Source organism: Miscanthus floridulus, chromosome 8, assembly GCF_019320115.1.
Source record: "Miscanthus floridulus cultivar M001 chromosome 8, ASM1932011v1, whole genome shotgun sequence".
NCBI classification, from domain to species: domain Eukaryota; kingdom Viridiplantae; phylum Streptophyta; class Magnoliopsida; order Poales; family Poaceae; genus Miscanthus; species Miscanthus floridulus.
Genome location: NC_089587.1, coordinates 217,862,607 through 217,934,695, shown reverse-complemented (window position 1 = coordinate 217,934,695; position 72,089 = coordinate 217,862,607). Strand labels below are relative to the sequence as shown.

The 72,089-nt window shown below is 45.2% G+C and overlaps 1 protein-coding gene, 1 long non-coding RNA gene and 2 pseudogenes across 2 annotated transcripts; 1 reads left to right on the top strand and 3 right to left on the bottom strand.

The window, feature by feature from the left end:
* Positions 1 to 21,864: 21,864 nt before the first annotated feature.
* Positions 21,865 to 23,884, bottom strand: LOC136474985 (putative laccase-9; annotated as a pseudogene).
* Positions 23,885 to 40,878: 16,994 nt separating this feature from the next.
* LOC136474984 (uncharacterized) lies at positions 40,879 to 43,611 on the bottom strand. The gene is made up of 6 exons (XR_010763062.1): positions 43,401 to 43,611; positions 42,620 to 42,808; positions 42,189 to 42,529; positions 41,974 to 42,074; positions 41,210 to 41,290; positions 40,879 to 41,115 (listed from the first exon to the last, which is right to left on the bottom strand). It is a non-coding gene; the product is annotated as an uncharacterized lncRNA (long non-coding RNA).
* A 9,208-nt stretch (positions 43,612 to 52,819) lies between these two features.
* LOC136474983 (uncharacterized) lies at positions 52,820 to 55,397 on the top strand. The gene is made up of 5 exons (XM_066472545.1): positions 52,820 to 53,044; positions 53,176 to 53,342; positions 53,682 to 53,799; positions 54,136 to 54,462; positions 54,990 to 55,397. The coding sequence occupies exons 1-5, from the start codon at positions 52,861 to 52,863 to the stop codon at positions 55,271 to 55,273; spliced, it is 1,080 nt and encodes a 359-aa protein (XP_066328642.1). The 5' UTR covers positions 52,820 to 52,860; the 3' UTR covers positions 55,274 to 55,397.
* Positions 55,398 to 59,418: 4,021 nt separating this feature from the next.
* Positions 59,419 to 68,931, bottom strand: LOC136478176 (uncharacterized; annotated as a pseudogene).
* Positions 68,932 to 72,089: the final 3,158 nt, after the last annotated feature.

The following is a 72,089-nucleotide window of genomic DNA, read 5'->3' as shown; positions in this document are numbered from 1 at the left end:
GGTGTAGTGTTATAGGTCTAAATGTGCATGTGTTTCATGGATCTATGAGTTCATCCGCCTAGATCTACTCTAATCGATCCAAAGAAAGTCAACAATGGTACCAGAGCCTACTAGCACGTAGATCTAGAACGGGTACCGATTAGAAAAGAAAAAAGACGAAGAGATCCAGTGCGGATCTAAGCAGAAAAGGGTCGGCCGACGTTCGGTTGAACCCCAAACTCGATCCGTCGGATCTGAGAAAAGTTTTGGTTCGGATGAACCCTAAACCTAATGAGGTTAAAGAAAAACCCGAAGGTGATTCGGGGAAAAGAAAACAGTTTCGTTCCCCAATCCTAATCCCTAACCCTAATCGGGAAATCGTGCAAAATCGGGATAAAAGAAACAGGAAAAGAATGAAAAGGATCCCGATCTCGGATCGAATGAGAAAGAACCCTAACCCTAGAAATGAAACCCTAACCCTAGATCGGGTTTTGGGGAAGGAATAAGATGGAGAGGGGAACCTACCCGGTCTTCCCGACACCGCCGTCGCGCGGAAAGTCACCACCGTGCGGGCGGTGATCACCGCCGCCATGGCTGGCGAGCGGACAGAGGCCTGGCTCGGCCGTGGCTCAGGACAGCGGTCCAAAGCCGCTCGACGGCGGCGCGCTCTGCCATGGGCGAGCGCGCGCACCGGCGAGGGGCTTGGCACCGGTGTCGTCCTCCTTTCTTCTCCGGTGACGAGGTGGCCGCGCTGCTCCCTTCGTTTTCGCTGCCGACGCCGTGGGAGAGGAGAGGAGAAAGAGGAAATGAACCTAGGGTTCAGGGAGAGGGGCCGGCCGGGGGGGTTTTGTTCGGGCGAAACGGCCGGACAGCCGTCCGATCCGATCCAGCGATCAGGATTTGCCGGACCGGCTTTAGGCCCAGGCGGGCAAACGAAATCCCGGCCCAGGCCCAGGTTGCGGCCTGGGCGCGGGGGAGAGAGCGCCGCGTGGCTGGGCGCCGGGTGCGCTGAGCGCGCGGATGGGCCGCGGCTGCTGGGCCGGTTCGCTGGCGCGCGCGCGCGCGTGAGCAGGCCGTGGGCCGCGCGTGTGCTGGCTGGGCCGAAATGGTCAAATGAACAGAAAGGACACAGTTTTGTTTTTCTTATTTTCCAGAAAACAGTTTGATCAATTTGAATTGATTTTTTATGATAATTTTCTGTACAAAATTTATCCAATGATATTTTTTGTTCAGTAAATAGTAAATTTGCTTCTGGAAAATAGGAAAAAGATTATTAAATGTTAAAGTTTCCGCTGCGTATTTAAAGATGTAATTTTCATTATTAAATTCGAACCAACGGGAGAATTTAATTTTGAAAATGGATATGTTTTAAATTGATTATAATGTTGTTGTTATTCTGACCAACGTTGATTAATGACAATATTATAATGTTTTTTGTTATACATTAATTCTATTTCTGCCCAACGGTGATGTAGAATTAGTGTAGAAAATAATTGTATGTTTTAATTTTGACCAACGTTAAACTAAGGTATGCAATTATTGTTGTTATTTCTGTTCTCACCCTATTTGAATTATGTTTTCAGGAGGATACAACTTGATGAGTTGTATCAAAGAAATCCCCACTCTAAAAGGTGATAACTATATTGAGTGGAAGAAAAAGATAGACCTGGCCTTTATCCTTGCTGAGGTTGACTGGGTTGTCACCACACCGTGCCCTAAAGAACCTGAGGCACCGGTGAGGGAAACAGATGAGACTGATACTGCATGGCAGAACAGAGAGCGGGATTTTGCTCCCGTAAAGATGTCCTATGACCTTGAGCATAGGAAATGGGTCACTGCCAACAAGAAGTGTCTGGCAGTGATAAAGAACACGATTGAGCCTGCTATAGTGGGCTCAATTCCAGACTGTGACACGGTCACAGAGTACCTAGACAGAATAAAGAGTCAGTTCACTGGCTCTTCAAAGACATATGCAACCCAGCTGATCAAGCAGCTGGTCACAGAAAGGTACTCTGGTGGCGGCAGTGGCATTAGAGAGCACATACTGAGAATGAGCAATCTGGCATCTAAGCTCAAACCAATGGATTTGGCACTCAAGGATGAGTTTCTTATTCATTTGATTTTTGCTTCTTTGCCCAAAGAATTTGACACATTTGTTGTTAATTACAATATACAGCCTGAAAAATGGGATTTGGAAAAGCTCATAGCCATGTGTGTGCAGGAGGAGGAAAGAATAAAAGTTTCACAAGGTGGTTTTGTCAACTACCTAAAAGATAAGAAAAAGAACTATAATAACAGTTCTTCCTCCAAATCATCTGGAAAAGGTCCCATGCAACAGTCTCAGAACCAGCAATTTCCAGTGGCTAAAGACCAGTGTCTCCACTGCAAGAAGACAGGACATTATAAAAAGAATTGTCCTGATTTCTTAAAGATGATTATGAAGAATAAAGGGATTCCGTTCGATGAGAACTTTGCAAAGAAGCGAAAGTTTCATTAAAGTCGCAAATGGAGAACAAGCAGATGTTGAGGCCGTTGGTGATCTTCCGTTAGAGCTTGCTGATGGCTTCATAATTATTCTTAGAGATGTTCTTTATGTACCTTCTTTGCAAAGAAATTTGATTAGTGTTTCAAAGTTGGACCATGATGGTTATGATTGCCATTTTGGAAATGGCAAATGTCAGATATTGTTTAATAATAAATGTATTGGTCTTGCCTTCCGACAAGACGAGCTTTATTTGTTATCACTTCGTGAAAATGTTAATTCCGTATGTGATGTGAATGAAAATGTATCCTCATCGAACAATGGAAACAGAAAAAGAAAGAGAGCTCAAGATGCGTTGTCGAAATTATGGCACTGTCGTTTAGGCCATATTTCGAGGGGGAGAATAGAAAGACTAGTTAAGAATGATATTCTTCCTCCATTAGAGCTCTCAGAGTTAGAACAATGTAGAGATTGCATAAAAGGAAAGTATGTAAAGAAAATTAAGAAAGATGCCAAACGAAGCGCAGGAATTCTACAGATTATTCACACAGACATATGTGGTCCTTTTCCTGTGAAAAGTGTGGATGGTTATGATTCATTCATAACATTCACAGACGATTACTCTCGTTTTGGCTACATTTATCCAATTAAAGAAAGAACAGAAGCGTTGGATAAATTTAAAATATTTAAAGCTGAAGTTGAAAATCAGCATGATTTAAAGATTAAGATAGTCAGGTCTGACCGTGGAGGAGAGTACTACGGTCGGCATACCCCATATGGACAAGTTCCTGGACCTTTTGCAAGGTTCTTACAGGAGAATGGTATAGTCGCCCAGTATTCAACACCGGGCGAACCTCAGCAGAATGGAGTAGCTAAAAGGCGTAACCGTACCCTGATGGATATGGTGCGTAGTATGCTAAGTAACTCCACTTTACCCACGAGTCTATGGATGGAGGCGTTAAAAACCGCCATTCATATTCTCAATAGAGTACCAAGTAAGTCGGTGCCCAAAACACCGTATGAGTTGTGGACAGGAAGAGTACCCTCACTTAACCACTTGCGTGTGTGGGGGAGCCCTGCTGAGGCTAAAGTTTTTAATCCAAACATTGGGAAGCTAGATCCCAAAACAGTGAGTTGCCATTTCATTGGCTACCCAGAAAAGTCAAAAGGTTTTCGTTTCTACTGTCCTAACAGACATACAAAGTTTGTGGAAACGAGACATGCTGTCTTCCTAGAGGATGAAATGATTAGGGGGAGCATGGTAGCTCAAGAAATTGACCTTGAAAAGAAGCGGGTGTATGCACTCACTCCGATCATTCATGAGCCATTTTTCTCACTACCTGCTGTTGCTACACCAACAGTACAAGACACTGTGGTGCCAGCACCTGTTGTTATCCCACCTGTGGCAACAATGAATGATGATGAGGAACCTGTGGCTCAGGATCCTATAGAACCTATTGCCACACATGAGGGGGAGCAACAACAGCCTCAAACAGAAAATGTGCCAATTGAGGAGGCCCCTAGAAGGTCTCAAAGAGTTAGAAAATCAGCTATTCCTGCTGATTATGAAGTGTACAACACTGAAGAATTTCAAATGGAGGATGATCCCACCTCATTTGAAGAAGCCATGAAAAGTGACCATTCATCAAAGTGGCTTGAGGCCATGGAAGATGAGATGAGATCAATGAATGCAAATAAAGTTTGGGATTTGGAGATAATTCCTAAAGGAGCCAAAACAGTAGGCTGTAAATGGGTCTACAAAACAAAACTTGACTCTCAAGGGAATATAGAGAGATATAAAGCCTGACTTGTGGTAAAAGGCTTTACACAAAGAGAAGGGATTGATTACAATGAGACCTTTTCTCCAGTCTCATGTAAGGATTCCTTCAGAATCATAATGGCATTAGTGGCACATTACGACTTGGAATTACATCAGATGGATGTAAAGACGGCATTTCTCAACGGAGACTTAGAGGAAAATGTTTACATGGCACAACCGAAAGGTTTTGTCATGGAAGGAAAAGAACGTTTGGGATGCCACCTAAAGAAATCTATTTATGGATTAAAACAAGCTTCAAGACAGTGGTACTTGAAGTTTGATCAGACAATAAAGAATTTTGGGTTTAAAGATAATGTTGAGGACAATTGTGTCTACGCAAAGTTTAAGAATGGGAAGTTTATCTTCCTTGTCCTGTATGTGGATGATATCTTACTTGCTAGTAGTGATGTCAGTCTACTACTGGAAACAAAGAAGTTTTTGTCCTCAAAATTTGATATGAAAGATCTTGGTGAAGCTTCGTTCGTTCTAGGGATCGAGATTCACCGAGATAGAAGTAAAGGGGTATTAGGACTGTCACAAAAGGCATACATAGAAAAAGTCTTAAAGAAATTCAGTATGCACAAATGTAGTCCCTCACCTGCTCCTATAGTCAAGGGCGACAGATATGGGGATTTTCAATGCCCCAGGAACCAATATGAGATCGATCAAATGAAAGTGGTTCCATATGCTTCAGCTGTCGGAAGCTTGCAATATGCTCAAGTATGTACGCGCCCTGACTTGGCATTTGTTACCGGGTTACTTGGCAGATTCCAGAGCAATCCTGGAATAGAACACTGGAAATATGTAAAGAAAGTCTTGCGTTATTTGCAAGGAACGAAAGGCCTCATGATGACGTATAGAAGATCTAATTCACTCAATATAGTGGGATATTCAGATTCTGATTATGCGGGAGATAATAGAAAATCCACGTCTGGATATGTGTTTACTCTCGCAGGGGGAGCTATTTCATGGAAAAGCTCAAAACAAACCGTCACTACATCGTCCACAATGTATGCCGAGTTTGTAGCGTGTTATGAGGCAACGGGGCAGGTGAACTGGCTAAAGAAGTTCATACCCGGTTTGAAGGTGGTTGACGACATCAATAGACCACTGAGATTATACTGCGATAATAATCCAGCAGTACAGTATGCTCACAACAATAGGTCAAGTGGTGCTGCCAAACACATTGACATAAAGTATTATGTTGTGAAGGATAAAGTCCGGGATCAAATGATAAGTCTTGAGCATATAAGTACCGAAAAGATGCTTGCGGATCCGCTTACAAAAGGCTTACCACCCAACGTGTTCAGAGAACATGTAGCCGGCATGGGTTTAAGGGAAAGCCTATGACTCCTGGACTATAAAGGGCCCAAAAGTTAAAGTAACTATTTCATATCAGAGACGTGCATCGTAGCTGTTAAATCTATCGGCGATTGACCGTGACGATGAGACATGCTCTATGCATCATCTGTGAAGAAATGAGTAAGGATAAAAGGATTGAAGTTTAAAGTTTAAAGATAAAAGTAATAGTGAGATCAAGGGGGAGAATGTTAGATTGATCTCCTGACTAATAAGCCCAACGGCCTATTGGGCCTTGGTCTCGCGCCCTGATCGAGGGCGCCCAACCCTACATGGTTGGTGGGCCCCCGTCGCACTGCGCTATATAAAGAGGTGGGGGCCGGCGGCTCAAAGTACGAGGTTCGCCGTGAGCCGCAAACCCCACCGACAAACCCTAGACCGATCTCGAGAGGGCGCGCAGCCAGCGACGGGAAGCTCCGCTGATCCTCGCCGTCGCCACTGCTACGCCCGACCGCACTGCATCGACGTCCGTGCAACCTCTACTCCACCCGTCGCTACCCGTGTGCTGCCTCCATCACCGAACCCGCGATGGCTAGCACAACCGCGACATCATCTGGAGGCTCAGGTTCATCACCAGCCCTCTCTCCCCTATCTCCCTCTCGGTGTAGTGTTATAGGTCTAAATGTGCATGTGTTTCATGGATCTATGAGTTCATCCGCCTAGATCTACTCTAGTCGATCCAAAGAAAGTCAACATATACATCTATATATATGTATACACTTTTAACTTCTGCGACGAAGAGGAGAAAGTAGAGAGCACCGTCGCGTCGATCGTCGATTACAATTGACAAACAATGCACACGGCTCGCCAACCTTTTGTTGTTGTTCACATGCATTTGCAGGGTTTTGCTAGCTGTAGCCGCCGTTCATATGCGGCGACAAGACGCCCCCAGCAGCAATTGATGGGAAATAAAGTACTACAGCATATATTACCGGTCAAAAAGATTACCCGCGATCCATGACTTCGTTACTACTAGCTCAGTGGAATCTGTTCGGCGCGGCTTGTTCGATTTTTTTTTTTTTCCAGTCGAAACAATATTTTTCTCTCGCAACAATTCAGCCGGAACAGTGTTTTCAGTCAGTTTCAGCTAAGTTTCGGACCAGTGAACGGGCCATGCGTCGTGCATGCACGCAAGCCGAGCAAGCGTAGGGAGTAAGCAAGCAACTCAAGTGGGTGTGAAAAGCGAGTAGCTGCATGTTGCTGCTTGCGAGTTGCGACACACTGGTAGTATTACAAAACACAAATGCAACATTCTGGGATTCAACTACTTAATTAGCTAGTACTCCTAGTGGAGTAGCACTCCAAGTCGGCGACGAGCAGACGACGACTAAGCTCGTTTTGTCATGGACGCGACGGCGGCAGCAGCAGCAGCAGCTCAACAGCGACGACGACCCCGCCGCGTGGGATACGAGACTATGCGGCACAGGCAGAGGCAGAGGCAGCGGCAGGGCGCCCCGACGCCCAAACGCGGCGGAGTTAAGAAGAGCATCTTCAGATTCCTCTTCTCCTGCTTTTGATATACTATTTTGCATGAGATTTCTTGGGATCCACTGCATTTTACGTACTATAGTCTCTATAGCTAGCGCGTCCTTGCATCTTGTCGTGTGTCGTATGTATGAGTACGTGCGTCTGTTATATATGTGGTGGTTGTGCATTAACATATGTGTGTTGAAAGCCAAGTCCTCTATATATGTGTGTATACTAGCTAGCTAGGTGTTTTGATCTGCACTAATAATATATGTGTGTATACTAGATGTTTCGATCTGTGCATTAACGACTGTTGTAATTTAACGTTGTGTAAGGAATTTACTTGCTTCCTCCTACCTTGGGCTCTTCCATATAAACTAGCATTTCATTTTTGACTGAAGAGTTGTCACCCCCGATTCAAGATCAAATTCATTTGGCAGACACCGCTACCATGCGTCTCTTCTTCATAAATGAGCTTTTTCTTCTTCTTTTTTTCGTACAAATTTGTTTCTGAAGCACACATGCACTGCTTCGTTTTGATTTCGAAAGCAGAGACCTGAGAGTGTTTGCAGCCGTCAACCGGCCCGTCCACTACTACAGAATGGACCTGTTGTCCCGGGCGGTAACAGCCTTTAGTCCCGGTTACCGCGCCGGGACAACGATCCCGGGACTAAAGGTGGAACCTTCAGTCCCGGGTCATCGAGCCGGGATTAAAGAGGGACCTTTAGTCCCGATTGGTAACACCAACCGGGACTAAAGGCCCTCCAGCCGAGTAAACCTGGCGCACCCTTTAGTCCCGGTTGGGGTTACCAACCGGGACTAATGGTTCACCCTTTAGTCCCGGTTGGTAACCCCAACCGGGACTAAAGGTTCCTTTTCTTTTTCTTTTTTTTTGTTTAATTTGTTTTCAGTTCAGTTACACGTATTTGTTTAATATATAATATGTTTTTATGTACGTATTCTACGTTGCTAATATAAATACACGCATGCATATAATTACATCTAATTCTCATCTTGAGCATTATTATATTCGAATAAAGTATGAAACTATATATATTATAGATATATATATATATATATGTATATATACAACACTTTCATAATCTTGTTCTCGAAAATAACGATATCAATAAACATTTAATTTACATCATTTATTCCTTAAGATCAAAGTAGAACTCGCCGTTGGGATTTAGCACTTTTTCTAGAAGATATCCTGCTATTGACTCTTGAACTGCTTTCAGATGGTCTTTTTGCATGACCCTTCGTTTCAACCATTCAGTCTTGCATTTGAAATAAAAGGAAAAGTATTAATACACATATATGTATATATATTCATTTAAAAATAAATAAAAATTGATATATACGTACTCTGAGGACATCTTCAGGAGTTCTTCTTATGTGCGCAGTGATAAATTCACAAACGTAGTATCCACACAAGTTATTACCTGGTTCCTGCCGCAAACACCACTGTACGAGAAGAAGATTATTCTCATCATCTCACACGTAAATTGAAGTACGATATAGTAATTAAACACGTGGGGAAGTGTATATAGTACAACTTACTGGTATTTCAACTACATTAAGTGGTGCCTTGCAATCCTTGCGATGTTGCCGAATAAACTCTTTCCAAACCCTGTGCGACCAATAATGTACGATCGTTAATAAATTATGGCAAAGTCTATTCAATAATAGTTGTGCACGAGAGATCGAAATTACCCCTGGATAATGTCTATCATATCTTGGTATAGTGCCCGTTCTTTTCTCAACGAGTCAAAGATTAGTAACCGACTTGAGTTTAACTCAATGACAATGAGTATCCAGTGAAAACTGCATTGGTTTATACACACACGTACATGCATATAAGTTGTATTGATATTACATAAAATGTGTAGACTACATTATTATTAACACTTACTCAAAGTTGTACGGAAAAAGTATTGTTGTCTTGTCGTGCTGCTTCACGAAGAACTTCATGATATTCGTCTGTGCTTCAGATACCCAGTGGTCCTTGACAATAATATCGGTTTTGAATACGATATAAGGATCAATGAAGCCAACACTGGTGTCTTGTATTCTTTGGAGCTCTGACATCTGGAATCTATATATAAATATAAGTTACATGTGAGGATAATTATATACACGTACGCATGGAAGTGAGTTTATTAAATAAAAGTAAGAATCACTTACAAACAAAAGGAGCTCATGATTGATTTGTCCAGAGCGTCCAAGTGGAATAGTTGATGCAATTCTTCGAAACTAATATGTAAGATGTCATCGCCACGGAAGTAATGATGGTCTCTAAATCTGACAAAGATCCACTGCTCACCCCTGCCACACGCCTGCATGTACCACTTGTTGAGCAAGTACATTTGCGTACCCAATTCATTCAGAGCCGCAGGGTTGTACAGACTTTTGCCATATTTATAAGTCTTCCAGGTATCAACTTCCAGGTTCTGGATTGGAGCTTTGCCCGTCAATTGATCCAAGGTTAAACCAGTATCTTTAAAAAAAGCATTAAGGGCTTGAACCGACACTTCTCCAGAGTTGTCTGGTCGATAGACTTCTATGTTGGAACCATATTCATTAGCAACAATAAGATTTTGCATTGGTTGCTTCTGTTGTCCGAGCTGTGGGACATCCTTCCCTGATGCTCTTTTCCTTTTGTTATCTGCATCATGTGACTTCACGAGGGAGCGGTCATAGTCTGATAGTGGCGAAGGCTTACGAAGTTCAATCATCTTTTTCTTGTGAGCATCGACCTTCTGCCTCAGCACATCTCGTGGTATGTAAAAGTACGGCTTCTCCTTAAGCTTTGCTTGACTCTTGTTTTTGATATCTATAAAAAAATCTTTTACTTTTTTATCTTCTTCAGCTGCTATTTGCTCATCAGTCTTTTCAGGAAGTATTTCTTGAGAAATAACTCTTTTTCTTGGGGTCTTCTTTGCCGCCGGGACCTTAGACGTCTTTGTAGTGCGTCGCTGTGGAGGGGGTGGGGACGGTGTTGGAGATCGGCGTGGAGGCGATGAGGCCGGTGTTGGTGGAGACCGGCGTGGAGACGTTGGAGATCGTTGTGGAGGCGGTGGGGCCGGTGTAGAAGTTGGAGATCGTTGTGGAGGCGATGGGGCCGGTATAGGAGTTGGCGATCGCCGTGGGGATGAAGTCGTCTCGCCCCCCGCGACGCTGTGATGAGATGGGGAATGAATGATTAGGCTAGGCTGGGGAGAGACCCTGCTATAAAAATAATTTGTGTGTCAATTATTTTTGAAGCCAATAGAAAATTAATGGAAAATAATATTTCATTCACTTTCATTCGTACCTAGGGTGAGGTAGGGGAAGCGGTGGTGCCCCAGGAATGATGATGAAGCGTTTGCGCCATTGAATAAATGTCTTCTCTGTTTCTCCTAGTGTCTTCTCCCCATCACCGCCTTCAATGTCAAGAGGAACATTGCTGTAACCTTTGAGCACTCTATCGACCGAGACGCTAGCATATCCAGGTTGAATAACTGACCCATGGATTCTTGGTGTCTTCGTTCGGTCTATTGGAGATACAACCCCGACAGCCACCATGATTGATGCATTACCATCTGGAATGTGCAGCTCACATTTTGTTAGAGGCTCGGTAATGTCATCAACAGGGAAGCGCAACCCAGCGTCGTCTTGAATAACTGGCAGCTCCGTAGAAGCACAACTGCTTTTCATCTGACCAACGGGGCTAATGGTGACTCCCGGCGTTGATTGCGATTGCATTTGACTCATTGCTAGCTGCACTTGCCTCTTGATCTCCTCCTGCATTCTTGCCTCAAGAGATTTTTCTCGTTCACGTGATTCAAGCAATGCTTGTCGTGACTCATCAACAAATTGCTCCAATGCACGAATTCATTCTGCCTCCTCATCCTTCTTTCTCTGGCGGCTTCTGTAGGTATCCTTGTCTGCTGGGAATGCGTGTAGCCACGGAACCGCCCCATAGCCTCTTGTTCGACCACCGTGTTTGGGATTCTCTAGGGCAAATGTCAATTCATCCTTCTCTCTGTTGGGCTTGAAAACACCACTATCAGCTTCTTCCCTAGCACGAGCTAGTCTCTGTGTTGCTCTCTCAATTTTTTGGCCGAAAATTAGCTTGCCAGTGTCTGGGTCTAGGCTTCCCCCATGAGCGTAGAACCAATTCTTCGCGCGTTGAGGCCAGTTCTTTTCTATTGTTTCAGGTATGATTCCCTTGGCAGTAATCTCTGCTTCTAGGTTCTGCCACTTGGGAATAGCACTCCTATAACCACCTGATCCCATGCGATGATGGTATTGCTTCTGTCGGGCATTCTGCCGATTCCTCATCACACGTTCCTCACTGTCTTGAGATGTCTTGTATTCTACGAAGGCATCCCAATGGGACTCCAACTTGACAAACGCCTTAGCATTGAAATTCGGCGTAGCATTCTTCAAGATAAACTTTTTATACAATGTCTTCTTCCAACTCTGGAACAATGTTGCCATCTTCTTCATTGTCCAATCCCTCACTAGCTCCTTCAAAGCATCATCTGCTTGTAATGTGAAATGCTGAGTGATATCTCTCCAAGCTAGGTTCTTATCATGATCAGATACAAAACTAACATTAGGAGCGGATATCTTCTGCTTCCATTCACGAGCACTAACTGGGATCCTATCCCTTACAATGAACCCACATTGATTGACATATGTCTGAGCATGTGGTCCCAATGGTTTGCCGATGTCGGTGTCGAATTCTGATATTATGAAACAGCCCTCTAATGGCTTTTTTGGCCCTCGGACTTTCCTACTTTTGTCGGTGGTTGATGTAGATCCAGAGACCGGCTACATGAGTAGAAACACAACGATTAACAACAAATATACGTACGCATGCATCTATAAGAGATGATAGATAATCGAATATACCTCGCCAGTATTTTCTTGCGCGACAATTTGTTGATCTTCAACCACCGGCATATTCAGGATATCCTCATAATCAGCAAAGTACTGACTCGTGTCATCTACATCCACATTGGTGCCGGCGTTGATAATATCCGCCATTATGTCATCACTCAAGTTATCATCCGGAGCAGCCATTTGTATCTTCAAGATAACACATAGATAGAATTATTATGGTACATAACATAAGTACATGTGATAACACATATAGAATTACTAAATCCAATTAAATATAATAACACATAATATTTCATAAGGATAAATAATAATAAGGTATAGGCTTTGGAATCGAATCAAAAACACTTTCGATCCAAAAACATGAAAATAAGTACATGTATATATATACACATAGAATGATACAATATATTTTCTCTCTCTCTCAACACATAGAAATAAGTGCATATGTCTATATCTCTAGATATGCATGTGATAACACATAGAATGTCTCTCTAGATACAATTTTCTCTCTCTCTCAACACATGAAAATAAGTACATGTATATATACATATAGAAATAATTAATTAAGTACCATATGTATACATATAGAATCTCTCTCTAGATATATATATAGAGAGAGATAGAATATATAATTACTAAATCCAATTAAATAAATCTAACATGAAATTAGATAAACTAGTAATAGATAATACATTTTAATCTAACATATATCAAAAACTATAATAAAAAACTATCTAAAAAAACTATCTAAATAAGTACTAATTAAAATTTAATACATTTTAATCTAACATATATCAAATACTATAATAAAAAACTATCTAAAAAAACTATCTAAATAAAGTACTAATTAAATTTTAATACATTTAAATCTAACATATATCAAAAACTACTAATTAAATCTAACATTTTAATCTAATATTGGCCGGCCGAGAGCAAGCTAGCTCTAGCAGGCTGGGGATCGAGGCGGATGGCGCGGGCCGGCAGGGCGTGCTGGCCGGCCACGCGCGGGGCCGAGCTGAGCACCTCGCGCGCGGCGGCGCGGCAGAGACGAGCTCGACGTACGGCCGGGCGGGGCTGGGGCGACGGAGGCGAGATCGAAGATGGCGGTGGCGGCGGCGATGATCGACGTGTAGATCGAAAGGTAGAAGATGAAACCGTTCGATATATATAGGCCGGGACCCTTTAGTCCCGGCTAGTAACACCAACCGGGACTAAAAACCCTTTAGTCCCGGCTGGTATTACCAGCCGGGACTAAAGGCCCAACCCTTTAGTCCCGGCTCGCCTTACAAGCCGGGACTAAAGGGTTTTTAGTCCCGGTTGGTGTTACTAGCCGTGACTAAAAGTATTTTGGGCGGGCACCGAAATTGCCGCTCACCCTTTAGTCCCGGTTCTTGGTCTGGGCCAGGACTGAAGGCCTGAAAATTTTGGCAACCCGCCAGCGTAATTGGAAAGACCTGGGATTTTGATTTTGTTTAATACTAGGTTAATCAATTAATTCCATAGCAACTTCAATACTTTGCAATATTTATTTTAAAAAATTCTATTGATTAACTAATTATTTATTGTAAATAGGAAAATTTTGTAACCTATAGTTTTTAATTTCTTTTATGAATATAGAATATAAATGTTACTAATACTAAGTATTTTGTTAATGCAAAAATATATTTGTAACTTAAAATTAATAAAACTAATATTATTCGATAGGAAATTTATTATCACATTATTGTAACGTCAATGTTTCAATTTTTTCTCGGTTTTTGATCAAAATTGACAGGAAATTTTTGTTAAACCTATAAAAATAAAGAAAATATAGTATTTTTTGTTGTACAACTTTTTCAAATGAAAAAATGGCCTATATAAGGATTGTTGTTTTTTCAATTCGACCAAAATTAACAAACTTGGTATTCAAAACTTTTCAATTCGAAGTCATTTAGAGTCCATAATACTAGGGTCAAAGTGTTGTTTTTTCATTTGACCAAATTTGACTTGGTCAAACTTGCTCAAATGAGACACTAAATGACCTCAGATGAAAAAACTCTGAATACCAAGTTTGATCATCTCAGCAAGATCTACAATTGTTACATAGCTCATTTTCCCATTTGAGAAATTTTTATCAAACACTAGTCATAATTTTCCTTATCTCTTATAGACTTTCTAAAACTATGTCACACACTTGTGAAAATTGAACTATATTTTATTCAAGCTTTCTCAAATGAAAAAATGGTCTATATAAGGATTGTAGATATTGATGATATGAACAAACTTGGTATTCAAAACTTTTCAATTTTAGACAATCTAGGGTTCCGAAAACTAGTTTGTAGGCGTCGAAATTTAAAAATCACAAATTTGAACCATCCAAACTTTCTCAAATGGAAAGTTGACCAAAACAACAATTGTAGATCTTTTTGAGTTTAACATACTTGGTATTCAAAACTTTTCAATTCGAAGTCATTTAGAGTCCATAATACTAGGGTCAAAGTGTTGTTTTTTCATTTGACCAAATTTGACTTGGTCAAACTTGCTCAAATGAGACACTAAATGACCTCAGATGAAAAAACTCTGAATACCAAGTTTGATCATCTCAGCAAGATCTACAATTGTTACATAGCTCATTTTCCCATTTGAGAAATTTTTATCAAACACTAGTCACAATTTTCCTTATCTCTTATAGACTTTCTAAAACTATGTCACACACTTGTGAAAATTGAACTACATTTTGTTCAAGCTTTCTCAAATGAAAAAATGGTCTATATAAGGATTGTAGATATTGATGATATGAACAAACTTGGTATTCAAAACTTTTCAATTTTAGACAATCTAGGGTTCCGAAAACATATTACATAATATCCGTCTCTAAAACATAATATATTAAACATGCATCGTTGTATCATGCGGGCACAACAGTGAATTTCTTCTTGACGTATGACCCTTGGTTATGATCTTGTCGTAACCATGGAGTGTCTTCATCATTTAACATGATGCTTGGATCTTTCTTCACTATGAAGGGTGGAATTCGGACATTTCTTTCGTAATCTTCTGACATGTCTGACTTGTCTTCAATTCCTACTATATTTATTTTCTCAAAAAGAATTATGTGGCGCTTTGGCTCATTGATCATTGAGTTGATGTCTTCGTTTTTTCCTCTCTTTGATTTTGTAGACATGTCTTTCACATAGAACACCTGACTCACATCGGCAGCAAGGACGAATGGTTCCTCTTTGTATCCAATATTGTTGAGGTCCACTGTTGTCATTCCATACTCTTTATCGACTGTTACCCCTCCTCCGGTCAGCTTTACCCATTGGCACCGGAACAAAGGGACTTTAAAATTAGCTGCGTAGTCTAGTTCCCATATCTCTTCAATGCGGCCATAATATGTTTGTATATTCCCATTTGGATCTGTGCCATCTATGCGAACACCACTATTTTGATTGGTGCTCCTTTTATCTTGGGCAACTGTGTAAAATGTATTCCCATTTATCTCGTACCCTTGGTACGTGAGGATATGCCACGATGGCTGCCTAGCCAACAAATACAGTTGCTCATCAATATTGTCATCGCCTTGATATTCTTTTCACAACCAACCACTGAAACTTTTCATGTGCTGACGCCTAATCCAAGCTTCAGTCTTCCCTGGAAACTTGGATCGTAAGAACTCCTTATGTATCTCGATGTACGGATGCACCAATGACGAGTTCTGAAGAACTGTGTAGTGTGCTTTATTGAAATAATCGTCTTCCATGCCAATATATGTTTTCTTCCCTAAAGTTCCTTTACCACTGAGTCTCCCCTCATGTCGTGATTCGGGAACGCCAATCGGAGCAATGTCAGGAATAAAGTCAACACAGAACTCAATGACCTCCTCTGTTCCATAGCCCTAGGCGATGCTTCCTTCAGGCTTAGAACGGACTTTCACATATTTCTTCAAGACTCCCATAAACCTCTCGAAGGGGAACATGTTATGTAAGAACACAGGTCCAAGAATACTAATCTCCTTCACCAAATAAACTAGGATGTGTGTCATGATATTAAAGAAGGATGGAGGGAACACCAACTCAAAGCTGACAAGACATTGAACCACATCGTTCTGTAGAGTAGCTAGTTCCACTGGATTGATTGCCTTCTGAGAAATTGCATTGAGAAATGCACATAGCTTCACGGTGGCTAGACGTACATGTGGAGGTAGAATTCCTCTTAAAGCAACTGAAAGCAATTGCGTCATAAGCACGTGGCAGTCGTGGGACTTTAAGTTTAGGAATTTTTTATCTGGCACATTTATTATACCCTTTATATTGGAGGAGAATCCCGATGGGACCTTGATGCTGCTTAGACATTCGAACATGCTGTCCCTCTCTTCTTTGCTAAGCGTGTAGCTAGCAGGACTTAAGTAATGATGTCCATCACCTGTCTTCTCTGGATGAAGGTTGTCTCGTTCTTTCATGCACTGTAAGTCCTGGCGTGCTTCAAGTGAATCCTTTGGCTTCCCGTACACACCCATGAATCCTAACAGGTTCACACAAAGATTCTTTGTCAGGTGCATCACGTCGATTGCGTTGCGGACCTCTAGGACTTGCCAATAGGGTAGCTCCCAAAAGATGTACTTCTTCTTCCACATGGGTGCATGTCCATTAGCATCTTTGGGAATAGATTCACTGCCTTGTCCCTTTCCAAATACTACTTTCACATCCTTGACCATTGCGAGTACATCTTCCCCGGTTCGGTTATGAGGCTTCTTCCGGTGGTCTGGCTTACCTTTAAAATGCTTCCCTTTCTTTCTTACTTGGTGGTTCAAAGGAAGGAATCGACGATGGCCAAGGTACACGACCTTTCGACATCTTTTCAAATATATACTGTCAAGGTCATCAAAACAATGTGTGCATGCATTATATCCTTTGTTTGTCTGACCTGAAAGATTACTTAAAGCAGGCCAATCATTGATGGTTACGAACAACATTGCTCGTAGGTCAAAGTGTTCTTGTTTGTACTCATCCCAGACACATACACCTGGTTTGTTCCATAAAACTAGAAGTTCTTCAACTAATAGCTTCAGATATACATCAATATCGTTGCCAGGTTGCCTCGGACCTTGGATGAGGATCGGCATCATAATGAACTTCCGCTTCATGCATAACCATGGAGGAAGGTTGTAGATACATAGAGTAACTGGCCAAGTGCTATGACTAGTGCTCTGCTGTCCAAAAGGATTCATACCATCTGTACTTAAGGCGAACCTTAAGTTTCTAACCTCATTTGCAAACTCTGAAAATTCTCTATCTATCGCTCTCCACTGGGACCCATCAGCTGGGTGTCTCAGCATATTGTCTACCTTACGGTCTTCTTTATACCACCGCAACAACTTTGCGTGGTCTTTATTTCTGAACAAACGTTTTAAGCGTGGTATTATAGGAGCATACCACATAACCTTGGCAGGGATTTTCTTTCTAGGACGTTGTTCACCCTCGACGTCACCAGGATCATCGCGCCTGATCTTATACCACGATGCTTTACATACCGAGCATTCATCCAAATTCTCGTATTCATTGCCATGGTAGAGGATACAGTCATTAGGACATGCATGTATCTTCTGGATTTTTAATCCCAAAGGGCAGACAACCTTTTTTGCTTCATACGTAGTGGTGGGCAATTCATTTGGCTTCGGAAGCATCTTCTTTATGAGGTTTAATAAATTCCCAAATGCCTTATCGGATACACCATTCTTTGCCTTCCACTGTAGCAATTCCAGTGTTGTACCCAGCTTTTTTTGCCCCTCTTCGGCCGTCGGGTATAGCAACTTCCTATGATCCTCAAGCATGCGCTCCAACTTAACTTTCTCTTTTTCACTTTCCCATTCTTGTTGTGCATCACGAATGGCATCGCCAAGAGCATCACCGAGATCATCTTCTACCGCTACCTCTTCTTCATCTCCCCCCATTGTAGTATCATCAAAGGCACCATACTGAGCAATAATGTCATCAATGTCTAAATCTTCTCCTTCACCTTCTTCCATCATGACCCCGCTTTCTCCATGCTTAGTCCAACATATATAGTTTGACATGAAACCTGACTTAAGCAAATGTGAATGAAGACTCATTGAGCTTGAATATTCCTTTAAATTCTTACATAGGGCACATGGACAGCATATGAAACCATCCCGCTTATTTGCCTCGGCCACACCTAAGAAATAGTGCAAGCCCTCTATAAAGTCTTGGGAGCGGCGATCGGCATTGTACATCCAATGGCGTGACATAATCTGTATTACACGACAAATTATGAAAACCTTGAACATAATTAAGTATTTTATTACACAACATAAATGACACACACACGGTTGATTAATTAACTAAGCCTGGCTACAACGTAAGCAATCCCAACTATCACTAAACAAACTAAAACTACAATGCACTTCAGTAACATAATTATTTTGTGATCGTACGCAACTAAAACAGACAAATCATTCTTCTGTTGAATATCAATAAGCTTCTCCTGCTGGCTCACTGCCTCATCAGCAGCATCCGCTACCTCAAGCGCACCCAAATTCTGCACGTATATAGCATAATCTTCCTCCCAGTACCAACCATCGCATCCATTGCCCTCCCACTGAAATTAAAGCCAAAAAATATTTAGTCAAAAATATTCAAGAAAAGCAGGTCAATTAGCCATAATTATAAAATGCGTAAGAAACTCACATCGCGATCCGGGCACTTGTAGAAAACACGACCCTTGTTGGGTCCCTGTCTCTTGACTCGGTACTCCATCACAATCTTCTGCTTACACTTGCCGCAGATAATGAGAGGGAGTTCTGGCCTCAGTCGTTTCGCAACCGAACGAGAGGCCGAGGATCCAGTAACAGTTGTCATCTACTTTCTATACTTATTTTTGCAAACTAGTGTAAATTTCATATTTTCAAATATCCATCAAATTATAGCTCAAAAACATGTTTCAATAAATAACCATCCGTACTAGTTGACCTTGCTTACGTGATCATCTCGGCGAGCATTTCTCCACCGGACGGCACCGTACTTGGCCAAGGAAGAGCTCCGATTCTACGAGAAAGGGAACACGGTCTTCCACGACCGTTGCCGCTCTCCCTCGTAGAATCAAAGCTCCTCCTTGACGTCCGTTACCGCTCGGCAGAGAACATGCTCGCCGAGATGAACACGGTCCGCAAGTTCAACTAGTACGGATTTTCTACAATTTTCTAACAATTTTCTAAGTTTTTCATTTTATGGAAAAATTAATTCTAAGATCACGTAAGCCACCGGGGACGAGAATGGCGCGTGCTCCAGCGAGGACGAGCGAGGCGTGATTTTGATGAACTAATTTAACTTTTGTTTATCCAAACATATATGCAAATCATCATGTGATTTTGAGCTAAAAATGACATATAAAATCATAATAAAGTCCAACATATAAAGTTACACATGCATCTACATCGCAAAATAAGATAAGCTACTGATAAAACATAAGAGGATTAAGTTTGTTACCTCCAAAATCGAAGAGCAACACCAATGGAGGGGGAGAGTGCAAGAACAACAGCAAGCTGAAGAACAGAGGCAGTGAGTTTGAATAATGGAATGGCTCGGGCTCGGGGAGGAAGAATTGAGCAGAATTATAGGCCGGGATAATTAGTCCCGGTTAGGGGTCCAAACCGGGACTAAAGATTAATCTTTATTCCCGGGGCATAACCCAAACCGGGACTAAAAGCTTTAGTCCCGGCTGGTATTACCAACCGGGACTAAAGGTAAACCTTTAGTCCCGGTTGGTAATACCAGCCGGGACTAAAGATCCCTGCCCCGCGGACGACCGTTGGGCAGGGACCTTTAGTCACGGGGGCAAAAAATGCCGAGGCTAATGCTAAATTAGGACATCGTTCTAAAGTCTGTTCTCTAGTAGTGATCGTCTGTCGCAAAAGAAAGAACTTACAGGCATGTTTGGTACCTCTATCTCCTCTTAACGAAAAACATGCCTCATGGCACGGTCGTGAAAATACAGGCATGTTTGGTACTGCCATGCTTCACCAATTTCAATTTTGCACTTAAATCTACAAGCTAAGCAAAGTAGCTCCCTAAAAAGGAAAATCGAATCTGAGGGTTGGTTCCATATTTTTTATAGAGCTCTCCTCAAGTGGTGTTTCTAAAACTCAAGCTTCAAACCTCCAAGTGGAGTTTGGGGATACTCACTGGTACAGAAAGGACAATAACTATCACTTCCAAAAGCCTATCGCTACAAGATTATGGAACCGATAGTGCTAAATCGGTAGTGATGACGAGGGGCTACCACGGCCTCCTATCCATCGCCGCCACCCCTTTGCGATCACTGTGTGGTCCCCATCATCCTTCCCGTGAGGCAGCCTCGCCAGCGATAAGGAGGAGCGGGGACCTCTGTCGTTCAAGTCTAATAGTTTTTAGGGCTTTAGATTAGACTGAATAAAACCTGTTGTTAGGCTGTTGGTTGATTGTCTTTGTTGATTGCTTGTCGAATCTTATTTATCATAGAGAGCTCTAGTGCGTGTGCCGCGCTCTAGGCATCCAACCCGGTGGTCTTCATGTTGCTTCTGTTTTTGTAGGTTCGATGCGATTGGGGGGGTAATCAAGTTGCTCGTTTGCATCTACTTGTGTTACCGACTCACTGGATTCCAATCTTGCAACTCCAGATTCATCAGTACAGATTAATTGGCCCTTGATCATCTTCGACGATGAGATGGTTGATGTTCTTTCACCGTGTCAGATGCATCCTGAGATGTTCTTTCACCGATGCTTAGGGCCATGGCTGGGCCGCTCCTTAGGCACATCGGGTGGCCTGGCCCGGCCCGCTAAATTCACTTAGGCCCGGTTTACGCTCACATCCCCTATTAACTAATTAATATACATACCAGCTACAGCTTACACAACAGAGCAGACCGGTAGCCGCTCGCGCTCCTCCAAAAAATAGGAACACTCTTTCTTCATTGGTGGGGACCACCAGAACCTTATCACCTCACATCTTCACCTCTTATTTTTTTTCTGTTGGGTCCACGAACCTTATCACTTCGGATTTCATCGCCTCAACGCTCCAGTTCTTTCCGTCCTTCCACCGCACTAGCATGTCTCATTCTCTCTCCTTTGATTTCTCTCAGATCCGAGCAAACCATGGATGAGCACTCGAGCAGCCAGGAGCAACCTCAACAGCGGCGTGCGGCCCTGCGGAGAAGTCGCGGAGGAGGAGGTTGGAGCCACGCACGGCCACGTGGGCACGGCCTTGCGCTGCTGCGGCGCGTCCATGGTGTTGCCGTCTGCGGCGAGGAGGCGGTGGCGTGCGGCCCTGACACGGTCGGCATGTGACAAGGAGGCACCGGTCGGAGGCTTCTCAGGGGTGAGCGCGCCGCCGCCCGCGGCTCGCGTAGTTGTCCCTTCCTCCCCTTTCCCGATCTCTCTCTCTGTTAGGATTCTGTGGGCCTCGGGCTGGCCCGGCCCATTGGCTGTGGCGTGCTTTTCGGGCCAGCCCAGCACGAAAAGTGGCCCAACAGGCCGTGCATGGGCTGTCGACCAGGCACGAAGCCCAGGTCGGCACAGCCCAAGAGACACGACGTGCCCTGCCGACCCGACCCCTACGGGCTGTGCTTGGCACGGGCCCATGCCAGGCAAGGCCGGGCCGGCCCGTTGACATCTATATCAACATGTACAAATAATGAATACAACGAATATATTTTCTCTTCGACCAAATGAAAAAAGAAAAAACATAAACAATATATACTTAATAAAAAAAATTAATTGAAGAACCACACTACTTAAAATCTGTGCCGCAAATAATTAAACAAAAGATTAGTTATTTTGCTGGATTGTCTTGCATGCAAAGCGCAGTCATGGCTCATGCCCTTGTTTCCTTATCAGCACTTGGGCATGTTTGGAGGACGTGTCATCATTTGAGTGTTTGGGGTCTTGCCATTTTTCACAATGAACACAGTGTCCATACCCCACACCGTGTGACGATCGAAGTGACAATGCATAAACCACACACCTAATAGTAAACAAGAAAAAAAACAGCACAACATCAGAAAAAAAATCACACATATATAGCATAGTTCATTATATTGTTGCCTAAATTTATATAGCAAATACTCACCCGGATTTGCTGCGCGGAAGCGCATTGCAGCTCAGCCGCCTGTTGGCACGGAGACGGTGTTCTGGTATGGCGGGTCCACCAAGTTGTATGTGGCCGGGTCCTTGTCTTTGTCGAAGTTACCGAACCCTCGTCCCACCACGTAGAAGCTGAAGCCGTGCAGGTGCATGGGGTGGCTCTCGGCGCCGAGGATGGCCGTGTCCTGGAGCACCACTTCCACGACGGTGCCGTACTCCACCACCTTCACCTTGGTGCCCCGCTTTGTGAGCTCGAGCTCCTTCGGCGGGTTGGGGGCGGTGAAGTTGAAAAAGAAGGGTGGCTTGTCAAGGAAGTCCGGCTCGTACACGCCGCTGATGGAGTCATAGTAAGCGTCGAGGATGTCAACGGTCGGCGGCACAAAGCTGACGTTGTTCAGGCTGGCCGCAAGGCGGTCGCCTTTGGGGCCGGCGCACGTCTTGTTTGGCTCGCAGGGGAGCGTGTTGACGGAGATCGTCACGAGCATGTGCTCGTCAACCTCCATTGGCACGTCGATCGGGTGCTCCTTGGTGACCAGGGACCGGAGCTGCACCGTGTATGCCGTTGCCGCGGCGGTGTTGTTGATGGCCGGCAGGTTAGGGGAGTCCGGTGGCCCAGTGGAGGGTGGCGCTGGCGCGTCTGTGTACTCCAGAATGGCCGTGGTATTTTTATCGTTGACCGGGGGTCCCTTGTTGGTGAAGTACGGCCTCGCGGCCATGTAGTAGCGGTTGTTGTCGTCTGAGCCGTTGGTGGCGCGGTTGGCCTCGAGGAGCACGTTCATGGTCTGACCGGAGGAGATCATGATGTGGTCGACGGTGAACGGCTTGAGGTAGCGGCCGTCGGTGCCGACCACAGTGAGGCGGTGCCCGGCGACGGCGAAGAACATCTCGTTGGTGAGCCCCGCGTTGATGACCCGGAGCAGGTACGTCTTGCCGTGCTCCACGAGCATCCTGAAGGTGTCGTTCTTGGAGCACGGGGCGAAGTCACCGGGTTGGCCGTTGATGGTGTTGGCGTCGGAGATGTTGACGTCGCCGCCGGTCCGCTTGGCCTCCAGGAGAACTTGCTCCACGTCGGCGTTCCACCACTCGCCGAGGATGATGGGCACCTCCCTGTGCGGCCTAGGGTAGGGGTAGACGGAACCGCGCTTGGGGTGGATGACGATGGCGCCGTGCACGGTGGCGCGGTCGAAGTCGCTGTGCGCGTGCCACCACAGCGTGCCCTCCTCCTCGGTGAAGTTGATGCGGTAGGTGAAGTTGGCGCCGGGCTGGATGGGGCACTGCGTGATGTACTCTGGCCGGTCGGACCACGGGTTCCGCGGCTGGTCTACGCCGTGCCAGTGGAGGGTGATGTTCTTGTTGCCCTGGTTGTACACGTTGACGACGACGACATCGCCCTTGCGCGCGTAGATGGTCGGCCCCGGGAACTGCCCGTTGACGGTCAGGATGGTCTTCTCGTGGCACAGCCGGGTGACCTTCGTCTCTTTTATCTGCAAAAGAGTTTACCATAGGTACGCCGGCGTGTCACATTATTAGTCGTTTGCATTGCACGTCTTCTTAATAATAATCCAGCATGCATCTCTGAATGAAATGGGATGTATCGATCAACTTGCAACGAAGTCGTAGTGAGTATTCCTGGAGGCCTGGGCCGGGCTAGCTGCAACTCCAAACGCCAACACCACGCCGGCCTAGGAGTAACCAGCAGAGCCCTGCCGCCGGCATCTTAGCTACACCGCCCATCGTCGATCGGACGTTGGTTGCCGAATGAAGGGGCATGCAATGCAATGCAGCAGAGCTAGTTCACCAAGCTCTCTGATCTTCGTGTATGGTGATGACGTGTGTGTGCTCTGTTAGCTAGTTTCAGCAAATTGGAACGTGTGTTTAGCAGCGAGCGATCGAGAATGCAATGCAAAGGCTAGCTAGCTAGCTTGTGCAATGTGCGCTCGGCTCCGATCCGTGCGTTGCTGCGATGCTCATCTGCAGCGGATACCGCAAGTATTTATAGAGCGAGCCGAGAGAGCTGTCAATGCAAATGCAACGACGAGGGATGCATGCCACCATCCGGTCGATAACTTCGAATCGGTCGTGGCCGCCTAGCTTAGCAACTCGTCCACGTACGTTGTAGCGTTTTTATTTTCGCCGTCGACCAATGCACGTTGATTGGCGTAGGTGCATGGAGGACTAGCTACCAACTGCCTCGCCGCGGTGGCGCGAGAGCGTGTGACGAGTGACGAGTGACGACGACGACGTCCGAGCTCGAATCTTCACCGGGAACGACTGCCACGACAGCGACATTTGCATTAGGGTTGCTAGAGCTTAATAATTAGATTAAGAGCATGTTTGGATCTCTAGTGCTAAAAAATAGCACTATGTTTAGATGTTAATTAGAAGGATCAAACGCGAACTAATTTCAAAACTAATATAATTGCATAAGCGGTGACTAATTAGCAAGATGAATCTGTTAATTCTAATTAGGCCAAGATTAGCTTATATGGTGCTACAGTAAACATAGGCTGATCAATAGCTAGTTAGGATTATTATTTCGTCTCATCAATTAGTCACCACTTATACAATTAGTTTTAAAATTAATCCACGTTTAGTCTTTTTAGTTAGCATCCAAACATAGGTGCTATTATTTTTAGCAGCTGGGGTCAAACAGACCCTAAGCCAGGCCAGCATGCATGCACAATCGCAGTCACTTGGAAGCTAATAAGGATAGAACGAGTCAAGGTCAAGAACTCAACGCGCGCGCGTCATGCAAGTTCGGAGGCAGATTTTAGAGGACCCGGTCCTTTTTCAACGAATGGCAGCATGCATGCATGGAGCGAGGGTTCCAGGTTTCCAGCAGGCAGCAGCTAGCTTCCAAGAGATGCTGGCGGCTTGCAGCGAATGAATGCAGAAATCGTGCTCGTTTACCCTTTTTGGGCGCTTTAGCAGTAGTTAGGGCTAGTTTAGATGCTGGCGGCTTGCAGCGAATGAAGGCCGAGGAGATCAATTTGACTGGCTACCAATATATGGTCAATTTGGCACACCTTGTTGTTCAATCGGGCCGTCAACGTCAAATCAGCCGTGGTACCTAGTATATACGCACGCACGTCCACGCGCGCATCAACGCGTGTGGTAGAATGCATGGGGGATTAACTTTTAATTTGCATGTGGGCGCTAGAAAGAAAACACAAAGGCGAATCATCACTTTTGTGTATTTGAGCTGATCACTACTGGACTCGCATGCAAAGGACCAGAAACCCTTGGCAAAGGCTTTGCCGAGGACTGCCCTCGGCAAAGACCCCTCGGGAAATTTTTAGACGACGAAGGGGTCTTTGTGGAGCGGGCACTCGGCAAAGCCTTTGCCGAGGGCTAGGACGGCCCTCGGCAAAGAAAAGAAGCCGTCACGCGCCGGCGCCGTTGGCGGTTTCTTTGCCGAGGGCCGACCCTCGGCAAAGAAATGATTTTTTTTGAATTTTTTTTGCCGATGGCCGGCCCTCGGCAAATAATTTTTTTTATTTTTTTTTAAAAATCCTTTGCCGAGGGCCTTCTCCCTGGCCCTCGGCAAAGAAATTTTCAGGATTTTTCCCAAAAAAATCTTTGCCGAGGGCTATTGCCAGGGCCCTCGGCAAAGTTTTTTTTTAAAAAAAAAAATTTGTTTGCTGAGGGCCGGCCCTCGGCAAAGAAATAGTTTTTTTTGAATTTTTTTAAAAAAAACCTTTGCCGAGGGCCTGCTCCCTGGCCCTCGGCAAAGAAATTTTCAGGATTTTTCAAAAAAAAATCTTTGCCGAGGGCTATTGCTAGGGCCTTCGGCAAAGGACCCTTCTTTGCCGAGGGCCTTGGTCATTGCTTTCGGCATAGAGGCAGAAATTTAAATTTTTTTTTGTTTTTTGCATTCCATCGACACAAGCATTTCATATATATACATATATATATCGCACAGAACCCATTTTCTCACAATATATCACAACCATAATTGTGAACCACAAATCACAATATATTACAACGACAAGTCACATGTTCATCATCATTCACATGTTTATTACGACAAGTTAATGAAATCCAAGCACAAGTCACAATCATAAATCACAAATCACGCTAAAGTCCAACCACATCACCTAGCATGAGTCCTCATCAAGCTAGCCTATGAGACGATGGTGAAGGAAAAGCAGGATTACCCGGTGACGCACTAGCGGGTTGATTGGAACCCGCGGACGGAAGCTGCACAAAGGAGCAGAGATTGCATGTGTGAGTAATCTGGGAAAACAGTTTTGGAACTTAGAGATTGCATCTAGTAATCTAGGAATACAAAAAGATTAGACTCAATTGAAAATTTCGGCAGCACCTCCCCTGCACGGGGAGGTTTCCAAAACCTGTAAGAAACGACGGCACGAACGCCGACATCCACAACGGCACGAACGCCGACATACATACAAAGCACAAGCGAAAAGTGAACTTTCATACTTACAGGAGTAGCTGCAGGAGTAGGAGGTGGAGGAGCTGAAAACTGCACAGGTACACCCGATGCTTGCCCAAGACTTTGCATGATCACAATCATCTCCTCCATCTGCTTCTGCGCGGCCTCGAACGCGACCTTCTGGGCCTGCAGCTGTGCGTTCAGCTCCGCGTTCTGCTCTTGACTTTGCCTTCTTGTTTCTTGCAGCTCGGCCTGCAATATTTCACTCCAATGTATCAGTAATGCAAATCTAATTTAGGTGTGTAAATATCTACGTACGACGAGTAAAACAGAAATTACCTAGAGTGCTTGGACCCGCTGCAGTGCTGGAGAAGGCCGTGGACGTATGGGCTGGCTGGAGCTCGTGCTCTGTGCTCGGATAGCGTCGAGGGAGGGAACAGTGGTGGAGTCGATGGCGCCGTCTGCAATCCACAGCCGCCCGTGCTTCTTGCCTCCTCCGAGCCTCATGATCACCTCTGCATCAATGGGCTCAGTGCGCACATTGTAATCTTTCCCATAGATCTCCCTTACCGTTGACGTGTACTCTTGGACTTTAGTGTACACGTTCGGGTCGGAGTACGCCTAGGGCGGGGCAGCCTGGTCGAAGGAGACAGAGGACGACGCCTTGCCCATGTGGGACATAGCCCACGCAGAGAACTCCGAGACCTCCTCGCCCGGGTGCGTAGCCTCCTGCGAGAAAGATGGGAAGATGGTGAGAAATCAAGCAGAATTGAGCGTCAAAATAAATAAAAGAAATAACTTACGTATGCTTGTTTGTATCCGGGGAGGCTATGGCTGCCTTGATGATGAGTTGGACCTTGCCTCATCAGACGCTGTTCCACAATCATGGCCCAGCACTCGGGATACGATCGGCACCACCAGGGAATCACCTACAAGTCATCGAGTATTTGACATATAAGAAGATGAAATTGAACCTACTTAATATCAAAATGAATCATTATGAATGTTACTCGCCTACCTCAAGGTACTGGTCCCGGGTCAGCGTAATCCGTCTTGCTTGAGGCTTGGGGAGGGACTGCCTAAGTACCGACCTGTAGTAGTCTATGTGGGCCTAGACGCGCCCATGGTGGTGCATCTCGGTGATGTACTTCCTACAAGCTGCAGCAGCCGCTCGATCCGCCTGGGCCTCAAGTCCTTCTTCGGCCTTGAAATATTTCTGCATACAAAACTGATGTATCCATTCATTATTTCAATAAAAGATTTAACCAATGAATGCGATGTATTAAGCAATGTTGTGCGAGAGAGACTTACCCAAAACTTCGCCAATACTCGCTCCTGCTTGTTGCGGTAAGTGTCATCCGTGACCAGCGCGTATCTGTCCCAGTTGGAGGCCGGCTCCCGCACCACCGGCTCTTCGGACAGTTGCACAATGTCGGGGTACCATTTCCTGCACAAAACACCAAGGATGCTCGCGGGGGTACGTGCTGGAGTACTCGACAAAACCAACCAGGCCCTGCACAAGTGATTAAGAAAATTTATTAGTTTCTCTTAAGATTTCCAACATATCTTATGAAGTAGTTGTGATAACATCCATAGTTACTTACCTCTTTGCCATAGGCCGAATCACTAGGCGGTTGTGAGGAAGCAGAACCGGAGGGAGGGTCACGGGACCTCGCTCGTAGAGAGTCTGGGTAGCGGTACCCTCTCCCTCGCCCTCGAGCGCCTTGCCTCCCTCGTCCTCGAGCGCCTCGTCTCCCTCACCCGTCTGTTGACCCCTCTCGTCCTCTGACAAGGACGTGGCCGTGGCCGTCACGTGCTCCTCCTCCAGCACCTCGTCACGTGTCGAGGGAGGAGACTGCTGCCTCCTGCAGCGGCTTGCCCCTGGTCCTCCTCTCGTTACCTCCTGCGGACGCTACCCCGGACGACAACCCGTCACCTCGAAGGAGAGGGCGGTCTCTCCCGTAAACCTAGGGCGTGTCACGGTGTGGACGTCTGCTCGCCATCTTTGTCCAATCACCTGCAATCACAAAGAATGAACAAGACTAATTAGTACATATATTAGAAATAGATTCAAAATATATAAACAAAACACAAATTAAAAAAACATAGTATTACATGTATTAGGAATAATCTTCATGATTGGGATCATAGGTCTCATCATCACTATCAAAATTGTCCAAATGGGCAACACTATCCGAAGGTTCTATGTTGTCATCGTCATCATTGCCTAGAAGTAATCGCTTAAGCATTGCTATGTCCTTGGCATTTACCACCACATCTCCATCGACCTCGTCATCAACCGTTTCGTTGTCTACTTCCATTTCGATTGCTTCGGGTAAGACTATCTCAAACATGCCTGGTAGCCCATCTTCTTGATAGAACTGTCCATCGTATGTGTTTGCGTTGAAGTTGTAATCATCATCGTTTGGGGCAGGTAGTTTACCATGTGGAGATACCTGGTGCACAATAGCCCAACCCTTAAGATCCTCTTTGTCTTGGTTGGCGTATCGAGTATAATACACCTGCACGGCCTGTTGAGCCACAATGTAGACATCTTTTCCAGGATAGATGGAATCTTCTCGAATCTCGACTAGCCCAAGATGAGGGGTTTGTCTCGTTGATCGAGGATTAAACCAGTGGCATTTGAACATGATAGGTTTAAGAGGTTCGTCTCCATGAAATGAGAGTTCATAGATTTCCTCAACTCTACCATGATAGTCGAGGCCATCAGTGCCGGGCGTACAAACTCCGCCATTTGTTGTTTTTTGTTTGGGCCGAATCTGCTCGTAACTTGTTGTGTGGAAGAGATATCCGTTCACGTCATAGCCGGTAAATGACTTCACCCTAACGTCACAGCCGTTTGCAACCTGTTTCAACTCGTCACTCATGGACGAATCGGTCTGGGCCTACAAGGTGAAGCATCATAGATCGTTATATTAATCAAACGTACAATCACCTTGGACGATCGAACGTACGAGCTAAATTGGACATTACCTTTTGTTTGAACCAAGAAATGAAATTAGGCCTCCCCGCTCCCGCACCCCGCGAAACAAGGGTGTCTTGTTCATGCAAGGTAGGATCCCTAGATTGATGCCAGAATTCACGAACAAATTCCCTGTTCGAATGAGAATCAATGGGGTTGGATATAGAATAGTGACGGCATATTAAAATAAGTTCGTTGAGAACTTACTTGATGAACGGCTGCACCTCGGTAAGGTTATTCAACACATATAGCATGATACTGCATCACTCTTCATTTCCCAATAGCTTTGGGGTTGATCCACTTACGCTGCCGAGTTGGCCTTGGAAAAGGCTCAGGGTCGATTCATTTTCGCCAGTATTGTAACGACGGGGTGGATTATGATTGCTAGGAAGGTTCGGCTTGTAGTATAGCGTTGTGAAGTTTGCCACCTCCTCCCGAAGGCATGCCTCTACAATGGAAGCCTCAATTCTGGCTTTATTTGTACATTTTTCGAAGAGTCTTTAGACATCTCTCGATTGGATAGCACCAACGGGCCTGCACGGGCCCCCCAAACGTGCCTCGGACGGGAGGTGCACAATCAGATGTTGCATCGGTAAGAAGAAGCCGGGTGGAAAGATCTTCTCCAGCTTATAGAGCAACACAGGTGCCGCTTTTTCCAAGTCCTGAGCGACGGTCCGAGATATCTCCTTGGCACAAAGCTGGCGGAAGAAAAAGCTCAACTCTGCTAGCACTTGCCAGACATGCTCAGGGACATAGCCTCGGACCATCGCCGGAAGAAGCCGCTCAATCCATATGTGGTAGTCATGACTCTTCATCCCGTTGACTTGTAGAGTGCCTAAGTTCACTCCCCTGCTAAGATTCGCTGCATATCCATCTGGAAACATTAACATCTAGATCCATTTTAGTACCTCCCTCCTTTGATCAATTTGCAAGACGAAATTGACCTTAGGCCTTTTCCAGTTCTTGTTTTGGCCACTAGGAGGCTGCATCGCTTGATTCGGTCTATCGCACAACGTCGCTAGGTCCACTCTAGCCTTAACGTTGTCCTTAGACTTGTCAGTATCCATGAGAGTTCCCCAAAGTGCCTCGGTGATATTCTTTTCAGTGTGTATTACATCAATGTTATGTGGCAGAAGAAGGTCATAGAAATAGGGGAGCCTTGTCAAGCCGGATTTATGAGTCCACATATGTTTCTCACCATATCCCACAAAACCACCTTCTTCATTAGGCATGAGAGCATCTATCTGAACACGAACCTCGGTACCAGTCCTCAAGTGCGGTTTAGGGTCTGTCACTTTGACACCTTTCGTAAAGCTCTTGATGTCTTCTCTAAATTCATGGTCTAGAGGGAGGAACTGACGATGCTAGTCGAACGATGAATACTTGCCACCCTTCTTCAACCAAATGAACCTCACGGCTTCCTTGCATTCTGGGCATGGGAACTTCCCGTGAACACACCAGGCGGCGAATAACCCATACGCCAGGAAGTCATGCAGGGAGTAGTGGTACCAAACGTGCATTTTGAAGCTTGTCTTTGTAGCTCGATCGTATGTCCATACCCCCTTCTCCCAAGCATGGATCAATTCATCAATCACAGGCTCCATGAACACACCCATATTACTCCCCGGGTGTCCAGGAATTATCAACGACAAGAATACGTTATGCCGTTGAAAGGAGATGCCGGGAGGAAGATTGAGGGGGATAACAAAAATGGGCTAGCATGTGTATGGGGCAGCCATCATTCCATAAGGATTGAACCCATCTATTGCTAGCGCGACACGTACATTACGAGCCTCAGCTGCTTTGTCACGATGTTTGTCATTGAAATACGTCCATGCTTCAGCATCAGACGGATGTACCATCTTCCCAGGATTGTACCGTTTGCCATCTTTGTGCCATGTCATCTGTTTCGCGGATTCCTTAGTCATGAATAGCCGTTGGATCCTCGGTAGGAAAGGAAGGTGCCATAGCACTCTCGCGGGGATCAGAAGCTGCTTCTTCTGACCATCACTAGAGTCTACCTCCAGGTACCTAGAGGATTTACACTTCGGACAGTAATTTGCATCCTTGTGTTCTTTCCTAAATAGGACGCACTCCTTCGGACAAACATGTATCTTGTCATACGGCATCTTAAGCATATGAAGGAGTTTCTCTGCCTCGTACAAGTTCGTCGGCAAAGTGTGATTCTCCAGTAGCATGGTGCCAAACACGGCCAACATCTTATCGAAGCCTTCTCGACTCAGGTTTAACTCGGCCTTCAACCCCATTACGTGTCCAATCGCATCTAGCTGAGAAATCATTGTACGCTCGTGAAGGGGTTTCTGTGCTGATTCCAACATTTTGTAGAAGTCCTTTGCGGATTCCTCCATCTCCTCCTTCTCATGTCGTTCAGCGAAGTGAGCTTGGTGGGCGTCATCTAGCATGTCTGCTACCCCGGCATCATCATCAAAAGCCTCGAGGCGTGGTCTCACCACCTCCGCTCTTATACGATCTGCTTCACCATGGTAGATCCACTGCTGGTAGCCAGGCGTATAACCATTGAACACAAGATGTCTACCCATGGTCTTCTCGTCTACTTTTCTCCTGTTGTCACATTTGCTGCAGGGACACCAAACTAGAGAATGTCCTCCTGCTCCTGGGCCAAATGCATGTTTCAAGAAACCATCTGTCTCCTTCACCCATTCATAGTCGTAGTCACTCCCGCTTCTCCAGCCCGTGTACATCCACTGACGGTCCTCCATCCTTTAACATTTACAGCATAGAGTATTGTGACCATCAATTGCATCTACGCGGTGTTCCTACTGTCTAATAGGTGAGGATAGGTCCTAATCCCACCCATGGATGCGTAGATGAGGTCAATTTCCATGCTCCGCTCCTCTCCGAGACAGAATTTCGGCAGCACCTCCCCGCTGTTCTCCCGATACACGTCCTGCAAGGGAGAGTGTGTATCCGGAGAACAACATAGAGGTGTTGCCGAAACTCCTTCTCGGACCGGAGCGGACCATGGAAATTAACCCATCTACGCATCCATGGGCTGTCCAAAAAACATGGACAATCCAAAACAGATACGGTCGCAGATACGCAAAGATCCGCATACCTACGACCGTATCTCTTTCGGACGGGAGACGCCTAACTGGGTTACGCGCGGGCTACGACAGACATGCGAAAAAGAGGTTATTTATACCTAGGGTGTCGGTGAAGTAAGGCTAGTGGGGTAGTGGCGAATCGACGCAGTGGCGAGGCGACGCAGTGCAGGCAGAACCGCGACGTCGACGAAGATTATCGGGGTCCTCCGGGTCCCCTCCGACGTACTCTTCTCCTGCATAAAAAGACAATAGGTTATTGTTTGTTCAAAATTTCGGCAGCACCTCCCCTGCACGGGGAGGTTTCCAAAACCTGCAAAAAAAACGACACGATGGCCGACATTCACAACGGCATGAAGGCCGACAACCACAACGGCACGAAGGCCCTCATATCAACTTACGGCACGAAGGCCCACACAACCACATACGGCACGAAGGCCGACAACGAGAGTTTTACCTAGGGTTGCGGTGGAGTTGGGCGTCGCGGTGTGGGGGTCACTTTCTTCTTCGGCGAGGTCGAGCGGCGTTGGAGTACTCCTCTCCCCCTCTTCCCTTTCTTCTCTCCTTTTCCTCTTCTTCTCCTTCTCTTCCCCTTCCTCCTCCTCTTCTTCTCCTTTTCTTCCCCTTCCTCCTTCTCCTCTTCTCCTTCTCTTCTTCCTCCAACTTCACCCTCTGCCTCCTCCCCTCCGACAGCAGCCGGCGACGGGGGCGGCCTGGGGGCTGGGGTCGGGGCAGGAAGGCTGGCGAGGGGGGCCGCCGGAGGGCCGATCGGGGCGGCCGACCTCCCCTTGCTCGACGGAGACGGGGAAGGGAGGCAGGGCGCGACCTCGGCCGCCACTGGGCGTGGTGGGGCGGTGGGGCGCACTGGGCGGCCGAGCGCGGGACGGTGGGGCGCGCAGGGTGGCCAGGCGCGCAGCGGCGGGCGCGCGGCAGCGGGGGTGCGCGGCGGCGGCGATGGAGGCGCGGGCGACCGGGGTGCACGCACGGCGGTGGGGCGCGCGGGGCGGCCGGGCTCGGGGCGGCCAGGCGCGCAGCGGCGGGCGCGCGGCGGCGGGGTGCGCGGCGGCGGTGGTGGAGGCGCGGGGCGGCCGGGGTGCGCGCGCGGCGGTGGGGCGCGCGGGGCGGCCGGGCTCGGGGATGTCTGGGTTTCAGGCATCCGACATCGCAACTCGCTGGAAACCTTCTCGATTTTTTACCACAGCCTACACATGCGATAACATGACATCTCGCCAAGTTTCGTGATTTTCGGACTTCGTATGGATTTTATATAATTTTAAAACACTTTTCCGGCAAGTCGGTCGTCATGTTACGCGAAGAAGATGCGCGAAATTTGATGCGAGTTCGTGGATAGGGACTCAACATGCACCAATAACGTGAATAACATTTTTCGAAACACTACATTGCAATATTCCATGCACCTGCAGTTCAAATTTGACATATTCGAAAAAAATCAAAGAATCAAAATAAATTAAGAAAATATACAAAAAAAAAAGTCAAAATTGGCCCAAATTTTAAAATTGAGTTCAAAACAATGTATTGTAGCACCACAAAAAAACTAAACTAAAAAAACCAAAAAAAAAATCTTTGCCGAGGGCCTAGCCTGGCCCTCGGCAAAGGGCTTATTTGCCTCGGGCCTCGCCTCGGGCCCTCGGCAAAGGGCTTCTTTGCCGAGGGCCTCGCCTCGGGCCCTCGGCAAAGACGATTTATAAAAAAAAATTTGGCCAAAAAACTGGTTCAAAAAAAATCTTTGCCGAGGGCCTGGTCTAGAGCCCTCGGCAAAGACTTTTTAAAAAAAAATTTTGCCGAAAATCTGGTTTCACAGAAAAAAAAAACCTTTGCCGAGGGCCTAACGGGTGGCCCTCGACAAAGCTTGACGGGAATGGCCGCCGTGACCCAACGAGCCTAATTTGCCGAGGACATCTTTGCCGAGGGCCACGGCCCTCGGCAAAGATTTGATTTGCCGTGGGTCTGTCTTTGCCGAGGGCCGGACCCTCGGCAAAGACCTCTTTGCCAAGGACCGTTCTTTGTCGAGGGCTCCTGTGGCTGGCCCTCGGCAAAGAGTGTCTTTGCAGTGGATCCGGCCTGTTTCTTCGGTGAGTACTCTGTCTGATGTGAGACACTGACACCAACAGCAAGAATGTCCTATTGCCGGTCCTGATCTGATCGAGCGGCCGGCGTTCGTCCGATCCTCTCGCCCCAGTCATTAATGTCTCAAAGCTGTTTCAACTGCGCTGACACAAACAAAAGCAGACCAATTTCCAGATCGGCATTGACCCTTCTTTTAGGAGTGTATATATATTTTATTAGAGCATCTCCGAGAGTTTCTATTTACCTTCCTAATACTTGGTTTTTAGGAAAATGAGAAAAAATCCATCTCCAACAGTTTCTAATCTATCCTCCTAATATTTAGGCACTTGGGAAATCTCCTCCTCGCGCACGTAACTTTGCGCGTCTCATCGGTCACGCGGATTCGCCTTCCCGCGTGGAGTCCATCCTGGTGCGCCTTCTTTTGCCGCCGGTCTATCCTTCGCGCGCTCCTCCATCATTCGTGGCGGTCGTACAGGAAGGAAGCCGCTCCTCCATCGCTCGCCGTCCAGGTCGACGAACAACGCTGCCACGGACGTAGTGACCTGGTACATACTCCGATCTATCGTTTTGCCATGGGCTTGCTATGCTGCCGCCGGCGCCATGGCTTCCTGCCGGCCGCCGCCGCCGCTATGTTTCCCTTGCCCGCCACCGTCCGTCCGTCCCTATGTGTTTGCCGTGGCCGTGCTCTTTTGGATCTGCTGCTACGTTGTATCACTGGATCAGAAGCCGTCCCTATCTGCTTGCCGTGCTAGGTCATGGTCGGATGCCGCCTCTTTGCCAGGCCATGGCGGTCTGCTGCCTTGCGTGCGAGGCCGTGGCACCCTGTGCGATGCCGCTGTGTGCCTGCTGCCGATGTGTGCTTGTTGCCGAGAGGGTGCCTGGCTGTGGCCGGCCGATGTGTGCCTCACGATGTGTGCCTGCCGATCTTAGTATTGCGCTAGTGCTTTAGCCAGATAGGCAGATACAACGTAGGAGCGTAATGGTATATGTTGGTACTGAAAGCATATAATTGCCTGATTGCCTGCTGCCTGACTACGTGCTGGTTGTCGGCTGGTGCTGCCTACTGCTTATTGCCGATTCCTGCATGGTACTGTGCACTGCTGTTGGCCGCTGCATGGTACTGTTATTGGAGTACTTGCCAACTGCTTGCTGTTAGCAATTAGGCCTGTTGCCGGATATGTACACTAGGCTAGCGTTTCAGGCTTTCAATACTAGCTGTTTGATCGATGAGGCTGTGTGTCTGCTTGCATGGCACTGTTCACCAGGTTATGATGCCGCTGGCCAGCTGCTGGGCACCTGTAGTGTATCTTGGTTGTGATGGTTATGAAGTTGTAAACATTACATTCAGAATTATTTTTCTGAATATTACTTTCAAGATTGTAAGGGTTATGATATTGTAAATAAAATTTTATTATTCATGGCATTTGGTAATAATTTCTTTGTCCATATTTGCAGGCTCGTCGCAATGACCGGTGGTGGATATCGGACTGACTTGGTCACGGGATTTGAGGGTGTTCGTTCTTTGGACGAGTTCAGCTTTCCCATGACACAGGAAACGCACGCATACGAGGACTTCACTAAAGTAGCCCATGATGGGTATATACCATCGGCTAGATAATAACCCATCGTATAATCATAATCATTTATGGTATAATTCACCTTAGGAGCTCTGCCCTCAGCCAGCTTAGCAAATAAAGGAGACCGGTGAAGCACATTGATGTCATTATGAGACCCAGGCATTCCAAAAAAGGCATGCCATATCCAAAGATCGTTGGAAGCAACAACATCCAAAATAATAGTGGGCTCCTCCATATGCCCCTTGTACTGACGACTCTGCCACTCTACAGGACAATTCTTCCATGCCCAATGCATACAATCGATGGACCCTAACATATTAGGAAAACCATTTTGCTCACTGAGTGCCAGTAAGCGTGTTGTGTCAGCCTCATTAGGATATCTCAGGTATTCTTCTTTAAATAAATCAACAACTGCAGCAACGAACCTACGTAGGCTCTCAATTACGGTACTTTCTCCAATACGAACATACTCATCCGTAGCATCAGCTGGAACTCCATATGTTAGCATACGAAATGCTACTGTGACTTTCTGAAAGCAACTTAATCCAAGAACATTGGTTGCACTCCTTTTTTGGACAAAGTAGTCATCGTATGATTCTACAGCATTCATTATGCGTACGAAAAGGTCCCGACTCATTCTATACCTGAAATTAAAAAATAAAATAAATGTTAGAATAATTACTTAGCGTACTAGTGATCATATCACAAGTGAATGCGCACAAACCTCCAATGGAATAAATCTAGGCCATATGTCGGATCATTAGCCAAGTAATCTTGAAACATCCTTTGGTGTCCGCCTTCTCTATCTCGACAAATAACTTTATGCCCTAGAACAGAAGCACCATGTCTTCCTTTTTGATTTGAATATGTTTCAACAATTGCAGCTGCTAACAGGATGGGACAATCATCGTCGTCTGATGAGGAATCTTCTAATTCTCTTTGCGACAGAGATTTGCCAAACACCATGATTCTACCGAGGCGGGAATCCTGATGTTGGCGTTCTGAGATAAACGTCCGTCTACGCTTGCTGCTCCCATGTTGGGTATTCTAGGACTGGATATACGTCTACTCCTTGCCGTGTAGAAGCAGTAGTAGTACTCGCGTCGCTGGCTGGAAGGAGGCAGCAGCCGGCTGGGTGGTGGCTGCGTTGGCTGGGACTTGGCGGCGGCGGTAGGGAGATCGTGGGCTCAGGGTACGGCACGCCGATATGTTTCCCGTGACAAAAAACAAAAAAAAGCCGGAAAAAGTTGATGTGGGCCTCAATTTATTTTTTTAGATGTCATTTATTAGAAATTCTTGGAGATGACTATCTTTTTCTCCCCCAATATCTTTTTAGGAGTTGCCAAACTACAACTTTGTAAGAGAAAAAAGTAGAAAACTCTTGAAGATGCTCTTAGTACTCCCTCCGGTTCCCTAAATTTGAGGTTGTCTAAAGTAAGCATTTTAAACTTAACTACGAATAAATATTTTTTGGATTAAGTTTCAAATATGAAAGTGATTAAGTAGATCTATCTCGAAATATAGTTTCATAAAAATTGTTTTCTAATATCGTGTCATGTCTAAAAAAAACTTGCTTTAAGGAACCAGAAAGTATATGGCTATGTACGCCGCTTTGACTTTAACTAAGGAAATTCGTGTGCGCGCAGACCGCAGACTTTTCAACTGGTGCATGCAGGGCATGGAATGACTGGCACGTGGCATGGATTACAAGAGCGAGCACGTATGGATGAACCAATAGGCAGTAGCCGAACAGACAACGAAGTGGTCATTCGACCTTTTAGATTTTCAAAACCATGGCTACCATATTTAGTCACTACTGATATCAACAAAGTAGTATTTAGGTCGTTAGATATACTGATATCAATCAATGGAGGGTTTTGCTACGGTACAAACATTACCTCATAGGAGGTAATAGCAAAAACAAATCATAGCCGTTGATTTTTAGAGATTTATAAAGTAATCAAATAACTAAAATAACAAGAAAAAGAAAAAAAATCACAATGAATCCCTAGATATCGGGTACATGGCATGCACCACCCAACAACCATGCACTCTTTCCATTTATCCACAATACACTCGGATGGAAAGTAGGCCAATTATTGTACAAATATCAAGTTTACTATGTCACGTTACCTTTTTTAAATGACATGTAATATGTAACGTGTTACATTTTTTCGTAATTTTCAGGTATCATATCACATTAATTTTTTTTGTCACGCATTATTGTACAATATATTATGCATGTTTCTTTTTTCTATTATGTTTTCACGTTGCACATATCATGTCAAATTTCTTGTATTTGCATTCAAAGTACTGTGCACATGTCTCATTTGCTTTTATTTACGTTGCATTAGAAAAAAAGTACAAGCTATTTTTTTCTCCAATTGTACTTTAATCTAGCTAGCTAATACGTACACGTACATTTGAACAAATTAGTAGGTTACATCAGGTTATCCAGCGTGCACATGTACACGCACATTAGAATATGTTACATTATATTAGTTGTCATGTTATATATATTTATGCTAATCAAATTATGTCATGTCTAAAGTTGCAAACTAAAAATATTTACCACATCTTATAGATCACATATGCATCAATTAGATCTAGAAAAAGATTTTGATGTGTAAAACTTTCCTATTTTACAAAATAGAAAATTAAATAAAAATATATTCCAACCTCCTAGGAAGTAATAGATGATCCTAACCACCCGATCTAATTAAATGAACGTCTCACAGTCATTTGGAGGTACCACAACAAAGCCCATCAATTGAATCGAAAGCTTATACTGATCTATTAGATTTTTTTACAAAAGGATATGCGTGCCGTAGGTTGATCTCCAAAGCTAATATTCATATTCGATATACGAAAGTGATATACATGCATGCGTAGCTTTCTCAAAACTCATCACTTAGGTTTAGATATGTAAGAAAGTGACATGCTCATCTTTATATCACTACTTGCTTTTGTGTTATTATCAGTGTTATTACTATTAACCCTGGATGTCAATCTAGCTTTCTGCGTCCCTTTCGTGTTTGGTAATTTGCTATAGCCTATAGGCAACGGAAATTGCAGAAAAGAAAAGGTCAACCACCTCATGCCCAATGCAAGCAAAGTTCCGTAAGTCCATTCCACTTCCATCTTCGCATTGACAAAATACTAGTACGAAGAACATTTCAATCCATGCTATATCTGGACTTCCGGAGACGAGACATATATATAGACATGCTCAACACAAATTTTCGATCGTGTACTCATGTCTGCAGGAAGCAGAACAGATGGTTCGTCAGTCCATGAATATATATCCTGGTAAACTATCCTGTTTCCACCTCGCGGGCAGCCGGAATGGGGATCTCTAGACGCGCCGCCATGACCTCCAGGCTTCAATCATTTGGTGAGTCGAAGCCGTGGATCAGTTACTTCTTTATGGATAGATCGAAGAAAAAGTCGTCAGAGTTGAGATGAGTTTGAACCGAAAATGCATGCCGGTGGTTTTAATAAAGAATTAGAATGCAGAGAAAGCTGCCGGGCGGTTTTGAATAATTTAAAACGTACTCCCTTCCGTTGTATAAAACATGACATTAGTTGGAATGACACGGTCTTCTAGACTACACTCTAACCATTTATTTATTTTAAATTACATATTATTTATACTTATAAACTTTTGGTTACTATTGGATAGTACAATGCTTACGAATCTAACAGTACCAAGTTTGTATTATAATAGCTAAAAATTGTTAGGTAAACTACTAATCTAAACAAACATGAGCACGTTATAATCGTTGACAGATTTTAAAATCCAGCAGTAATATTCTTTTTCTTACGAATTCACATAAACTGCTGATCTAAACAAAGATGAGCACCTTATCACCGTGGTTGGGTTTTAAAATTTGGCAGTAATGTTGTTAGCTTAGATCGGTAGAGGAATTGGGAAGAAGGGGGGAAGAACCGGAAAACAACCTCCATTATTGTTGGATGTTTTTTTTTTTAATTCTCACTCCGGTAGTGCACCCATCCCAATGCGTATCCAACAACATTGGGGATAGGAGCATATGCCCTTAGAGCAAGGCTAATAATACAGCCGGCTTGCTGGCTGTAAGGTTCCTTACAGCCTTCTCTCAGCCCACTCATATAGTAGTTGGCTCTTTACAGTTAATATATGGCCCACTTGTCTCTCTCACAGACTTTCTTGGTTCTTGTGCCCAAGCCGGCTGTAAGCTTACAGCCTGCTTCTCCTCTCTCTCCTCCCCTCTCTCCTCCACCTCAGCATTTAGTCGGCTTACAGCCTGCTATTATACTTGCTCTTAGGGGCATGTTTAACTTTCCCGGGGAACAGGTAGAGAGCACAACCAGAACGACTCTGTATTGATAGTTTGTTATGGTTTTACTTGTTGTCCTCCACTCCTCTCATCCTCCCCTTAAATATTATAGCAAGTAGGCCTATTACATTCTTATGGTATATTGCCCGTGCTAACGCTACGGTGACATCTAAAAAAATCATAATACTAAAATAAATCATAAAACTAAAAAATAAATCAACTGATGAAATATAACATAAATTCACAAACAAATGACATCTGAGTTTGGAAAACAATAATATGCAATGATACACATTAAAAAATGACATAAAAGGATATCAATGTTTGCACAACACTTAATTCTGCTTTGTAACTGTATTTCAGTTCCTTCTTTTGCTACCTGAAACTCGTTTCATGAAAACCGGGAAATACATTCCGTATTTTCCAAACTCATGTCAGTTGTGTCGGCAAGCAAAGAGCAGCAACAGCAGCGTGGCAGCAGGCAGAGAGCCACACCTTGATTGAGGACCAGCAACAGGTACTCACCACGCTGCTCTCGCTCGCCACAGCCAAGACCTGCAGAAGAGTGGCACGTATAAAGCAAATTAGAGCCATGCCTTGATTATCAATGAATCTGATAAAAGCCTCAGTCAGCAAGGAGAAAACTTACTTGATTGCTTATAGTCCTTGCCTCTAGTTAATGGGCTTGTTTTTCATGCTTCCGTTTGGCTTTCCCTCCATCAGCTAGTGGCTGCAACATGCACACAAAAAAAGTTAGGAGAAGGCCATAAAAAATTAAACTATCACGAACCTATGATTGTTGATTTCTCCTAAATTTTTGTGACTCCTCCATAACTGTGCAAAGATGATCATCCAGGCAGTCATTCAGTCATGAAACAGCCATGCTTAGATTGCCAAATGTCAGACAAACATAGATTTTCTTGTCAAATATACATCATATTTTGTACACTGAATTACAAGTGTTATATCTAACAAAAAAAGTGAAGAGAGAAACCTCACAATGCCCAAAGTTCATATAGATAAGCTGCTCCACTATGCATATAGTATATTGCCCGTGCTAATGCTATGCAACATTCGGGTATCTACAAATTAGAACTGAAATATATGCAAACTAAAAGTTGTGCTAACTGCCTTCAATGTTTCAGTCTTTCCCGATTGCATTGTAATATCACAAGAACTATATTTCTTTTTCTTTTTGCTCGCAAAAAGAAACTGTATTTCTGCTAAAACAAAAACAAAAAGACCCTGTATAGAAGGTACAAGTGAAAAAGATATCATGAACCCAGGAACTTTGCTGCAGGTGGAAAAATCTCCATGTGAGTTAAAACTTAACAATTCAATTTGGTGGAGACCTTTAGGAGCACCAGTTCACACCCCTACCTATAACACATTTAGGGGAATGAAACACATTACCTACAGAGAAAACGATGATGATCTGCAAGGTGCAGCTCCACTGGTCTTCACTCTTCAATGAAGGCATGTACTAAATGTGAGTGTTGCCCTGCTGGATACTACTGCAAGTGGAGGATAATGCTGAAATGCTTGATTTCTCCTGATGAAGTTGCTCAAATATATGTAATGAAAAAATAAAATCATTTTTGTCATTTTATTTCTATCTGTTTTCTGACCTGAGCCACTGATCCTATCCGCCTATCAACATGATCCATACGCTTGGTGTCCTTAAACCAGCCAATCTCCATAAGGCACTTACCTGATGGTACCTGCGTGCAGTGTCAAATGACAAAATACTAAACACTTGATTCCCTGCTAGGCTAAAAAAGAAGAGAAACCAAATTGCTACTTGAAACATGGACCTTTCATGTGGAAAGTTTTTGCTACGAACTTTAAAAATCTTCTATTAGGTACTGCCCAACAGTTATGACTAAATTTCTCATTTACAAAACGTCTTTCCAGATGCCTATATCCTTCGACTTATGATGTACTCCCTGTCTCTGCAGAAGAACGGGAACTGCACGCGAGAATCACCCATCAATTATAAGCAACCTGCCATGGTTTTAACTCAACAATCACCACGAGAGATATGATGCAAAACACTCACCTTCATGACCCATCAATTATAAGCAACGGCCACCTGTTCGCTTGATCATTTCTGTGGCTTATAAGCCGGCTGATGCTGTTTTGTTGTGAGAGAAAAACACTAGATTCTTGGTGCACTCCTTAAGTGTCTCGTGCTGAAGAAGCATGTCGTCCCAGCTCGTCCTTGAGCGCCGCTGGAGCCACCACAGTTCTGCAGATATCAGCGCAGCAAATCCTTTACAGACAATTCAGGGTAGAATCACAAGAAGTCGCGCATCCAGCGAATGGACGAACGCCATAATAGCAATCTAAATCCGAGGAACCTGATTTTATAGGCCTCCGGCTGGTTCCAACCTTGAATAAATCCCATAATCAACCATGTGGAATCATCTCTCGGCTCTCGCCCACCAGCACAGCAACAACCACTCACCCTCCCCGAATTAGAACTAATTTGAGCAGTGACTCTTTACTTAGTTCAACCTTACTTCCCCACCACTAGTTGGTGATTTGTGTTATGTGTTCCTTCATGATGTGTACGGCTCGCCGTGACCATCAATGGAGTTTGTAAAACTTCCCACTTCCACTTAACGAAGCACGTGCCAATGCACGTTTTCGAAAAACAAATTGAGCAGTGACAAGTACATGAATCTAGGAAAATATATGCTGTAAAAATTCATATCAGTTCATAGCTTTTTTTCTCCCATATTTTGTAGAGATATGAGGGATCACGTAAACTGCAGTACAAAAGCGAGGGCGTCGATGTTCATCTGCAGAGCAAAAGAGAGTTGAATAGAATTACTGACCTGGCGGACTGGCGCAGTGGCGGGCGGCGAGCGGCGAGCGGCCTGGCGTCTTTGGCTGGCCGGCGCCCTCGCTGGTGGCGAGCGGCTTCGCGCCCTTGGCTGTCTGGCGCCCTCGCCCTCGCCTGGCGTCCCGCCTGCTCCGTCGCCTGGTCCATGGGCGACTCTCCTGGTGGGCGGCTCCGTCGCCTGGTGGCCCCGTATGCGGGGGAGAGTTCGAGGAGTCTTGCGCGGGATCGTGCGTGGGGAAGAGTTCGAGGAGGAGAGGGAGAGTCGCGCGCTCGCGGCGCCGGGGGAAGAGGGAGAGTCGCGAGCGGGGTGGGCGCGGGATGAGTGACGAGGTCTGATCCAAAGAAGCTGGGCCGTTGATATGAATGGGCCTCTTTGGGAGGGATTCCCCCGGCTCCGTGCACTGTGTCATCTACTGTTTGTGGAATCCATATTTCTCTCTCCTTTCTCTCTCTGACACAGAGGAGCTGTCGTAGCCAAAAAAATTTGGCTTCTCCGGCTCCTCCCGCTTTCTGAGAGGAGGGGGGAGAGAAAAAATCAGCTTTGATGAACAGTACTGATACATTGTTTTTTCAGTGAGGAGCCGGATCCGTTGGAGCCATACCAAAAGCGCCCAGTAAGAGGATGGAGAGGACAGCTGGTGCGTTCTTTTCAAAAATATATTGTTTCTGCGTACATTTTTTTTTTTGGTGTATTTAGGATAGGTCTTGACTGTGCGGGTCATTGATTGGTGTGAAGTTCACAACTGGTGGATTTTAGAGCGTGTTTAGTTCCAGGAAGTTGAAATTTTGGGTTAGTGTAGTACTTTCGTTTTTATTTAGCAATTAGTGTTCAAACATGGACTAATTAGGTTCAAAACGTTCGTCTCGCAATTTCTCACCAAACTGTGCAATTAGTTTTTTTTCCGTCTACATTTAATACTCCATACACGGGCCGCAAATATTCGATGTAATAGGTACTGTAGCACTTTTTAGGATTTAAGGGTGGAACTAAACACGCGCTTATAATGGTAGAGACTACTGCCGCTCTGGGCCTGCAAAGCGTGTGCTAGGGTGGGTCTCTCTTGCTGCACATCTTGGCCTTACTGTTGCTAGGTCGTATTCTTCTCGTGCTGTCATACCAGCAACAGTACTCTCGCTTCTTATCACTGATGGATCTCCAGCGTTGCTGACAAATGTCCTTTGTCTTACAAATTCTCAGTGATAACTCTATCATTACCATTTTTAAAATTCCAGCAGTGATGGACCAGCAGAGATTATGGTTTATATATGCTGTGTTTGGTTAGGTGCCTACACCCTGACCTGGTTTCCTGGAGCCAAGATGGGCTTGTTTGGTTGGTTGTAGGTGGGCTGGGGCCTGGCTTCGGAAGGCCACCTGTAAGCCCCTGGTCTAGCTTGGCCAAGTACCTAGTTGGCATTCCCGTCACCTCCCAGTGCTTGGTGCATGAGTGCGTGACGACGCGAGGAGGGCGACGGCGCAAGCCGACCATGGAGCTCGCATGAGTGCGTGACGACGCGAGGAGGGCGACGGCGCAAGCCGACCATGGAGCTCCGACGACGCGGTCGAGTACTGCCCGAGCGCGACGGAGACCGCCAAGTGAATTCTTGTTAGCCACCATTCCACCGGAGCTCCCGCCGGATCTGCAAGCCACTTCGCCAGATCCCACGCGAGCACCGCTCGAGCCCCCACCGTCCGAATGTCGTGCGCGAGCTCCTTCTAGTGTAGCTGCAAGCCGGACAGTGAAGACCTCGGAGCGGCGAAGGGGCGAAGAGGAGCAGAGGGCGACGGCGCAAGCCGACCATGGAGCTCCGACGACGCGGTCGAGTACTGCCCGAGCGCGACGGAGACCGCCAAGTGAATTCTTGTTAGCCACCATTCCACCGGAGCTCCCGCCGGATCTGCAAGCCACTTCGCCAGATCCCACGCGAGCACCGCTCGAGCCCCCACCGTCCGAATGTCGTGCGCGAGCTCCTTCTAGTGTAGCTGCAAGCCGGACAGTGAAGACCTCGGAGCGGCGAAGGGGCGAAGAGGAGCAGCGTGAGGTGCTCAGGGCCGGCGTGGGCATTGGCGCAACAAAGGTGCACATCGGCGAAGTGTAAAGCAACACCATCGCGATGGAGCGGCCTAGTGGATGCAGGACATACTGCGTATGTGCTTGGGGCGCGATGGTCCGGATGGACGGATAGCCCAAGCCACGGACGTGGTGTCGGTTGGGTTGGGCAGGGAGGTCCATGGGCCAATGGCCTGATGCCCGCATGGCGGTGGACTCGCAGTCGATCAGCCCACCATCGGTCGTCAGCGGGAGTGGCGAGCGGGAGGAAACAAAGGGAACAACGACTTCCGTGCTACGCAGCATTGGATTCAGAAAAAAAAATTAGAGAGGCTGAACAAAAAATGCGACAGCAACATACCTCATACTCAGTGGCGGATGCACGATGCGGGATAAGGGGGGGCTAAAACAATGGAGATATTGATTTGTATGAAGATTTAATGGTGAAATCAAGCTTTTGCTACAGTGATTAGGCTTGAAATCAAGACATTAGGGGGGGCTGCAGCCCCCCCTTTGGATCCGCCACTGCTCATACTGCTACTTGATCTTAAGTCTCAGTCACAACTACACGATAGAACTTTGTCTAAAAATTCAGGGAGCTCCAGGGGATTCAGGGCTCCGGTACCGGTAGGGGGGGCTCGAGCCCCCCTCCCCGCCCCACCGTTGAATACACCGCTGGTGCTACGGGTGCTGCGCTAGTGCGTTGCACCGAAAATTCGAAACATGGTGGTCAGGTCGGGATCGGCTGCCGACCGACACCTCCTACCTTGTGCGTACCGATAGCGTCGCGTCCGACCTTCGGATCGTTGTTGAACTGCCAGTGCCCCCGCGCCGTGCGTTTCTTTCCAACCTACTCGCTCTGTCGATATTGTTCTTGCTTCCCGAGAAGTCAAACACTTTTAACTTTAACTAAATATATATAAAAATTATTAATATTTATAATACATAATTAGTATCATTAGGTAGATCGTTAAATATATTTTTATAATAAACTTATTTGAAGATATAAATATTGTACGTATTTTCTATAAATCTAGTTAAAGTTAAAAAAATTAACCTACACGAGGTATCGCGTAACAACTTCTGTTTTGAGACGGTGGGAGTACTACTGACTGCCGATCGTCGGGACGGGACGTGTGCGTCAGTTTCCTACTCCGCTCCAGGCCTCCGGCCACCGGGACTGGAAATCGTAATCGTGTGGTGTTGCACGCCGGCACCCGTACATAGCCGCGGACCACGTAGAGGAGTCAAGAGTCTTTCGACCGGAACTTGGACGAGACGTCGAGACGGGACGACGCCCGTCACAAACCGGGCTGGCGAGAGGAGACCCCAGGCTTCCCTGACGAAGACTGTCGCTTTGGCGCTTTGCTCATATCATGTACCTTTACCGAGCTTTAGGCTATCTTGAATAACAACGTTTAAAATACAAGGCTCCTTCGTTCTTCGAGTAACACTAAAGACAAAAGATTCAATATCTATTTAGCATCTTCTCCAACAATAAGACCTAAAAGAGAATTATTTCTGCAAATAGGTTTCAGCAGAGAGGATGCCCATATTTAAGTTGTGCCTCTCAGGCAACCCAAAATAGGTCTCTCGTATAGATACTCTGTTGGAGGTTAATTTTAAATCTTTTGCTTCCTATTTTAAGTTTGAATGTCCATGGATTCCTTCTTGAGAGAGTCTTACCAATTACCCACTCCGGGAAGATTCCTAGGGATCATACAATACAACCATTCATTCCCGTTCCCGAGCTGCTCTTTTGAAATTTGGCTGGTTGCCCTTGCCGTTCAAATCGTCAGGAGCAAAAGAGGCCGTGGCTGGGCCCCAAAGCTCAGATCGATCCTTCGACGAACCATTTCGGACGCCGCCATCTGCTTTTTCTCAACAAGCACCACCCGCCCGCCCCCCCCCCACCCCCCCCCCCCCCCCCCCCCCCCCCCCCCTCGCAACGCAGTCCAGGCCAGGCCTCCATCTACCTACAACTGCATCAAACAGCGACACACACATGCCGGCCGTCCGGCGTACGTTCTCCGAGTAGCTGAAAGCAAGGCCGCGCGCTAGCAGCAGAAACGAAACGAAACGCTCGCAGGGTGTCAGTTTTCACGACGCCTGCGCCTTGTCGCCTGGCGCCGGGCAGTGAAATGACGAATGCTGCTAAGTCTACTTGTGGTACCACGAATTTTCACCGCTTTTTCAGTGGAAAAGCCGCGGCTCCGTTCGTGGATTCAGGCAGCAGCGGCAGCGCGTCCACATTTGCACCCACCAGACCCTACGGCCTACGCTGTCGATCTGCCGATGGCCAGCGAGCCGGGTACTGTACTGCCGAGTGCCGATCCAATGTGATGCGTCCATGTACTGCCCGTTCGTGGTACACCGCCTGCGCCTCTGGTTTCGTTTCAATGCGGCGCGCATGCAGCTCAGTTCAGCTCGCTGCTGCGTTAGGTTTCCTCCCGTGCAGTGCAGTCGCGGCCGTGCACGGTCGTATCGAGCTGGTGGTGGCGGCTGCATGCGAATTGCGAACCATAAAGATGCGCACCGGAAAGGGAACCAGAGACGGTGGGTACGCTTGTGCCCCCCGTCCGCGCTGTTAAGACGGCGACAGCAGCAGCGGAATGGTCCTCCAGTGGCACTGTGCCGTGCCGAGGACGACGAAGTCGCGCCAATCATCGTCAGGGCCCCGTGCCAATGGTGACCAACAGTGGCGGGGTTCAGGCTTTAGGGGTGGGGTAGTGGACCGTGGACGTGGATAGGAGGAATAGGATACATTGCATTGCAGTGGGATCGCCCTTTCAATTCGCGCTGTAGGTTTATCGACAACAACAGTTGAATCTCGGAGAAAGAAGTTGGTTGGAGTAGGGCGCAGTCGGCAACAGAAACAAGTGTCGAGTTCGAAAGTTTGTTTGCACATAAGCTAGCTAGTTGCCTGCTCGGCTCGATCGATCGGGCGCACTGCACTTTACTGCAGCTGCAGAACAATGTGCAATCTCTACCCAGCACAGCTATAGATATTATTGTTAGTAAGTACGTGGCATTTCTTTTTTTTAAGGATTTTTTAATATTATTCTAAAACAGTGGATGTTCTGCTGGTTCGTAGCATATGCATATATACATTCGTGCTTCTACTTGTGGTCCTCATCACCAGAGGTGTCAAGCTGAAATTTGTGGTTGTTTCCCATTCGTGAGCAGAGTTCTTGTCGGTCATCAGTTCATCACCCCCACCCCCGCTGCTGTGCTTATACTCTCTTGATGCCAACCACAATACGATCATCTCTTGATGAAACCATGGGAAGGCATGCATATTTACTCCTCATCATTGTGCAACAAACAGCACAGCCTACAGAGCCCCGATAGAACGTACGGACGATGCTTTTCATTACTTAATGCAGGCAGCATGCAGTGGTAACACGGCTTGTTAGGCCGCTACGCTAGGCGCACTGTTCTTTCGGCCAGGACGTAACGACGTAGCGCTGCCGCGAGTGTCTGGCACATGCTTTGCCGCTCAGAAATTAAGTCGCGCGCTTTCAACTGCTCTTGGAGTAGTAGTCTGCTTGGGCTGCCAAAAGCTAGCATTCGGGAGGTGAAAGTCGCCAATAATTCCACGCTAGCTGCTACCGGATCCTAACATCGATTGCATTGTCGCCAACAGCAGTGAAATTGGTCCATAACCTGATATTGGTGCCCTGCGACTGCAACATCGATCACCATCCCTCTGCTATTCACGGTTCAGTTCTTATGTATCCTAAGCAAGGCATGCATTTGCCTCGCCTCGGGATTCGTGACTTAATTATTGCCCCGTCTGAATCATTTGTTAATGGTTCTCCGACATCACAAAAAGGTGCTATTACATTTGGGGCAGTGCCTTGTACTGGCTGAAAAGAATAAGCAAGTAGAGACTATTTGGTGTGAGAGAAAAACACGGTACCATGCTGATAGGTTCAAGCGAACATGGCCGATATGAAATAAAAAGAGTTACATATTACAAATGTGGTATTCGTAATGAATATACTAATGGCAATCTGAATAAAGTTTTCAATATGGATGATCAAAGTTAGAAAAGGTTAACTTTGAAGAAATTAACCTAGGTGGATTCCTATTTATGGTAGGAGGAAGTGAGCTACTACTACTACTAGTAATACTAATAACCAAGGTTACATGTGGTAACAATTCACTAACCAACTGTATTAAGTACGTGAATCATTGGCGTCAACACAGGGCCCAAGAATGCCTTTCCGAGCCGCGCTATGGCCATCCTTTCTTCACATAGGAATAGGAGGCTACACTGCACTCACAATAGGACGGCCTCCAACTCAGCCCCTGCAATATGTGTGTCACCAATCATTCAGAGTAGGCAAAGGCCCGTAAAATATACTCCGTATGCCTAATGTCACGAAGAGTACAGGGAAAAAAAATGTTTCCTCAAGATGGAATGGGCAGCTAGCATGGGAGGAAGTTAAGATAGGGCATGCAATTGCCATTCTTGCAGTATGCACAAAGGTAAGTCCTAGATGATACCAATGGCGCTGCAATTGCAAGTAGGAACAGCTACAGGCTAGAGCACTGTCATCACCCATCAGCCCATGACATGAGAGTGGAAGCAGCTCCCAATGCAAGGAGTGGCAATTTTTACCTTTCTTTTGCATTGACCGTTCGCAGAAAAGAATAAGCAAGTAAAGACGAGAAGCAGTACTAGCACTGCACTGAAAAAGACGAGAGGTCACGCCCAACTTAACTTGTCTCTAAACTCATGGGTTTACACGCACAAAAAAAGAAGTCGTAGTATCAGGTTACGGATACTCATACATGTCAGTGTTAAGTACTCGCTGGCTGCCTTTCTTGACTCCCTTTAGGGAGCTCATTTCTGTTCCAGGTCAGTTTGATCTCGCTTTTGGACCATGCTTTCTCGAGCAATCTGCAAACTCTGCATGCATGTATCTCTCGATGCAAGATACATACATCGGGAGATGCTTGTTGGATGATGAGCAACTTTAGTTCTTCGGGATTACAAAATTTAGGATGGTTCATCAGGCAAGGCAATCAATGATAGTTTTTTTTTTGTACAGTACAGGATGCTTTCCACAGAGAAGTTCAGAATACAATGAAGTGAGAGTTGAGATTCATAGAATTAAACCCGTTCCTTGGTTGTTTCCTTGTATTCATACATAACAAAGTTTGAAACTAGCCATATATATATACAGATACAGATCAGACATCAGTAGATTTCAAAGCAATGATGGTCTGGTGGTACTGGAGACCACCCGAGCAATCTCTCACGCACTGCAACTGCCACTGCTGTGCACGTACGAGTAGTCCTTTGGCCATTACTGGTGATTCGTGGAGCCAGCCAACAGCCAAGCCCCACACTTTGGGCTACTACGTGTTGGTGTAACAAGTACATGGGACTATGATAAGCTCCGCTGTTCTACAAAAGGTCGCAGTAATATACTGTACATATTGCAGACGCCGGGCAAGCTTATCCTGCACCAGCAGTGAAAACTGAAAAAGAGATAGAGACAACAGGAAACGAAAATATTTTGGGCCTCGTCCAAAGATTTTTCATGAAAGCGTGCTAAAGCTACCACACCTACCGGTGCTGCTGCTGTCCCCGTCTGCTGCGGCACAAGGATGATACGAACAAAACATCAACAGGCACGTACTAGTCCACTAGCAAGTACTCGTACTAGTAGGAGTATACGGAGTAGTGCACTAGTTCGTAGCAACTTTTCTTTTACACCTTCCCAAAAAAAAATTACCACGTCCTCATAGTCCGCAGTATTTTTTTACTACTGAAAAATATTTCAATATCTCATGACAACTAGTGCTACCAGCAGGCAGTAACAGAATGATTATGCTAGGCAAGTACGTTATTAAGACCATGTGCACGTATAGTACTCCTACCTTTTCCAAATTATAAGACGTTTTTTGCTTTTTATAGATATACTGTATATCTAAATACATAGCAAACATTATATATCCTGGTAAGCCAAAACGTCTTATAATTTAGAATAAAGGGAGTATTAGCCCTCTGCTTTTGAAACACATTGTATATGTATGTGCAGTGCAGCTACTCATGACCAATGTTTACAGCGCCCTCCGTCCTAAAATACTTGACCTTATAGAATTTTAATTTTATCCCTAAACAATTGTCATTCTCGCTTCCTAGCTAATACATCTTTCTCTTCTCTCGGTACACCTTTTTCATTTCTCAATACATCCTATCTCTGCTCCTCGAGGAGCATTTTGGTCTTTTAGTTTCGACGTGGTTTTTGTGGGAGATTCTAAAACGTCGTCTAATGCGGGACGTAGGGAGTACATACTTTCATCTATGAGCAAATTATGGAGTGGAGACATATATCTCGATAGGGTTTATTTATCCAGGGCTAGGCGGAGCTTAGTGTAGGTCAACATAATGGCCCCTCTGCCCAGGGTGATTCACCATTAGTGTTGTGCCTTATGACTTATGAGCTTGTTATGCTTGAAAGTAATCATAATTCATTGCCGCTTGATACTTGCACCCCCTCCATTTTAGTCCAAGCTCGGCCACTTTTATATACACTCCTAAGAAGCTAATATTCAAAGTATGTTCGCTGGTTGGTTTCTAGACTAATAAGTCCGAGCCCGACTGGTGCTGGTTTGTTGTGAGAGAAAAATATTGTACCATAACTGATACACCCTAGCTAAAAACCAACAAACGAACGGGCTGAATATTGATAGTATGTGCGCTTGATGCATGTTATAGCAACATTCTCCGATGACAATGAAAAGGAAGTAGTGCAATCAAACATAACGAATCACGAGAAAGGTCCAAGCAGTGACAATCGCCGGCAACCGCAACTTTTGGCCCTTTGCTCTTTTGTTGCTGTCCCTTTTCTTCACTTGTTTACTGGTTCTTTTCCATTGATTGGTTTGTTGCATTGCAGTGCAGTGCTTGCCACTTCTCTCCTCGGGCCTTAGCTCCCGAGAAAAAAGAAAAAAGGGAATGCATCCACCCATTTGTATCCACCCAATTTGACACAGCTTTTGGTGCTCCGCCAAAAGGGCCGGGTCTCATAGCCCGTGTTTAGTTGGCCGAATTTTAGAATTTGGGTTAATGTAGCACTTTTATTTTTATTTGATAATTAATGTTTAATCATGGACCAATTAGGCTCAAAACGTTCGTCTCGCAATTTCCAACCAAACTGTGCAATTAATTTTTTTTCGTCTACATTTAATGCTTTATACACGTATCGCAAGATTCAATGTAATAGCAGCACTTTTTGGGAATTTGGGTTTGAAACTGAACGCGGCCCTATTTAAGAGGGCAGAGGACACGCCTCTCCCACTCCCAGCAGCCAGCACGCGCCACGCCATCAATCCATGATGACAAGCCATCTCAGCTGTCCCCGGCTTCACTGCCAACAATACGCCATGGCCTTAGACACCTGCTCCTACGACTGTTGCGTGTTGCCTCCGCTGGATTGCTTGGACTGGGGCTGGGACTGGGACTCCGAGCTGCTTCACACTCATCACTACACTCTCGGAGGAGCTGCAGCTGGAGCTGGAGGTGCCGCCGTCCAAGCAGAGCCCACCTTCTTCCCGGCGACGGCAACGCGTAAGTGCTCAGCTCTCAGCTGAGAGACAGGCATGCTCTCGCTGCTAGACCTGCTACTGCTACTAGCTAGATGAGTAGCGGAGTAGTGAGCTGAAGTATGTAGCCGGCTTCCGGCTTCGTGCTGCCTGCAGCAGGTGTGCAGTCGCCGGCGTCGTCGGAGGCGTCCGGTGGCTACCTGCACGACGCCGTCGCTCACTGGAGCGACCGCCGCAACAAGCGGCAGCGGATGGCGGCGGCGACGACGCCTCCCCCTCGGCGTCGGGCGACCGTCAGCGAGGACCTTCAGTGCCTTCTTGCGGTAAGTCGTACATACCACACACCAGCATACAAATGGCAATGGTATGAAGGATAATCGGTTACTTCACATGTTGAACCATATAGACTACAGAGACGGCACTACATGTGTGTGTAGGCTATGTTGTTCTTAGTTTTGCTCCCAAGAAGAGCCTGCTCAATGCAAGTGCATCTTGTGGTACTCTAGCCACTGTCGATATCGATTCACCAAACGAAGCGAAAAGCTGGAGCCCCGCCGTCTCGCTAAACGATAAGCATGCAGAGGGCGGGCAGTGGCCTTGTCCAGTTGTCTTCTTTTCTAACCAGTAGCGTCGACGCTTGTCCGGTTGTTCTCGGCTTGCAGGGCTTCTGGGATTCTAGCGCCGACTCCGAGGGAGGAGGAGCAGATTTCGGCCATGATTTGAACACCACGACGACCCCGGACCCGAAGACGGAGATACTACGCTGCTGTTTTGTCTCAGGTGATTCGTTCGACTCGTCCTTTTCAATACGCCGCACACATCGCCACACGGCCTGCTTTGCTGCTCACGTTCACAGAGTTCACTTAACCACTGTTGGCTACGCACGCACTCCTACTCCGTGTTAAATGGTAGTAGTAAACAACAACAGCTACAGACAAATTAGTGGTTACTAGTCGTACTTGTTCTTGTCAGTTCTGATGCTGATCACTCTGCTCCTAGATTAATTGCTGCGTACCGAAGGTGTTACGTACTGTAGGCAGCAATAGTCGCATTGCCACTACTATTGCCTCCATACAAACAGTTGAACATGAAACTTGAAACAACTCGGACGTGCAGGAGAGGACGGGGCAGGTGCATCGGGCAGGGAGGAGCAGCAGAGGGGCCCCAGCGCGCAGGTGCAGATGCCAGTGCCAGCCGCAGCGGCGCAGGAGGCAAAGGCGACGGCGGTAGTCCTCCCTCCTCGCGTCCCCGCCACCGTGCGAGCCGCTGCTCCCCCCCTGCAGCTGCAAAAGGCAGCCGCAGCCGCGCGGGCGCCCCGCGCGGCAGCGCGTCGCGACGATCGCTCGCGGCCCGTCGTCGACTTCTGCGACCGCGAGCACCCTTCCCGTGCGGGTGCGGCCGCCACGACGCCGCCAGCCTCTGCCTGCCCCTCGTCGCTGTCAGGTGGGTTGGATTGGGTAGATGATCGGTGAGGAACCATTACTCCCGCGCGCATGCGTGCTGTGTGCTGTGTGCACTGCTGGGACGGGAGGCTGACAGGCACTGGTGCGAGGAGCACAGACTACAGAGCAGCTGTGTAGATTATAAGCTGGAACAGTATTTTTCTCTCACACTAAACTAATCAAACCAGCCAACAGTAAATAATTCACGATCCAGCTCATCCAGTCGAACAGTCTGGCAGTCGCTGCAACATGGCAAACTAGTAGCTGCTCATCACCCTGTTCGCTTGTTGGTTTCAGCCAGCCCAAACCAACCAGCCAACAGTATTTTCCTCTCACAACAAACCAGCACCAGCCAGTCCAAACCAGTCCAGAAACCAACCAGTGAACAGGCCGCATGTCTGCGCAGGCTTCGGTTTATTCGTAACTCTACACGTTTGGCGTTCACAAACCTAAAGTGTGTTGAATTCTGTGACTAATTTTTTTTACGTTCGTTATTAAAATGCATGCATGCGTTCGAATATGTTTCAGGGGAGGAGAAAGACAAGGAGAAGACAGGCGTCGGAGTGCTGTACCCCTTTGCAGTCGTCAAGCCGCTGGGGTTAGACGACGGCAGCATGACGACGCTGGACGACGTCAACCAGCGAATCCTCAAGAGACCGGCAAGACCAGTTCGGCACCCCGTTGGCCCGTTCGCGTGCGGCCCCGCCGTGTCGGGTCACGGCCTGGGCCTGTCCGGCAAGGCAGTCGTTAGCCTGACCAAGATCAGGACGGGAGGAAACGGCACCATAACCATCATCAGAACAAGAGGCTGACGGATGTGATCAACCATTTCCTTTTTTTTTCTTTTTAGGTTGCATGCCTGTTGCTCAGGATAATCATGGTAGCTTAGTAGCTGCGGATGTAAATACACCCTCGGGTTTTCAATGTAGGATTATGCCTTCTCTAGTTTAATAACTAACTTAAAACCCCCACTGCATTTAAATTGAACTAGCGTGGGTGCCCACGCTTCATGTGGGAAGGAGGGCGGGAAAAAAAAGACGCAACGGGTGTGTACTGTTTCGTAACGGGCGCATACTGTTCCGTATCGAGTCTTGACTGTTTTCTTATTGTTCATCGCGGATCTGGTACCCGGTACTGCTGATCTATAGTGATCTGAGTCTTGGGGAGCGTCGGATAAACAGTGAAACGAATAGTGAAACGGCACACATTTAAAGTTTCATACTAGCGTGGGTGCCCACGCTTCGCGTGGGAAGGAGGGCGGAAAAAAAGGAAAAAAAGACGGAACGGGTGTGTAATGTTTCATAACGGGTGCGTACTGTTCTTTATTGGGTTTGTACGGTTCCTTATTGGGTTTGTACTGGTTTCTTATCGGGCTGGGCACTGTTCACTCCGGTACTTCTGATCTACAGTGATCTGAGTCTTGGGGCGCCGGATGAACAGTGAAATGGCACACATTTAAAGTTTTATATATAGATTATATATAGATAAGCTGCAGCCTAGAATCTACACCGCAGCACCGTGACTAACCATAATGTGACTCATGATTGTCAACGTGACTTACATTTTGGGTTGAGTTGGTGGACTAACCATAATGTGAGTTGTGTTGTACAACATGTCTATTGACTTGTGGTGCACAGGTGTGGAGCTCGGAGACGGTGGTCGATGGCGAAGGTGAAGATCAAGCGGGTCCCGATGGACTTGGAGCGGTGAAGGACGGATGCTGGTGGCTTGGACTAAGGGACCGGAGAAGCCGGGTGACCGACCATGGGTGGTTGACTCCTGGGGTGATGAAGACAGCGTCGACCAAGTCAAGGAGGAGGACAATGGCGCCGTGGCACTTGGCGGAGGCCAGACACGCATCTACATGGGTGATGTAGATGGCGTTGGTCAAGAATAGAAGGAAGGCGAAGGCGTCAAGCTTGGCGGAGGTCGAACATGCGTCGACATCGGTTAGTCACGCCTAGCGAGGTCTGCATGAGGGTTTGGTGGTTTGGGCCTCCAATTCATCGGAGGAAGGTTTGCTGGTTTAGGCCTCAAAACCAGGCATGGACGATTTAATGGGTTGAGCCTCAAAACCATCGGTGGACGGTTTTCAGGTTTGGGCCTCAAAACCCGGGTGCGGTTCTAGCGGGAATCGGAGGCGGGAAGTGGTGTCATAGCGAGGCTTGCGTCGAGGCGAAGCTAAGTCATGAAGGGCGCGTGGCCGTCGAATTCTTCTATCTCGAGTTAGACCATAACGCCCACGGGGTCCAGTGGTTCGACTCAAAATATCTAGAGGCAAGTTGGTCATGTGTAATAGCCCCATAAATAATGGGAGGGTTCATCCAACCAACCGTACCTCTTGAGCATTTTCATTTCCTCCTTCTAGGTTTTCTCCCTCTCCTAGGTCTTGTTCTTGAGGTCCACAGATAAACAAATTAATGTCTGTGTAAAGTGAGATTTTCGAGTTGCGAATGGAAACCCTAACCTCCTCTTGTCCTTTGAGATTCAATTCATGCGCTTGTGATTTTGCTTTTCGTATGCCTTTTCTGTCCAGTTTTTTCCCTTTCCCGTTCTTGGCTCGATTCGTCCATGCCTGCATCCCCGAGCTTGGTGTCTCAACAACCCATCGTGTCAGCAACCAAATTTTCAACCATACCAAATCTTTCCTACTAAAATCATACTACATTACCATTTGGTGCTCATCACATTACAAGGGGTTATAAGCAACACATGATGAGATTTATTAACCTACCCTAGTGATGCAGGTTGATAAAGCCATATGGCCATATCACTGTTGTCTGTACATATGTACATCAAGCAACACTTTATCCAGCTAACACACATAAACAGCAAATGGCTCGAGTCCTCGAGACCTGGACAGATCTACAACAGATCATGAAATGAATAACCAATACACTAATACAATATGCACAAACAAAACACAGCTAGCAATAATACTCGTTCCTCAGAGAATAAAAACTAACAATATTACTTTTTTGAAATACTCTAATAATATTACTTACTGAGGCAGTCAAGTGTCCGCTATATGAGTTGTCACTTCTCTTATTTGTTTGCTCCCATCCAGTATAGCAGTCTTTTAAGTGATTAACTTGAAGTATCTTACAAAAACAAACCACAATAAATGTCTACTGCAGCGTGCTAGTGTAGGTGCAAGAATGTGTGCTCTTGTACCTTCAACAAAACACAGGTGAAGCTATACATTCGAAGCCTTCTGGTTGCACAGTGTCCCTCTATAGGATCCCTAACCTGGTTCACCAGAAGAACCATGAGAAAAACAATTGTAAAATAAAGAAACTAGAAAAAACATGCTTGCTTCAGATAGCATTTCACATGAATGCTTGCCTAGCTTGCAGTTGTTTTACTGATAATTAAACAAAAAAATATGTTGCTTTTGATGTTTCAGTTTTGTTACAGTCTTCCATACAGTTATCGTGGCATGGTTTTCTCACAAAAATTTGCAATAGGCCTTTTTAAAATTGATCTTATCATGCAGTTGAAGGCTTATACCAATAATGGATCACATGAGATACCCAGAGCGGCAGCCAACAAGGTCCATCTTGAAAGAACAAATAGTAAAACATAGTCATATTTGGCAAGGTTGTCAATCCAAAGGTATGCCCATTGTACTTTCCACCCATCTTATTTGATGATATAGACCGGACTTAAGAGTTTGATGCTTACAGGCACAAAACAAAAATGCAGAACCAATCATTCCTAAAACTTTAGAAACTTTAGAAACTTATAACTCCGGAGTGTGCAAAGCATGTATGTGTTGGGTGAAATAATCACACAAACACCAGATTTGAACACTAAGTGTATAATTGTATTCATTTTCTTGATCGTGACAGCACATGTCAGAGAAGGTATTTATAGAGGCCCTAGTGTTCGCAATTTGTATACAATTGATTATTATATCCCTCTCTCTAATCAATACAACCTGACGAGATCATAACATAGGGATATGTTAAATCCCGGGGTAAGAGGTCCTCGATCGAAGGACCTCCCGACCGATCCCTCCAAGGTCGCTCGGGGTTCAGGGCTACACCCCTCAGGTGCGCTCGCACGCACCTTCCGAGGATTGGGCGGAACACGAGCATGCCCTCCGCCTCAGCTTAGGGGCTCGCTCGAGCTCCGGGCTCCCGACCAACGACAACCCGAGCTTGATCCTTGGCTCCGCCTCCAGCATGCAGTTGTGAGACCGGTGGGTTGAAATCCTTGGAAATCAATGAGTAAATTTGCCTTTAGTTGGTCCCAGGAATGTATGGACTTTGGTCTTAGCGAAGAGTACCACTGCTAGGCTGGCCCTTTAACTGCCATGACAAGTGACTTTACTAGTGTTGTTTCGTCACCGCCTCCGGAAATTACTGCTGCTTCAAAACTCATCAAGAATTGTCTTGGGTCAGATTGTCTATAAAATGTTGGGAGCGTGTTGAACTTGTACCCTAAGGGCCATTATGCTAGTTGTAAATTTATTGATAGGGGTGAACTTGTATCAATTGAGATGAATGATCTTTGGGAACTTCTTTCTTGCGAAGCTTTTGCTACTGAATTTGGATCGTCCACATTATATCACTTCGTGGCTTGCGCTTTGGATTTGTTCATTTAGATGGCGAAGAGTGGCTTCCGCTTCTTCTATTTTTTGCTTTAGTGATTTTTCTCTTGCTCTTACTCAGGCATTCTTCAAGTTCCTTTTGTTTGGCTTGTAGTTGGTCCTCCAATTCCTTGAGCCTTTGCTCTTCAGTTTCGCTTGTTTTGTTGGAGTTTTGGTCTGATGGGGCTTCCTTCTCAAGGACTTTCGGTCTTCGTCAGTTGCAGGTGGGGGTCATCTTCGCTCCCAGCAGCGGGTATCTTCTTGCTAGGCCGTCCCATTGCTCTCTTGGGGTCGTGAGGGTCTTTGAACACACATAAACGGTGGGCGCCAGACGTTGGATGAAATAATCACACAAACACCACATTTGAACACAAGTGTAAAGTTATATTCATTTCCTTGATTGTACAGATTTGAACACATGTCAGAGAGGTTATTTATAGAGGATCTTAATCTTCGCAGTTTGTATACAATTGACTATCATACCCCTCTCTATAATCAATACAACCCCTTTAAACTACAGGGGCGAAGTTGTCTTTTTACTCTTTGAAACTTCAGTCTTCGCAGTTATCTTGTCAATCCTCAAGTTGCTTTCATCAGTGATGTCCTTGCATCCTTTGACTTGAAAGTCCCTGCACTGAATCTTGTGAATCTTCTTGTCTTCGCGTGTCGAGCGAAGTCGAAAAGTTGTCTTTGCACTTGAATCTCTTCACCTCTTTTGCTTGTTTCGAGCGAAATCGAAATTTCTCCTTCACACTTGACTCCTGCAAGTAAACTTTGACACAAAATTTTGGTGATCAACTCCGAAGTCTCGGGCTGTGTTTTCTGGCGAAGTCAAATCCCCAACATCATGCGAGGCAGTTCCAGGATCTTCATACAAACTAGATTAATACAGAATCATGTATCTGTTTCGTCTTCTAGGAGTATCTCGTAGATGTCAGTGCGGATGTTTAGTTCCTTGTCACGCATCACTTCCTGGAGATCTGACAGCTCCTTCAATGTCAGAACCGAGCCTAACTTTTGGAAACCATCAAGCCATAATCTTTTAGACCTGAAAATTTTAGTGTTACAATTGATAAGGAATAGACAGTAGAAACTAAAATGAGCAACCACAGAAGGACCCAATTATCATTCACATCTGACCATAACAAAAAATACAGATAAAGGAATAGTCAATACCAGATAATGACAGCTGCCAAAAGAATTTATAAACAGGATGAAACTAAAATGCACTTGGTGTCCTCAACGTTTTTTACAAATCACATGGGAAGTAAGGAATGCAAAAGCTGCAACATGTCCCTAGCAAACAGTTCATAAGCTGTTCAGGTATTGTGACAACATAAATTAATAGTGACTGCATTTTTTCCTTATACAGGAACTTTATTAAAAGAGAAGGTTGCACTTGAGTGGATATCAACAGCTGAAAAAGGAAATATCATCCTCTAATAAGATCAACTTTTCATGGTCCAGTATCAGGAGAAATTGTAGATCAAATGCCATAACAATAAAATAACTTTGTTTTTATTCAATTGACTACATAACAATTATTTAGGAGAAGTGGAAGGTAGACTATAAAACCACACCAATATCGAATTAGAACACTACATGTCAGCATCATACCATGGACAGGCGTGTATAGCTCTGAAGAACACACGCCGTGCTGCAGAAGAGTTGCAGGCTATTTCTGCCTCATAGGCTAGATAACAGCGCCACAACAGAACAGACTTCTGCAACTTATCATCAGCTAGAGCTCTCTCAAAGAGGCTGTGTATTCTATTGTCAGATCCGGCTTTACTCCATTCAAAGGACAAAGCAAAGAGCAAGGTGATTATGGAAGGATCCCTGTTGCATTCAAATAAATATAACAAAGTCAAAAGGCAGGTATACAACAATAAATAGGCTTCAAGATATTTAGTGGAAGAAAATGCACGTATCACCCATGAAAACTGCATACAGAAAACAAGGCTATGCATTAATGAAAGCTGAATAGAGAAAAGAAGTTGGAACTTAGATATAAAAAAAATTGTGGAAAGGAGGATCACGTATTCACGTTCACCTTTATTTGCAATATTATTGTTTCCGAAACAAAAACTTTCTGAAAGTGGAGATATGAGGCAAGTAATGATGATGGTAAACAAAAAGAAAGAGGTTTCTTCAAAAAGAAAGAAGAAAGAAAGAACAATATGCATTCAGAAATGAACTTGGAACTCAGATATGAAGAGAATTAAAATGGAAAAAAAGGTGGAAATTTCACCTTTGACTACATTTGTCTAGTGTGAGACGGAGATTGTTGGATACACTGTAAAGATAGCTCAGGGTTAACATGGCTGAATATGATTTTGGATTGTAGGGATATTTGTGCACTCCTTGTGATACGCTTGGCCAGACCCTTGATAGACTCAATCTGTTAAGATTTTTCTGAAGCAGTTTGATGTAGTACACCCACAAATCCTCACACTCCAAGTTATGACTGCTCTCTGAACCGAACAGATATACAATTAATATAAGAGCATTTACAAATTGAAAATTTCAGCAGGAAGAGAACAAATTTGCAGTTCAGACATTGTGAAGCTACAGACAAATTAAAGGGTGTAAAGGTGAAAAATAACAAAAACAGAAATTATCGTAAGTACAGTTCTCCCTTTATTAATATAAAATAGTATCACTGTGGGGATCTCCCCTACAGTCTTTTGCGGTAAAAAAAAACAAAAACAGAAATTATCAAGGACATAGAATATTCTAAACGAATAGCACAGCACAAAAACAAAAACAATACAGAATTTACACAAATATGAGTGGCTACAGTGCAATGCAAGCAAACTGAGTCCTGACTCTGACTAGTCAAACCAGTACAAGAGGGATTAAACTTGGTTCATGCAGATAAAAAAAAATTATGTAGTCATGTACAATAGCCAAATAGAAGCTTAAAATAATGCCACTAAAATCTAACAATATAAGAAAATGAGAAGTATGCTAGACCTGAGAGTGCCATTGGGAAGGTCTCCTCTATCACTTCAAGCCCCGAGGAACAGCCTGTTGTCATGCTTTCAAACAAAGAAGCTGAGCAGATCAGAGCAACTGATTCTTCTTTTATACCACCACAGGAAAATGCAGATTGTAAGCTTCTAATCTGCTCTTTAAACCCTTGGCGAGCCTTCAAGACCTGAAGCCTTGAAATAGGGCCACCGAAAGGGGAATATTTTAGATTGCTCCCTAAGCAGGATAGGATGTAAACTGCACGATGCATTGAGTCAGAGTTGTTTCTTGAAGCGGACACTGTTATCTCCATCTCAGCGTACCAAAGATAAAGGATCGGAACCTTCTTCCTAAGATCCTGCCCAGCAAAGGCAATGACCATCAATCATAAATGAGATTAAGGTAGAATTAGTACAAACAAAATTATTCTACTTGAAATAAAGGGAGTTGACTGTGAAGCTAGTGGCATCTGTAACCGAAATAACAGTGTTGCTGATATAGCTGACCATTTGCCAACAGCATTACGTCCTTAAAGAGATTTACTCCCTCCGTTCCAAATTATAGGCCACTTCAGCTTTGTCCTAAGACAAAACTTCTTTAACTTTGACCAAGTTTATAGAAATAATACATATAAACAACTTAGCTTCATTAAATTCTCCATGAAATATCTTGATAGTGCATTTAATTGAATTTGTAGATGGTAATATATTTTTCTAAAAACTTGGTCAAAGTTAGATAAGTTCGACTTTATGACAAAACTGAAGTGATATGTAAGTTTGAACTGAGGGACTATTCAAGAGAGCAGACGATACACTATCATCAAGATACTTAAAGTTACTTTGTCTTCCTCCAGTCAAAATTACTTGTTAGCTCCGTAAAAGAAAACAACGAATGAGCTTTAGTATTTTAGATTAGATAAAGCTTGCCCATGTTAAGTGTATACCCATCTCCCAGATATAACTAGCAATAAACTCTACAATACTACCAATAAACGTCTTTTGGTGTAAAAAAAGGTTACCGTGTAAATCTAGAATGGCATCAATTCACAAATCAAAAGAAAATTCCTAAAGTGACATATTTTGGACTGAAAGGAGCCATAATGTTCTCGTCTGAGCACACGGTTGTTACCCAGACAAAATGAGAAAACCTTAACAACAGGAAATCATGCTTGTAAACATGCATTCAAGAAACAAACTATGCTAAACCAGCAGCATTGCACATTACAACTGCAAATTCAGTAAAGGATAATTGGAAGTAACCATGTGAGCTTCCTTAAAAATAGATAATAATAATTCATAGTTTTACCTCAGTAGTTGCTTCAGTTGATAACAGTGCTGTGTCAAATATCTTCCTTGCTTGTTCAATGTTCCCATTCATTGCCTCAGTTCGTCCATATATCCCACAAAGCAAAAAATCCTGCCAAACAAACAATTATGGTAAAAACTTTTAACCAATCATCCATTAATGGGTTCATGTGAAATTATCTGAACCAAAGCATGTTGGTTCAGTTTTTACTGGGTGAATGCAAGTTCTCTTTTCAGAAATAAAAACGTGTATAGAACTGGAAAGATGCACCTAGAGAATTATTAGTACAGTTAAATTTTGAAGAAGATGAAGGATGGAATTCTATCACAAATCTCTAAATGCATTTCTTATTTTTAGTTCCAAAAGTGCATGATGTGTTCAGTCCATCAAGCGATGCAGATTACACTTAATACTACCAAATGATAAACTAATCAAATGAATAAGCTGGTCGAAAAATGACAAGCGCGTTATTGTCTTCTGTAGCTAGCTAACCACACAACTAGGCACTACCACCTGAGTTTTAGCATGTTACACTCCTCAACAAAGCAATGCAAGAAAAAAAAAGAACAAATCATACCTGTCTGTCTTTCTTCAACATACTTTTGGCCAAAGCCCGTGATGCATTAGCTTGAGTAGAGGAAGAGTTCTCTTGAGGAGTAAACATTTGGGTAGTAACAAGAACAGCTTCCTCCAAGACATGATTACGAGGGAAAACACCAAGCAGAAGCAGTATCGCATTTCTGAGAAACTTCATAAGGCCCGGCCTTTGTGAAAGGTCATGCATGCTTCCCAGTAATGATTCCAATTTATAACTATATGAACTTTGGTTCTTATTTACAACGTCAGATACAGCACTTAGATCTTCCAGGATGTCATTTGTAATCATCTCTAAGCTCAAAATTCTATCGAGCCAACTCGGACTGTTTGTGGATGTCCTGGAATTTAAGAATTAGTGGTGAATTCACTGACCAATAATAATATCAAAGTTCATAACTGAGGAAAAATTACACAGACAGTTGTTGGCTTGGTTCTGTATGTCACTGCTTTAGATTGACATATGTTTGCAAAGAGTTAAAACAAACAGAAGTAACACTATATAATCAATACTCCGGCACATGACATGAACAAAATAATTAGTAGGGACCAACAAATAGCTCCTGATATTAGATAATATATTGTCATATCGTAAGGAACTAGGGATACCATTACATTCTATGAATTTTTAGGATCGTGGACTAAAAATGAGAGTACGTAAAAGGAACTGGGTTAATTTAAGAATAAAAGCATCCAATTCCAATTCAAGGAGGACCCGTACCAGGGTGGTAGGGGCGCCTCCCACCAAATTGGCAAATGGCAAGTTCAATTCCTTTTGCACATATAGGCTGACCATAAAAAATGGCTGAAAGCATATCCCCATGGCTTATAAGGAATGGGTTTCGACAACAAAAACTGAACTACATGCATGACATATGCACTATGTTATGGGGAAAAAAGAGTCATTGATACAATATATTAACTTTGTGTTTGAACACATCTCCAACTGAAAGAATGTCTTGACTAATTTTCTGTTGTGTGAAGAGGATGATCATAGCTTATATAAGCAAGAAAGTAAGAAGAATACCAGCTTGAGATTTTGCCACCATAAAAATCAATAAATTGGCATATGAGAGAAAAGCGGGCCTCCTCTGAAGATAGCGAAAACAGGAACTCAGATACATCCTCAAACAAAATTATTCTGGAAAGCTGGTCATTGTCTTCCCCAGATGGAGCATCACCAGAATGAATTGATCCTATTTTTATAAAGTAACATCCAGTGTTAGCATTAAGTTAACTTCAAACAAAAAAATCTAGTAATAATTGAGACAAACTCTGATTACCAGATTTTTCATGAAGAGGCATCCATTGCTCATTGTCCCGTGACAACTCCATCGAGGCCCATCTATTCCAGGTTTCTGCATCTTTAACTTCACTATTGGACTCTGCATCTACATCGATACCAAGCTTTTTCAGCAAGGATTCAACATCATCTTGTGCAGGTGAGTCCTCAGCATCAAGATCTTCGGCATCATTTCCATCGCTCAATGATGGTTCCAGTGATTTGTTTGACAAATCATTTGCGTCAGTATTAACCACAGAAGGATCAAACCAACCACTCCAGCCTCCTGTTTCAGTCTCTTGTGAATTTTCTTGCATAGACAACTTATGTCTACTCTCCTCATCTTTTGCTAACCATTCAGACCATCCAAGAGCTCCATCTTCCCCTATTCTGGCACCGCCACTGTTCCAGAAGTGTTCAAAGAGCCTTTGCTTACTGCTTGTCGTCAGATACAGAGGAGGGGCGAATAAGCTAAATTCCATTTGCGCCTGAAATAGCCCAGTTGCTAATTCCCGATGTCCTGTCTGCCACTCAAATCGGCACAGATTAACAAATATATCCACTAACCCCACTTCTAGCTGAACTAAGGAAGAAGATTTGGAATCCATGCTTTCATTATCCTGTGTACAAAAAAAGAGAGAAACCATTAGCGATGTTTCATAGTTCGTAGGGGTATGGGAAACAGACAAAGTAATTTACAGAGAAACATTGAAGTTAAACCTGCCTACATAGCTTGGTGCAAGCTGCAGATAGAGCCTTGTACAGCATACACGTAGGACTTCCGAATTTCAGAAACTTTGAATCTGGAGAATTCCCCTTGGCACAGAAGCAGATACTGTTTCCACAACTTACAGCTATCTGGGTGCTTCGTAAGTATTTGCTCCCATTTAGCCAATAGAGTCTCAGTGCTGTCCCTCTTGCCATATGACTTCAGAAGGCAAAGCAATAATTCCTCACTATCTGGATTAAGCTCCACAGCCTTCTCCAATATGCTAATTTTCCTTTCGGTAGTTTGTAAACGAGCAGCCTTTTGTGGCTGAGTACTAGCAACTTTATCCTGTAGTTCAGCGGCAAAGGAAATTACAGAACAGAAGTGTGAAATAATGACTGAAACAAAACTCTAGTGGTGAGTCACAATTGTAGAATTTCATTTCTAAGAACAAACTATTTGTCCCAGAATGAAGTGAGCAAAATAACTGACAATGTAGCACTAAGGCAGAATAAGCATAGCTTATTGCAAGAAACATCATAAATAAAACCATATAAATTCATGATACCTGAAATTGAGCAAAGGCCAGCCAAACTTTTTCATCGTGAGGACGTTCACGAGACATCTTATTGAATTCCCTAGTCCGACGAAGTATTTCATCTTCCCAAGATTCCTCTAGCTCCTGTTCCACAGCTGTGCTTTTCACAGGGAGTGATTGTGTATCAAAGGGGACAAAATCTTCAGCAAGCATCACAGAGGTGTTTCCCTTAAATATTTTCAGATGTTTGAAACCCTTATTTCTTTCAAAAACTGCATTTTTTGCTGAATAGTAACGGCCTCCAGCTCTAACTTTGTTATCCATTCCATCCAAGTCTGAATCAAAATCAATATGTGATGAACCAAACCTCAAACGATTTAAACCAAGTGCCTCCAGCATGTTCTGGGTTCTGTAGCATGCAACATCCATTCTGCAGATGTCCTTGAGGTGTTAGACTTCAGTGAATAGCATGTCAAGATGTGCTAACAAAACAAGTTCAAGTAAACAAGACTGAAACAGAAGATTTAAGATCTGGTAATAGTTATTAGTCATAGGTAAGTAATGATATTTTAACCAGGCCATGAAATGAATACACAAACTTTTGTAGCTTGGTGGTAGTCCAAATATTACAAGCTTTAATTGGGATTCATGTTATACACTTGTCCTCATTGGTGCTAACAATTCCAACTATGGGGCGTACCTGGTGCAGAGAGCTCCCACTCTGTGCGGGGTCTGGGGAAGGGTGTCAGTGGCAAGCCTTACCCTCGCCTATGCAATGCGAGGAGACCGCGACTCGAACCCGGGACCTTCCGGTCACAGGCGGTAAGACTCTACCGCTTGCACCAGGCCCGCCCTTCTAACAATTCCAACTATGGCAATGCATATTTCTCAACAAAAGGGGGTTCAATGATATGGTGATTTTGGAGATTGTGACTCCTAATTTGTGTTAAAACAGACTAGGGATGAGAAATCCAGTGCATCAGTTGGAGATAGAAAGTACCAGGTCTATATAAAAAAACGGAAATGTCAGTAGCTAAATTTGTGCTATTTTCTGACATCTATAGAAGACAATAGCTAGCTATACAGTAGTGTTAAAGGTTGGATCAAATCAATTGTTGCAGTACTCCCTCTGGTTTGCACATACTCGATGTTTTGGACAAGGTTTGAGTTAAACTTTTAAAGTATCTTGTTCAAAATTTTGAAGATCATATGTGTCAATTTGCCTTGAAAGGTACATTTTTATGAAATCATAAGTTTTTACAAGTTCATTTATACTCTAATAGAAAATAGTGGTCAAAGCTATGTATGGACTCTGTGCCATTGCCCAAAACCTCAAGTATTTGCTTGGAGGGAGTAATTTGAACAGAGTTTACAGTATTCGTATTATATTGTTCTGTGGTACAATTTCAAGCTCAATTACTTCATATAAACAAGCGGTAGTGTTACCAACGATGAAGACATGGCGCGTCATATCATTATGTTGATTCAACAGCCTTTGAAATAGTCTGATATTATATTATTCTAGATGTATCAAACACAAGTACGGAATGTGCAAAAGTTGCATAGAATGAACCATGGTTTGCAAGCCATCATTCTGGGTTTAGTGGAGAACATTTCAGAATCTCGTGTACAAATAACTGGGCCTAGGATTTCAGACAACTTGGTTAGCCTAGGGCAGGTCTCTACTTAGTGCGACGTTTTGAAATAATACTGATGCTGAGACATTTGATCTCACACTATCTGAACACGTCATCATGTTACAAATAAATAACTTCAGTAAACTAAAAGCGCAGCAAAATTATTATTAAACATGAATTCAGCACCATAGATTTGCTACAGGACAGAAATTGGATTTGTATGCTGCATTAAATAGTTCACGATCAGACCTGTAAAGTGATCCAAAAGCCAGGTTATCATGGTCGCCCTTCGCGTCGACATAGTAATCCTTAGCTGGCTTCGTCTCCGACCCAGCCCAGGCGCGAACCCCAGCCTTCCGCGACGCGGCTGCCCCATCATAGCGCTCCTTCTCGCGCCTCCGTTTCCTCCTCCCACTCTCCTTCCTCCGCGACCCCCTCTCCTCGTCGGAGGACGGCGACGAAGGCACCAGCTCGTATTTCGCAGGGGCGGGCTGCAGCGGCGTGTCCTCATCGGACGAGGGGCTCAGCGGCGGCGGGAGCGACGAGGAGGTGGTAGCCGGGATGTTGAGGGAGGAGGCATCAAAGGAGAAGCTAGGGTTTGAAAGCCACTGGGATTCGGCGGTGGGAGCGGAGGAGGTGGAGGCGGAGAGGGGGAAAAGTGGGAATAGAGAGGATGACACCGTGGGCGGGTACGTCTCGCGTCCTTCGCCGGCAGTGGGGAAGGTGGCCGTGGTGACCGGCGGCGAAGGCTCCATGGCAGGTGCGAGCTGTCGAGCGGGAGGGGGCGCTGGCCGCTGGGGTCCTCGCCACTTCGGGTACCGAGCGATGAGGCTGCAGCGACTGACGAGGTGGACTGGTGGAGCCGAGCGGTCTTTGGTATATGGGCTTCTTTTTACTTCATCTATATGGGCCGACCTTAGATGCAGCGGAGAGACGTACAATGAGCTGTGAAATAACCTGGGCCAAAATTAGATAGATAGAGAGGTTGAGGGCCGAAAAGGGGGGCTTATATTCCATAGAAACGCAGCCTATACCCCTGCGACCGACCGAGGATAACCCGCCGCAGAACTTATTGATCAGTCTTCACGAGTTGAACAAACAGCTTTTGAGGGAGTTCTTTTCTCCGTTGGACTCGGAGATCATTGAAAATATCCCGTTAAGTACTACACCGCAAGACGACTTCTGGGCATGCCATTATGAGAAAAAGGGCATCTTCTCTGTTCGGTCGGCTTATCGGATGTTGGTTCGGAATCGGGAGGTAATATCGGCCTGGGCAGAGGACAGGCCAGGTTGCTCGAACACAAGGGCTCCGAAGGAGTGGAGTGACATAGGGAGAATCAAAGTTCCATAAAAAAACCGAGTTTTTCTGTGGCATTTGGCAAGACAGTCCATCCCAACAGGAGACGTGCGACATCATAGGAATATGGCACTAGATGGGACCTGTTCCTTGTGTGGTGGGTTAGACTCCCAGAGGCATGCGCTGCTGGAGTGCAACTTAGCCAAGTGCGTCTAGGTGTTGGAGAAGGAGGATCTCATAGCTTGTGGATGCCAGATAGAAACGCCGGACGCAAGAGTTTGGTTAGCAGAGGTGATGGCGGCGCTCAAGCATGAAGAGCTCACATGGGTGGTGGTCCGTCTTTGGGCCATCTGGTACGCGCGACGTCAGGCACTGTTTGAGAACAACTTTTAGAGTCCGTTCTCGACGAACAGTTTTGTGGAGCGGTTCATTAGCGAATTGGAGATGATCAAGCCGAGCACCAAGCAACAACAAGTGGTGGGTGATCCAGCACCACGATGGATCAAGCCACCAAGGGGTTTTGCGAAGGTTAACGTGGATACAGCGATCTCCAAAAATTCAAGCAACGCCTCGGCAGCGGCCGTGGCCAGGGATGAGGATGGTAATTTTCTAGATGCCTCGGCATTGGTCCTAGAGGGCTGCGTCGAACCGGAAACAGACGAGGTGGTGGCGTGCCACGAGGGCCTCGCTTTGGCCAGTGACTTGGGCCTCCAAACCCTCCGGGTGGCGAGCGATTGTGTCAATGCAGTTGCAAGTATCCATGGTGTGGGGTTCGGGAGGTACGAGCCAATCGTACTGGAAATCAAGACCCGGACGGAAAGCTTCTTAAGGGTGGAGTTTGTTCATGAGGGCAGACACTCCAATATTGATGCTCATTGTTTAGCTAGGAGTTCTGTGAACTTTTCGGTAGGAAGACATGTTTGGTTTGTTGCTCCTCCTGATGGAGTTAGGGCCTGTTCGGCTGGTATTAAAGCCGGCTGAAGCTGTTTTGTCGTGAGAGAAAAATACTGTAGATTCTAGCTGATAAGCCGGCTGATAAGTTCAAGCGAACAGGCCCCTAGTTATCCTGATGAATAAAGAGGGGTGACACTTTGCTAAAAAAAACGCAGCCTATGGCATAAATGTAGTATTATCTTATATTTCAAAATGACTTTATGCTAATTTGATATATAATAAAACTGGAATTGAGGGTATTTCTGTACCTGCACGGTCTCCAAGTTTTGGTCAAATGGGAAAATATCAGAGAATTTGAAGTATACAGAGAAAGGAAGAAATAATTTTAAAAATAGCAGAACAGTACTGCAGTAACAAATTTGTACTCCTACAATTAATCTTTTTCATTAATTGTCTTCAAGTTAGTGATACTCAACCTGCACGATCAACAGCTAATAAATATTCTATCCGTTCTGAATTATAGTTCACTTTAGAATTATGCTCAAACTCCTTTTAATTGTGATCAAATTTATAGAAAAAAATGCAGCAACGTCTGTAATATAAAAATAGTTTCATTATTTTTCTATTAAACACTTATTAATAACACATTTGTCTGAATTTATAGATATGCTTAGAAAGTTGATCCACACAAACAACATGAGTTGCTAAATTCATTCGTATTTTATTAGGTATAGATTTTTTTTATAAACAAACTTGTTTATTTGTTTGATTGTATTATCTTCTGTCCACGCGCCTCTCTTGTATCCATCAGCATTAGCTCCAATGGCTTGGAGTTGTCATCATTTTTTCTATTCCGATCTCGTGGTCGCACAACTTCAGCCGAGACCAGATGAATGTACCATCGGTGTCATCTTGTTGAGCTCAATTGTTGGACAAAATCATTTTTCAAGACTTATAAATTACGACACTCCAAACCTAGAAACTAGATGGTTTCTATGTTCATTAATTAGGATGTCAACTAAGTAAACGATGACGTGCCATTGTAATTAAAGAAGTGAGTCAAGAGAAAACAGTTTCTTAGACAAAAAAAAAACACTCAAGACGAATACATGATTGGACAAAAAATCATCTATCGAGAATATGGTTTCTATGTGTAGTGTCTACATGACTCATATAGCAAGTATAGGGTTGGGACTGTCCTTCAGCCTGTTCGGTTGGGAATTTTTTTTAATTTTAACCCTTTTTTAATATAATTTTAAATCTAATACTGTCGTTTTTTTTTAAACTAACACTTTTGACCGCGCTATTGCCCTGGCACGGCCAAATGCCTGTGCCGCGCCATGCATGGCGGCGTGGCAGAGGCCTTACGTGGCGGTGACCATCACCGCTGACTGCTGACGTGGCAAGGCTCTGCCGCGCCACCGATCTTGGCGCGGCAGTGTCGCGCCCTGATCCGTGGCGCGGCAGAGCCGGGTATAACCACGCGGCCAGTCCCGCTGCCCGAGCAAGGCCGCGTAGGCGTCGCTCTCGCGCCCGTCCGTCGCCACCGCGGCCGCCCGTCGCCAACCACGTCGGCCACCCGTCGCCAACCACGTCGGCCGCCGCGCCACGAACGGCGGCAGCCCCAATCGTCGGCCCTCCATTGCCGCCTCCCTCCCTTCCCTTCCATTCTCCGGCCGCCTCCATCCCTCCTCGTCCTCATTTAAGGCTCTTACGCACATTTTATTTTCGTTTGAATGCTGGATATGATATTATGAATGGAGTTAAGGTTAGCAGAAAAATTATGTTTGGGAACTATGGTGAAG

Bases quoted from the DNA above. Each gene is read 5' to 3' on its own strand.
- LOC136474983 (XM_066472545.1), top strand. From the start codon at position 52,861: ATGGCCTTAGACACCTGCTCCTACGACTGTTGCGTGTTGCCTCCGCTG. The intron at 53,045-53,175 runs GTAAGTGCTCAG...TGCTGCCTGCAG, and splicing joins CTTCCCGGCGACGGCAACGC to CAGGTGTGCAGTCGCCGGCG. The intron at 54,463-54,989 runs GTGGGTTGGATT...AATATGTTTCAG, and splicing joins CTGCCCCTCGTCGCTGTCAG to GGGAGGAGAAAGACAAGGAG.